Source organism: Puccinia triticina, chromosome 1A, assembly GCF_026914185.1.
Source record: "Puccinia triticina chromosome 1A, complete sequence".
Taxonomy (NCBI): Eukaryota; Fungi; Basidiomycota; class Pucciniomycetes; order Pucciniales; family Pucciniaceae; genus Puccinia; species Puccinia triticina.
Genome location: NC_070558.1, coordinates 4,418,689 through 4,485,005, shown reverse-complemented (window position 1 = coordinate 4,485,005; position 66,317 = coordinate 4,418,689). Strand labels below are relative to the sequence as shown.

The 66,317-nt window shown below is 47.3% G+C and overlaps 9 protein-coding genes across 9 annotated transcripts; 5 read left to right on the top strand and 4 right to left on the bottom strand.

Moving 5' to 3' along the window:
* Positions 1-18,645: 18,645 nt before the first annotated feature.
* Positions 18,646-19,120, top strand: PtA15_1A515 (uncharacterized protein; the record flags this gene model as incomplete). Its single annotated transcript, XM_053165551.1, has 2 exons — positions 18,646-18,936; positions 19,010-19,120. 2 exons carry the CDS (start codon positions 18,646-18,648, stop codon positions 19,118-19,120), a joined length of 402 nt encoding a protein of 133 aa, XP_053016731.1.
* Positions 19,121-19,165: 45 nt separating this feature from the next.
* PtA15_1A514 (uncharacterized protein) lies at positions 19,166-21,265 on the bottom strand (the record flags this gene model as incomplete). Its single annotated transcript, XM_053165550.1, has 5 exons — positions 19,166-19,507; positions 19,584-19,781; positions 19,854-19,987; positions 20,841-21,141; positions 21,218-21,265. The coding sequence occupies 5 exons, from the start codon at positions 21,263-21,265 to the stop codon at positions 19,166-19,168; spliced, it is 1,023 nt and encodes a 340-aa protein (XP_053016730.1).
* A 2,323-nt stretch (positions 21,266-23,588) lies between these two features.
* On the top strand, positions 23,589-25,099 carry PtA15_1A513 (uncharacterized protein; the record flags this gene model as incomplete). Its single annotated transcript, XM_053165549.1, has 7 exons — positions 23,589-23,864; positions 23,919-24,029; positions 24,109-24,225; positions 24,292-24,435; positions 24,517-24,582; positions 24,666-24,871; positions 24,940-25,099. The coding sequence occupies 7 exons, from the start codon at positions 23,589-23,591 to the stop codon at positions 25,097-25,099; spliced, it is 1,080 nt and encodes a 359-aa protein (XP_053016729.1).
* Positions 25,100-28,665: 3,566 nt separating this feature from the next.
* Positions 28,666-30,590, bottom strand: PtA15_1A512 (uncharacterized protein; the record flags this gene model as incomplete). Its single annotated transcript, XM_053165548.1, has 2 exons — positions 28,666-28,932; positions 29,034-30,590. 2 exons carry the CDS (start codon positions 30,588-30,590, stop codon positions 28,666-28,668), a joined length of 1,824 nt encoding a protein of 607 aa, XP_053016728.1.
* Positions 30,591-30,706: 116 nt separating this feature from the next.
* PtA15_1A511 (uncharacterized protein) lies at positions 30,707-32,084 on the top strand (the record flags this gene model as incomplete). Its single annotated transcript, XM_053165547.1, has 7 exons — positions 30,707-30,821; positions 30,889-31,016; positions 31,102-31,183; positions 31,268-31,463; positions 31,534-31,681; positions 31,765-31,943; positions 32,039-32,084. The coding sequence occupies 7 exons, from the start codon at positions 30,707-30,709 to the stop codon at positions 32,082-32,084; spliced, it is 894 nt and encodes a 297-aa protein (XP_053016727.1).
* Positions 32,085-32,671: 587 nt separating this feature from the next.
* PtA15_1A510 (uncharacterized protein) lies at positions 32,672-34,049 on the top strand (the record flags this gene model as incomplete). Its single annotated transcript, XM_053165546.1, has 2 exons — positions 32,672-32,744; positions 32,851-34,049. 2 exons carry the CDS (start codon positions 32,672-32,674, stop codon positions 34,047-34,049), a joined length of 1,272 nt encoding a protein of 423 aa, XP_053016726.1.
* Positions 34,050-35,296: 1,247 nt separating this feature from the next.
* On the top strand, positions 35,297-36,645 carry PtA15_1A509 (uncharacterized protein; the record flags this gene model as incomplete). The annotated part of the gene is made up of 3 exons (XM_053165544.1): positions 35,297-35,369; positions 35,465-35,571; positions 35,950-36,645. The coding sequence occupies 3 exons, from the start codon at positions 35,297-35,299 to the stop codon at positions 36,643-36,645; spliced, it is 876 nt and encodes a 291-aa protein (XP_053016725.1).
* An 886-nt stretch (positions 36,646-37,531) lies between these two features.
* Positions 37,532-38,790, bottom strand: PtA15_1A508 (uncharacterized protein; the record flags this gene model as incomplete). Its single annotated transcript, XM_053165543.1, has 2 exons — positions 37,532-38,676; positions 38,754-38,790. The coding sequence occupies 2 exons, from the start codon at positions 38,788-38,790 to the stop codon at positions 37,532-37,534; spliced, it is 1,182 nt and encodes a 393-aa protein (XP_053016724.1).
* Positions 38,791-57,430: 18,640 nt separating this feature from the next.
* Positions 57,431-58,869, bottom strand: PtA15_1A507 (uncharacterized protein; the record flags this gene model as incomplete). The annotated part of the gene is made up of 2 exons (XM_053165542.1): positions 57,431-58,668; positions 58,752-58,869. The coding sequence occupies 2 exons, from the start codon at positions 58,867-58,869 to the stop codon at positions 57,431-57,433; spliced, it is 1,356 nt and encodes a 451-aa protein (XP_053016723.1).
* Positions 58,870-66,317: the final 7,448 nt, after the last annotated feature.

Genomic DNA, 66,317 nt, shown 5'->3' with positions numbered 1-66,317 from the left:
CCAAGCTCTGCAATATGAACAGTGCCTCCGCCAAGCTCCGCACTATGAATAGTGCTTCTGCCAAGCTCCGCCACTATGAATAGTGCCTCCGCCAAGCTCCGCCACTATGAATAGTGCCTCCGCCAAGCTCCGCCACTATGAATAGTGCCTCCGCCAAGCTCCGCCACTATGAATAGTGCCTCCGCCAAGCTCCGCCACTATGAATTGTGCCTCCGTCAAGCTCCACCACTATGAATAGTGCCTCCGCCAAGCCCCGCCACTATAAATAGTGACTCCGCCAAGCTCGGCCACTATGAAAACTATTCATCCTGGCACTATTCATAGTGGCGGAGGCACTATTTGTCATGCCGCAGGGGCGCAGTGGCCAACTGTGCCCCCAAATAAAACTGCATGTAAAACGGTGCATGCCAACTTTTGACTATATGCACGCCAAAAAAGTGGCGTGCAACACCTGTATGCCAAAAAAAATGGCGTGGAGGGTTTGTGCACGCCAAAATTCTTCCAAAAAGGAGTATTTTTGGCGTGCAGGGCTACGCAAGCCAAACAAATGGCGTGCACTGCTCCTGTACGCCATTTATTTTGGCGTGCAGGCGTGTGTTATGAGCTGCGCTTGCGCGCCTAGCATACTCCAGAGGGCATGTTACTTGTTGTATGTACATGTCACAGGTCCCTAGCATTAGAGGGACCCGGGGGGAGATCATCCTGCTTCCCCATCTAGCAATCAACTATTTAGCTAGACAGACCAGACAGCGCCTCCCAACCCCGACAGACGGATCATTACATATTGCTAGATCACCAAACGGGGAACGAGGCCGAAACCAGAAAGAACCGAGACAGGAGAAAGAAACAGAACCGAAATAACCAGACTCCAGAAAAACAGAACCCCACCCCAGAACGACTACCTCGATCATCTAAATCCCAACAACACACACTCCGACCTCCACGCCAACAGCTCACTGAATGGCCGACGACGCGGCTACATTACGGGCCCGAATTGAGGAGCTAGCGGCTTCAATCCAGGAGGAGCGCGGACTCCGACAACGTGCCGAGGCCGAACTTGCAGCGGCACAAGCGGGTATGGTCGCACCTGCCGTGGTACCTATTGTTCCAGGACAGCCTCTCAACGCGGCCCCGGTACAAGATGAGATCCCGGCGAAAGGCCCCAAGGTCGGCCTCCCGGACAAATACGACGGCACGAGGGGGCCAAAAGCCAAGGTTTACGTGACGCAGATCGGCCTCTACATCCTTTCCAACCCCCGCATGTTCCCGGACGACCGCAGCAAGGTGATCTTCTCGATCTCGTACCTGACCGGGCAAGCCAGCGAATGGGCCCAACCCTACACAAGCAAACTCTTCGCGGGACAGCCGGTATCGTACCTCGAATTCGCCACGGCCTTCCAGATGATGTACTACGACACCGAACGGAAGTCCCGAGCCGAGAAGGCGCTCCGACAGCTGAAACAGACGAAATCGGTGGCGCACTACACCTTTCAGTTCAATCAACACGCATCCAACACGGGATGGGAGATGTCAACCCTCATGAGCCAGTATCAACAGGGACTCAAGAAAGACATTTGATTGGCGCTGGTTCTTGCTCAAACCCAATTCACCGCGCTCACGGACCTCAGCAACCTTGCCCTGAAGATCGACAACGAGATTAATGGGGCCGATACGGGCATGGCTGATTCGAACCCCGCAACAACAGACCCCAATGCCATGGACATCTCGGATATAAAGGGGACCCTCTTGACTTCGGATAAAGCCGCCATGATGAGGGCCGGTCTATGCTTCTACTGCGGTGAAAAGGGTCACTTGGCGAGAGGATGCCCAAAGAAGGGGAAGGGCAAGAAGGTGGACGCAAGGATCGCTGAACTGGAGGACCAAGTACGACGACTAACCATGGGCGAGGGGACAAGCGGCGGAGCGGGAAGAGCGGACAAGTCAAAAAATGGCGACGCTCGGGAGTGAAGGTTGTGCCTCCCCCGAGCAGCAGGGACGCTGTAGTAGCTAATGTGGGAACTTGTAAAATAGTCATCCGAAATGCAATGGATTCACGGCTGTTTGCAAGCCTCACGTTCTTCACACTACATAATCCCCGAGCCACAACCCCCCTCTCCGCCACCTTTCTCATAGACTCAGGAGCCACCCACAACGTTCTGAGTGGAGCGTTTGCCGCTAGAGCAGGCCTGAGACTTACCGACTCGGCTGCCGTGAGGACCATATCTGGTTTTGACGGCTCCAGGAGCCAGGCCTCTCAGGAAGTGGACCTCCTACTAGACCAAGACCAGAGGCCCTCAACATTCATCATCACGACCTTGAAAGACAGCTACGACGGGATCCTGGGGATGCCGTGGATTAAACAGCACGGACACTGGATCAAATGGAACAACCACCGACTGACACCTATTTCGACTGGGATCGCCACTGCCGAAGCAGTGTCGTCAACTCCGAAAACAACCTCACAGGACAGGGAGGAGCCCGTAGCGAGGCAAGCAAGGAGAATTGTCGAGGGGGTGCGTGCTTTATGCTGATCAACACCCCCGCAATGTGAGTCCCACCAGCCATTCACTCCATTAGCCCAAGTAAGAGCAACTGGCAAGCGGATACAACCATTAGAACTTCTCACACAGGTACCGACGACAACCCCCCATCACCAAGAGCCGGCAGAACCGACAGGCGTTGAAGTCCCGGAGGGACCACCCTCGAGAGAGACACCAAAGAGGACCATTGCGACCGCTCCGGCGGTTTCGTCTATACCAAAATCAACCACCACCGACGGGCAGGAGCCCGTAGGGAGGTACGCGAGGTTAAATGACGAGGGGGTGCGCGCTTTATGCGGAACAACACCCCCGCAATGTGAGTCCCCGACCATACCCCCATTACCCCCATATCCAACAGATTTAAGGACAACTGGCAAGCGGGTACACCTTTTGAATTCGACAGAGCAGGTTCCCGGGTCGATTTGTGCGGCTAAGGCTTCCTGGTCCACATCGGCGAGGCTGGCAGCTGAAACTAAGGGGGCCGAACCGGCAAAAGCACTGGAAGACATGGTGCCGGCGAGGTACCACTCCTATCTGGGCATGTTTCGCAAGACAGAGGCTCAACGACTCCCACCCCGGCGCAAATACGACTTCCGGGTGGATCTAGTCCCGGGAGCGGTACCGCAAGCCAGCCAAGTGATCCCGCTGTCCCCGGCGGAAAACTGTTAAAGCTATGGCCTCCGAATCGGAGGGAGGAGGAAAGAGCGCCCGAGGAGAAAGGCTCGGGGGCAAGAAGATAGAACAAGAGACCCAGAAAGAGGGTCTAAACTGCTAGCTGTGAGAAGGAAAAAAAGCTTCTCACTACAGGAGACTCACTGGGTCTCAGGGAACAGCGCGCAGAGAACTGATGATTTTTATTCTATCACAGCAGTGGATGAACTATAAGCTGTTTACAACGGGGGGCCAGGTTGTGGGACAGAAGGTGTGACAATGAATGTTCAACTGGAAGGAGGGAACGTGTGACAGGTGGAGGAAAAAGGAGAGAAAAGACTGTGAAATTTCAACAAAAACGACGCGTTGGACAAGCTCATAAGAGAGGGCTTAGACAACGGGACGATCAGACGGACGACGTCTCCGTGGGCGGCACCAGTGCTGTTTACGGGGAAGAAAGACAGCAACCTGAGACCGTGCTTTGACTATTGGAAGTTGAATGCACTTACGGTGAAAAATAAGTACCCCGCTCCCCCTGACAATGGATTTGGTGGATAGCCTCCTTGACGCTGACAAATTCACAAAACTTGACCTGCGCAATGCCTATGGAAACCTTAGAGTGGCCAAGGGCGACGAGGAAAAGCTGGCGTTCGTGTGCTGCGCCGGCCAGTTTGCACCGCTGACGATGCCGTTTGGGCCGACGGGGGCGCCTGGCTTCTTCCAATTTTTCATTCAAGATATACTACTCGGCAGGATTGGCAAAGATACGGCGGCGTACCTAGACAACATCATGATCTATACGCAGCGCGGGACCGACCACGAGGAAGCGGTCAGTGGAGTGCTGGAGACACTCAGCAAGCACCAGCTTTGGCTTAAACCGGAGAAGTGCGAGTTCTCGCGAGAAGAGGTCGAATACTTAGGCTTACTCATATCGTGCAATCGAGTGCGGATGGACCCGGCAAAAGTCAAAGCGGTCACGGACTGGCCAGCCCCCACTAACGTCACCGAATTGCAACGGTTTGTGGGGTTTGCTAATTTCTACCAACGGTTCATAGATCAATTCTCAAGAACAACACGGCCGCTACATGAGCTCACGAGAACGGACACCCGCTTCATTTGGGACGAGTGTTGCGATGCGGCGTTTGAATCCCTCAAGACAGCGTTTAAAACAGCCCCAATTTTGAAGATGGCGGACCCTTACCGACCATTCCTGCTGGAGTGCGATTGCTCAGATTTTGCACTAGGGGCGGTGTTGTCGCAAGTATGTGAGAAGGACAACGAATTACACCCGGTAGCTTACTTGTCCAGATCCCTCATCCAAGCAGAGCAGAATTACGAGATATTCGACAAAGAGCTTTTGGCCATTGTGGCCGCTTTCAAGGAGTGGCACCACTACTTGGAGGGCAACCCCAATCGATTGAAGGCTATCGTATACACGGATCACCGAAACCTCAAGAGCTTTATAACCACCAAAAGCCTATCCCGTCGGCAAGCGCGCTGGGCCGAGACTCTAGGAAACTTTGATTTTGAGATTATTTTCCGCCCCGGGAGACAAGCGACGAAGCCGGACGCGCTGTCTAGGCGTCCCGACCTAGCGCCCAACAAGGAGGATAAGCTGTCATTTGGCCAACTACTGCGACCGGAGAACATTACACCGGAAACGTTCGCGGCGGTATCCGAGCTGGAGTGGGCCGAGGTGGACAAGTGGTTTGTCGACGAGACGATTGATTTGGAAGACGCCGAAAAATACTTCAAAGTGGATGTACTCGGCGGCGACAAAGAGGACCGCCTAGACCCTTTGGACACGGATATAGCGCCAACGGATGCCGAGCTGATAAGTCTCGTCCGCACGGCCACACAAAAGGATCAACAACTGACGACATTGTTACAAAGGATGCAGGCAGGTGACACAGAAATGGACAAATACGCGCACATGGACGGAGTGCTATACCGGAACGGGCTAATCGAGGTGCCGGCGGACAAGTCTATCAAGCAAGCTATCACGCACAGTCGCCACGACTGTCGACCAGTGGGACACCCGGGCAGGGCTAAGACACTTGCGCTGATCCAGCGTTGTTTCACTTGGCCTTTGATGAAACACTTCGTGAACAGATATGTCGACGGGTGCGATTCGTGCCAGAGAGTCAAGGCCTTGACGCAGAAGCCAATTGGTACCCTCAAGCCGCTACCCATACCAGCGGGCCCGTGGACTGACATCTCCTATGATTTGATCACGGATCTGCCAAGTTCGAATGGAGCCAATAGCATCCTAACGGTAGTGGACCGGCTTACGAAGATGGCCCATTTCATACCGTGCAAGAAGACCACAACTGCGGGCGAGCTAGCAGATCTGATGCTACGCCACGTATGGAAACTTCACGGCACGCCCAAAACAGTCGTATCTGATAGAGGGAGTATTTTCATCTCACAAATCACGAAAGAACTTAGCAAAGCGCTAGGAATACGACTCTGCCCCTCAACAGCGTTCCACCCACGGACCGATGGACAGTCAGAAATAGTCAACAAGGCCGTGGAGCAGTATCTAAGACATTTTGTGAACTACCGCCAAGACAACTGGGAGCCGCTACTCGCCATCGCGGAATTCGCGTACAACAATCACGATCATTCCTTGACAGGCATGTCGCCATTCAAGGCTAATTATGGTTTTGACGCGACAATCGGGGGAGTACCCTTGTCGGGGCAGTGCCTCTCAGCGGTTGAGAAGAGGCTAGAAGGCCTCGTCGAGGTGCAACAGGAACTGAAGGCGAGCCTGGAGAGAGCACAAGATACCATGAAAAGGCAGTTTGACAAGCGGGTGCGGAAAACACCATCGTGGAGCGTTGGCGACGCGGTTTGGCTCAGTAGCAAGAACATCTCCACAACGCGACCCAGCCCGAAACTATCTCACCGGTGGCTAGGACCGTATTTCATCTCTAATAAGGTCTCCACATCCGTGTATAAGCTAACACTACCGCCCTCCATGAAGGGGGTACATCCAAATTTTCATGTCTCTGTACTCAGGAAGGCTAATCAGGACACCGTCGAAGGAAGGGCCGCGGCAGAACAAGGACCAATTGAGGTGGAAGGAGAAGAAGAGTGGGAAGTAGAGGAAATCTTGGACAGTAGGAAACGGCGAGGAAAAATGGAGTACCTAGTGGGATGGAAGGGTTACGGACCGGACGCCAATTCTTGGGAACCAAGCGCGAATCTTACCCACTGCCAACAACTACTTCTAGAATTCAACAAAAAAATTCCTGACGCGGCGGATCGACACCGGAGGTCACAGAGATTCAGATGAGGGTTGGCTTTTTCCCTACGGGGTTTTTTGACGCCGCCCGGGGATTAGGACGCAGAGCCGGGGGCTTGGGCGTTAAGGGCGGAGTAATGTTATGAGCTGCGCTTGCGCGCCTAGCATACTCCAGAGGGCATGTTACTTGTTGTATGTACATGTCACAGGTCCCTAGCATTAGAGGGACCCGGGGGGAGATCATCCTGCTTCCCCATCTAGCAATCAACTATTTAGCTAGACAGACCAGACAGCGCCTCCCAACCCTGACAGACGGATCATTACAGCGTGCATGCCACTTTTTTGGTGTGCATCTAGTCAAAAAGTGGCGTGCATTTAGATTGACCCAAAATACTTTGGTCACCTGCACCTGTGAGCACAAGTACCTGGGAATACCTGCCTTCTTTCTCTCAGAAACACCTCCAAATCTGATGTAAAACTCAAAACTTTTTTGTGAACCCATTTTGCTAAATGTACTTTGTAGAAGGGGGTGGTGGATTTGCAAGCTCTGCCCTTCCAACTGCACCACATATTTATTTCTATGCTGGTTTGATGTGGAACAAAATTTTGGGCCAAACTGCATGACCCCCCCTGGAAAATTTTCTTGCAGCGGGAGACCACAACTTCCAATTTCAGCTCAACCTGCAATTTGGGCCCAGTTTAGGGGTTTTCACATTGGCTTGACCTCAATGCCCCAAAATTGCCTTGACATCCACATGGGCCTGAAGTAATGCTGTGCTTGTTGACTATCAGATCTTGATGGTAATTCATCCACTATTGTCTTCATTGGGGGCTTGATTACAAGCACTTTGATGCGGGATTTACACTCTATATTAATAAGAACCTCTGTGGATTAGGCAGACCTATCCTTTTGACACTCTTTTGTAAGGATTGGCAAGAAGAGCCATCCAGTTTCACACAAACAAGCTGACACTCTGGCCAGCCCAGACAGAAAGCCCCTGAGAATAGCAATATTTATGACAGGAATAAATTCCACATCAGTTGAATGTAATTTATTCTTCCTCCAACCCACTTTAGCAACACTGAAACTGTTCTGATATGCACATTTTACCGGCAATGCTGTGGATTGGATCACTCACCCAAGACACAATTTCATTGACCTTGTGTATTGAATTGGAGGGGTGATACAATAAAAGGTATTGGAAAAGAGGCCAATGCAAGCCAATCCTGGGCCTATGCCCGGTATTGGGCATCCAATCCTCATTATTGTCAACAGGTCTATTGGAATGGTAGGCCAATCAAATCCAATCCAAAAATATTGGATTTACTGACCAATATTGTGCACTGCCAGGGATCAGAAAAGTTTCAGTGTTGACTGTAGCCATGATACATGTAGACAGGGGGGATACACCCACTCTGCAGGCCTGGAGCAGGAGGTACAGCCAACCTCCACAAGGAGACCTGGCTTGCAATGGAATGACCACATCTTTCTTTCCTGTCAAAGAGGATTACTTTCTTACCTCCCCAAACTCAACCAGAAAGCATATGTTTTGTTCCTAATCCATGCATTTTTTCTAACCCCCACACCAGGGGGGGATGTGTTGCACTCTCTAGAGTGTGCCAGACTGTAATTTCTCTCTAGAAGTCTGCCAGATATGATCCATTGCCTCATTTGTAACTGAATTGTGGGTTGGTCATATGTCAGCCTTAGAGACATGTTTACATGTCAAAATGTCTTCCTTTTTACCCCTTTAAATATTAATATAATAATGGTAATGAATTATTAATAATATTTAATGTTTTTATACTTTATTTTATTCTATTTTATTACTTTATTATTTATCGTATTCTGAAGTGCAGGAGTGCTATAGAATTGTTCTGCGCACCTGCGCTACGGATTACATAAGTGCTTTTACATATAAATATTATATATACATATAATTTCAATGTAATTGAATTGTATTCAGTCCATATTCTATTGCGCAATGTAGAGTGCACTATTATTCGAAATTAATAGAAATTTCCAGAAAAATAGAGGAAGTCCCTCAATTTTTCACTTATAACCGCCCCTCCTGACCTGGGCGGACTTTCCCCCACTTCAAAAACCAGACCAGAAAATATTCACCAGTTGCATCCAGCGCTTCCATTCGCTATACTCAAAGGCCTTACTCCCAAATACTCCCACTTTTAGTGCACAGTACTTGCAAGAAAGTAACCTTCCTGGTAACTATGAATACCTTTATCTCCTCTTTCTTAGTCCCCCCCATGATTTGACCATTCTTTTCCCTCTCCCCCTATTCCTCCCTTCTCTCCATTATGCGCACTGCGCCTGAATAACTTGAAATTAAATAGGGTCAGCCTAAATGCACTCCAAAAAAATCCCAAAAGCACTCCAAAAGTGAGTGTATGGAGTGTGCACTCCAATGATTGTTGGAGTACAGAATAGAGTACTCCAAGTCAATTGGAGTGCAGAACCGGGGACTCAAGACTCTTTGGACTGCACCACAAAGAACTCCAGTGGCCAGGAAATGTAATGAGTGCCCATGAGTCTCACTCCATCAGATTGGAGTGCATTCCCCCAGCACTCCATTCCTGATATTTCTCCTCCTCAAAAGGGGAGTGCAGTACTAGTGTGCACTCCAGCCAGAGCTGGAGTGCCTACAACTTCAACCGGGCTATGTACAAACACACCCCACTTGATCCTCCTGATATCCATGACCGGTACAGACCGGCATTGAGCGGATTAACATCTCCTCTCAATGACCGGTCTGTACCGGACCGCCGGTCATTGAGGCAAATCACACCTCTTGATGACTGGTCTTTGCCGGTCATTGAGGGGAGTAACATCTCCTCTCGATGACCGGTCTGTGCCGGTCACCGAGGGGACTCACAGCTCTCGATGACCGGCGCGGACCGGTCACACCTCCCAATGACCGCCACAGACCGGTCATCGAGGGGACTCACACCGGTCATCGAGGCTAATAACACCTCCTCTTGATGACCGGTGATGAACGGTCATCGAGAGGGCTCACACCTCTCAATTATCGGTCAGTCCGGTCATCGAGGGTAATAACACCTCTCAATGACCGGTCATCACCGGTCATCGAGGTGAGTCACATCCCTCAATGACCGGTCAGACCGGTCATCGAGGGGAATAACACCTCCTCTGGATGACCGGTGTGTACCAGTCATCGAGGGTAGGTGCTACTCTCAATGACCAGTTGGTCTGACCGGTCATCAAGAGGAGGTGCTACTCCCCTCGGTGACCGGCACAGACCGGTCATCGAGGGGACTCACACCTCTCGATGACCGGTGATGACCGGTCATTGAGAGGGCTCACACCAGCTCACACCACTCAATGACCGGTCAGACCGGTCATTGAGGGTAATAACACTCAATGACCGGTGATGACCGGTCATCGAGGTGAGTCACATCTCTTGATGACCGGTCTGTGCCGGTCATTGAGGGGAGTAACATCTCCTCTTGATGACCGGTCAGACCAACCGGTCATCAAGAGTAGCACCTCCCCTCGATGACTGGTACGCACCGGTCATCAAGAGGTGTTATTACCCTTGATGACCGGTCTGACCGGTCATCAAGACATGTGACTCACCGGTGGGCGAAACTGGCAGCAATAAGTCCCGGCAAATGCATAATGAAGATGCTGATCCTTATGTACATCAGCGACCAATGGGGACAATATTTGACAAATAATGAAATGCACATTAATCTGCCACGTTGCCGTACCCTTTGGCCGGAACGGCGAGAATTCAGGGAGGTTCTATTGTCTCAACAAAAAAGACATTGATCACTGGAAAGCAGGAACTTTACACAAGCCGTGCTTGAGGGGTGCAAGAACCCTTCCTGGCAGGAGGGGATTCCTCCTCCTTGTTGCTGCCTGCTGGACGAGAAAGGATCCCGTAAACCGCTGCAGCACCTGCTTGGTGGGAAGGTTCAGGATGGTTCCTCTGTGGCAAGCACCGAGTAGCCACTCATTGGGTAAGATCTCTTCCCAGCAAGCAGGTACAAGTATGCTTGCTTCCAAGGTGAGTTTATTATGTTACTTGAGAATACCTCAGTCCTAAGTACTCTAGTATATTCACCGGGGACGTGCTCGGCCGGCGAGAGGGTTCATTCCCAAAGTGAAGCTCGGCATGCGTTGCTAGTGAGCCTCCGATTTTTTTTTCTTCCACATTGGGAATCAAAGATTTACCCTGTGATTATGTATTTGCCCAAACTTATTGATGCTAGTTTTGCCAACGCGTGACTCACCTCGATGACCAGTGATGACCGGTCATCGAGAGGTGTGAGTCCTCTGGATGACCGGTCAGACCAATCATCGAGAGGTGTGAGTCCTCTCGATGACCGGTCTGTGCTGGTCATCGGGAGGTGTGACTGATGACCGGTCCGCGCCGGTCATTGAGAGGTGGGAGTCCCCTCGATGACCGGTAAAGACCGGTCATCGAGAGTAGCACCTCCCCTCGATGGCCGGTACACACCGGTCATCCAGAGGAGGTGTTATTCCCCTCAATGACCAGTCATCACCGGTCATCGAGAGGTGTGAGTCCCCTCGATGACCGGTCTGACCGGTCATTGAGAGATGTGACTCACCTCAATGACCGGTGATGACTGGTCATTGAAAGGTGTTATTACCCTTGATGACCGGACTGACCAATTATCGAGAGGTGTGAGTCCCCTCGATGACCGGTCTGACCAATCATCGAGAGGTGTGAGTCCTCTCGATGACCAGTAAAGACCGGTCATCGGGAGGTGTGACTGATGACCGGTCCGCGCCGGTCATCAAGAGGTGGGAGTCCCCTCGATGACCGGTAAAGACCGGTCATCGAGAGTAGCACCTCCCCTCGATGGCCGGTACACACCGGTCATTGAGAGGTGTGACTGACTGTTGACCGGTCCGCCTGGGTCATCAAGAGGTATGAGTCCTCTGGATGACCGGTCGTGTAAGTCCCCTTGATGACCGGTCCAGAGCGGTCATTGAGGGGTGCGATTACTGTGGGCACTCCAAAAAAAAGGAGACTTGGAGTGCACCCCAATGCACTCCATTTGGTATTTGCCAGCTGGAGTACAAATCCAAATCCTTCACTGAAAAGGTGGAGTGCTTGGGCTTGCACTCCATTTTTTTGGAGTGCATCTAGCTGCACTCCCCTATTTTGGTCAATTTTAGAGTACCCAGTTGTGTACTCCAATAAACATGGAGTGCCCATCTGGGGACTCCATGTTTTGGGAGTACAAAATCAAGGCACTCCAACTTTTTTGGAGTGCTGGCCCCCCAAAGCCAAAAATGTGGAGTGCATGAAGTAAAAGTTTGGAGTGCATTTAGGCTGACCCTTTTTTTGGAGTGCATCTAGCTGCACTCCCCTATTTTGGTCAATTTTAGAGTACCCAGTTGTGTACTCCAATAAACATGGAGTGCCCATCTGGGGACTCCATGTTTTGGGAGTACAAAATCAAGGCACTCCAACTTTTTTGGAGTGCCGGCCCCCCAAAGCCAAAAATGTGGAGTGCATGAAGTAAAAGTTTGGAGTGCATTTAGGCTGACCCATTAAATATCCAATCAAACCTTGATAAATTATTCTTTTCTCCGTGTTTAGTGGTACAACCTGAAAACCACATAGGTTTCCCAGTAAAAATCATTGACTATTTTCCTTTATTCTAAAAAACTAGGGCTGATTACAGGTTTACCTGAATCAGACCTTCTTCAGTTTCCTTTGAAGAAGAGGCTAGTGACTTTTTCCTAGCTTATTCACGCTCAACTTTAAGTTGAAAGCGCTCAAAGAAAATTAAAAACTTAATAAAAGTCTAAGGGCCTGTACCATAGCGGGTTAAAAAACTGTTTTTCCCGCAGAAATCAATTTTTTGTGCAAAAAAAAGTTTCCCCCAAAAAACGCGTACCACAGCGCCTGTTTTTTGGGACATCCAGAAAACAGTTTTCTCCAAATATGGTTGATTTTCAAAAACAGGTCTGACCCTGTTTTTCAAGACTGTTTTTCCTGCCCCATCACCCTCCATCACCTCATTACTCTGAGACCGGAGCAGTCCGGCAATCAATCATCTTGTTGTCTCGGAGAACTCCTCCCTCCCCTCAGGATAATCTATATAGCATACAACTGGATTGGTCCAAGGAAAACAAACGGAGTTTGCTAAAATTGAATCGGACCAAGGAAAAAAGAGTCCTTCATCTCTCCTCTTTTCCCTTGGACCGGTATTCTCCCTCTTCCCACTCAGACCGCTCTGTACTATTGTTTGGAGAGGAATTCTCCTTTCTCTCCAAACAGAAGTTGTTTGTTCTGAGAGAAAAAAAGGAACTCAATTGTTCCTAGAGGAACAAGAAATATATTTGCCATAGGAAGGAGGAGGAAACCTTTAATCCCTCCTCCTTCCCTCCCCTTGGACATATGTATAGAGCTAAATAAATCCAACAGGAAAGACAAGGGGATTATATTTTGATCCTCCTATTGCCTTCGACAACAGGAGGAGGGAGTTCCTCTCGCACTGGATGAGTGATTGCAGGCCTCCTCCCTCTTGGACCGGTCTGAAGATTTGCCAGGGTGCCAATGATTGTCCGAGGTGCTCATGAGTAGGGAAAGCACCACAATTACCCCTTCCCTACTCAGATTTTTGAGCGTACCAAAGATTTTCTTGGTGTTATGATGATCAAGATGGATGGTGGAGGAGCAGTACAGATGTGGAATCTGAAGTGATGGTTGTGGTACAAATTATTGAAATCTGTTCTTCCAAATGTGAGTTTTTTGAAAAAACAGAAAAGTACAAAAAAAAACGGGTTTACTTCGCGCACGGAGGGAAACTCGTTGCGCACGGGAATTTCCGTTGACTCGACGTCACGTGACGTCGGGCCCCCCTCCGTGCGCGCCACCAGCTCCCCTCAAAAAACTATCCGCACACGGGGGTGCCGTGCGGTGACAGGTGGCCGGGGTGAAGCACTCCGGCCATCCGGAGGAAACAATCCCCTCGATGACCGGCACAGACCGGTCATTGAGAGGGTATATCACATCTCTCTCGATGACCGGCATTCCGGTCATCGAGAGGACAAATCCCCCTTGATGACCGGTACAGACCGGTCATCGGGAGGCTACATCCCTCTCGATGACCGGTACAGACCGGTCATCGGGAGGCTACATCCCTCTCAATGACCGGTACAGACCGGTCATCGGGAGGCTACATCCCTCTCGATGACCGGTACAGACCGGTCATCGGGAGGCTGCATCCCTCTCGATGACCGGTACAGACCGGTCATCGGGAGGCTACATCCCTCTCGATGACCGGCATAGACCGGTCATCGGGAGGCTACATCCCTCTCGATGACCGGCATAGACCGGTCATCGAGAGGCTACATCCCTCTCGATGACCGGAGTAGACCGGTCACCGAGAGGATACACCTCTCTCAATGACCGGCATTCCGGTCATTGAGAGAACACATCTCTCTCAATGACCGGCATTCCGGTCATCGAGAGAACACATCTCTCTCAATGACCGGCATTCCGGTCATCGAGAGGGATGTAGCCTCCCGATGACCGGTCTGTACCGGTCATCGAGGGGGATTTGTCCTCTTGATGACCGGTCTGTACCGGTCATCGAGAGGGATGCAGCCTCCCGATGACCGGTCTGTACCGGTCATCGAGAGGGATGTAGCCTCCCGATGACCGGTCTATACCGGTCATCGAGAGGGATGTAGCCTCCCGATGACCGGTACAGACCGGTCATCGAGAGGGATGTAGCCTCCCGATGACCGGTCTGTACCGGTCATCGAGAGGGATGTAGACTCCCGATGACCGGTCTGTACCGGTCATCGAGGGGGATTTGTCCTCTCAATGACCGGAATGCCGGTCATCAAGAGAGATGTGATATACCCTCTCAATGACCGGTCTGTGCCGGTCATCAAGGGGATTGTTTCCTCCGGATGGCCGGAGTGCTTCACCCCGGCCACCTGTCACCGCACGGCACCCCCGTGTGCGGATAGTTTTTTGAGGGGAGCTGGTGGCGCGCACGGAGGGGGGCCCGACGTCAGGTGACGTCGAGTCAACGGAAATTCCCGTGCGCAACGAGTTTCCCTCCGTGCGCGAAGTAAACCCGAAAAAAAATTGTTTTCTCTGCGCAAGAAAAACAGAATTTGTATTGTACAGGCCCTAAATTTTCATCTTATTCCTCTTCTACCTGTTGTAATACTTTTATCATTGAAATTAAAACATATCCCCCTATTTCCTTTGTGTCCCTCCGTCACGTAAGAGACGCCGGGTCACATCATATGTTTATAATCAACTCATACTGATCTTATCTGTATCAAATCTTGTTGTATCTGGCAATTTAAACTCAACTAATGAGTATGAGTTTCTCCACTCAGTGGTAGGTACACAAAGGGATTCTCCACATACTAATTTGTACCAGCAATCAAGTGGAGACACCCTCCACTTGATTCCTGGGTTGTATGACCACCAAGTCAAGAAACCCTCCATGCGATGACTGGTTTAGATGAAAACTTTTGGAAACATCTTGACTGAATCCTGCCACCATGAGTGCAGAATAGTGCACCACAATGGTCTGTATGTCCATTGAGCGGAGAGCATCTCATCTCAACTACTTGTGTATACTCTCCGTTGAGTGAAGAAATCCTTCATTGATTACAGGTGACTGGGATGTGAAAGGAAAAGCTCAACAACCAGTAAATGCTAGTAATTAAGGAGTCTCTTTCTCAGCTTGATGAACCAGAAATTACTGTACATCAAGCTGGGGAAGTACCAGCTAATAAAAGGCCAGTACACTCTGGCCATTCAGCTGGGCTTTTGCCAGCTGGGTGGCCAGTTTCTACCAGATACAGAGCTTGAGAATGCTGGCTTGATGATCAGTATGTGCTGTTCATTGCGCTAGGGTTTCACCCATGTGATTACCAGTACCTAATGGTCATTGGTTTTGAGATTGTATAGGCAGCGGATTGATGTCCATGGCACTTGTCCACCACAACACTCGGTCAAAAGATTGCAGTGGAAAAATGACAGGGGTACCTGATTCATGGAAGCCCTATCCCAATGACCATCAGATACTGGACATAGCGTCGGCCTTTCTGAGCTTGTTAGACAACATATAATCTCCAAAGAGCTCAGGAAAGCCCAGCTAGATGGCCAGCATGTGGTGGTCAAAAAGCCAGCACTTTCCCAGCGCAATGGACAGCATTGCCTGTTCATTGAGTCTGGGTACAGGTGCCAGCTGCTGGCCATTGTCAAACCTGATGTTTACCCAAACATGAGTGTGGACATTACAAAAGTAAAAAAATCCCCCCAGGGGAAAAACGGGGATGCTGAGCTAATCCAAATTTCCTCACACGGCCATAATTCACTTGCGCCAACCTTCAAATCCCCAGACACAAGTTTTTTTAATGCTAGTCCTCACATATTTTTGCTGCTCCTGGTATCCCAAGTCCAATGATTTTGAGTGGTCTGTATACAGCTGGTACACAGTGCAGAATTCATAACTAAAAGCCAGTGCTACTTAAGCACCATGTGATAAGAGCAATTGGCACTATTCTTTTGAACCATGCACATGGAAATAAAGGCACCTGTGATGAAATAATGCTTCAAATAGGAGAAAATCTTTGGGAACCTTTTGGGGAAAAGATGTGAAGATGGTAAATCTACAAGACAAAAGGTTTTACCCACACTGGGATGTGTGACATGTGTGAAACTTCAATAATTGACCGTTCACCTTGGATTTCTCAGACCAGCTGTTGAATTATTTGTCCAGCTGGTTCCAGGAGCAAGGGAATATTGGTGTTTCTTTCAATATCCACAGCTATACCCCCCTTTAAGGCACCTGTGATGAAATAATGCTTCAAATAGGAGAAAATCTTTGGGAACCTTTTGGGGAAAAGATGTGAAGATGGTAAATCTACAAGACAAAAGGTTTTACCCACACTGGGATGTGTGACATGTGTGAAACTTCAATAATTGACCGTTCACCTTGGATTTCTCAGACCAGCTGTTGAATTATTTGTCCAGCTGGTTCCAGGAGCAAGGGAATATTGGTGTTTCTTTCAATATCCACAGCTATACCCCCCTTTAAGGCACCTGTGATGAAATAATGCTTCAAATAGGAGAAAATCTTTGGGAACCTTTTGGGGAAAAGATGTGAAGATGGTAAATCTACAAGACAAAAGGTTTTACCCACACTGGGATGTGTGACATGTGTGAAACTTCAATAATTGACCGTTCACCTTGGATTTCTCAGACCAGCTGTTGAATTATTTGTCCAGCTGGTTCCAGGAGCAAGGGAATATTGGTGTTTCTTTCAATATCCACAGCTATACCCCCCTTTAAGGCACCTGTGATGAAATAATGCTTCAAATAGGAGAAAATCTTTGGGAACCTTTTGGGGAAAAGATGTGAAGATGGTAAATCTACAAGACAAAAGGTTTTACCCACACTGGGATGTGTGACATGTGTGAAACTTCAATAATTGACCGTTCACCTTGGATTTCTCAGACCAGCTGTTGAATTATTTGTCCAGCTGGTTCCAGGAGCAAGGGAATATTGGTGTTTCTTTCAATATCCACAGCTATACCCCCCTTTCCCTTGAAAAGCTTTACTTTGGCCTCTTGGCTGTGCATTTTCCAGTCAGTTGTAGCTAAATCTGAAGAAATTTTACAAAATGTAGTCATCTACTAGGCAAGGTGCATATTCCCAAATTAACAACTATTCACACTTCAAAATTGAAAATTATTTTATGGCTCAACCTTGGCAAAAATGGTAAGGAAAACCAACTCTGGAATTTTCACATTTCATATTGCTGGGAATACCATTCCACATCACACAGGTCTTCCTAGCTTTGACACTGCTTGATAATTGAAGAATACAAAATTGATTTGAAACCACTTTCTGCCCAATTTAATTTGGGAATTGGCATGACATGAATATGCTGGAAGGATTCATCTGCCAGTTGGCTGATCCTCTGAAGTTGCTATATTTGCAAGAATTTTTCATAATGTGATGTTATGTTTGTTTCAAATGAAAAAATTCTGCAATGCGAGATATTCCCTGTCACTTGGCTAAGGATATATTTGAGCATAAGAATAGGAAAATACTTGAGAAAACTTGTGTGCATTGAAGCTCAATTCCACAATTGTGATCACGATGAACCAAACACAAAAATTCAGCAGAGAGAGAATTGAGTGAAATATTATTCCAAAACAACTTGAACTATAGTTACACCTTTCACTGTGAAAAAAAAAAAAAAAAAAAAACAAGAAACTGCTGCCAGTTGACATGCACTATTACAAAGGTGCCTTTTTTGTAATATTGCATGTCAACTGGCAGCAGTTTCTTGAGTTTCTCTACAGTTTTTGTTGAGAATAAAATGAAGAAAGAGTTCAAGTTAACATTGAAATCACATGAGACCTAATTGGGTATAAAATCATGCCCTGGCACTATAGAAAGTTCAAAACTTTCTTCCCTGGTGTCATCTATCAAACCCTTGTATTTGTGGTTTACTGGCTGTTGAGAGTCAAGCTTGTGCCTCCACTTGAGCTCTTGTCTCCTGTAATGAACGTGTCTTGTGGATGTCACTTGACATGAACATTACTCAGTTTTCCTCTACACTACGGCTCCAGTTGTTGAGCGGTGCCGACGTCGTTTTTGCCCCGGCGTCGGATTATGGTCAGGCCGACCGGGCGCGACGTCGGACACGCCAAAGGGTCAGCCTGACCTGTCCGACCGGGGTAAATTGACGCCAAAAAGCCCTCCCCGACGGGAAGGGCAGTCCGACCGTGCAGATGCGCTGGTAAGCATGGTCGGCCTGGCGCATGGATCGAGGCGACGGTCCCGACGGCCGGGGCATGAGCGTCGGCTCACCTGAAAGGTCGTCAGTGGGCTTTGACAGGTTGGCTGTCTGAGGAGTCAAGCCAACCCATCTGACCCCCCACCAGACGGGTCGGTCGGCTTGTAATTGCTGTCCGAGGAGGCGAGCCAACCCATCTGACCCCCCCCCCCCACTAGACGGGTTGGTCGGCTTGTGATGTCAACTTGGCCGACTGATCTGACCTCATGGGCTTGATTCTTCACCCGAGATAGCCCGGGGATCATGCCCATCTGGGTTGACCAGAGGTCAAGACGGTGCCATTATAAACTTTGTCGAGTAACAACCACCAATTCAAGAAGCAATCACCTCAAGAACACCAAAAACATGAACAACTCTCCTGCTCAAGTCATTGCGATGCGTCGAGGAAACCCAGTAGGCTTTCCCGGAAACAGCCACGACCACCCATACATCATCGATGGGCCGCAAATCAACAACAGATCCTCAAACAGCTTCCCCGGAAACAGTCACGACCACCCATACATCATCGGCCAAACTCATGTATACTGTATAGATGCGACTTATCCCGGAAGCCCTCGATCACATGTTTTGGAGGGAAACAATCCGGCGCGCAAAGCGGTTAAGAAGGAAAATAGGGAAGATGAGAAACCGTTCTCTGTATGTTCTCATTCGTCATTCAAATTCACATTCATGATCAATACTAACATACAGGTTTGAAATTTATTAATAGAGCGATGGTGGATTTGTTGTCTTTCATCGCCTATCAAGCCAGACGCCACCTCGTAACTTACCAGAGTTGGACAAGAATCACAAGGCACCGGAATCTAGCACCAAGGCTTAAATTGAAATTGTTTTGTACTATATTATAATACATACACTGTGTAGTCTAAATAAGAAAGCTAGGATCAACACGAGAGGTTGAAGGTCTGGAGGGAATTACTGGCTTGCCCTTCTTTTTATTAGCCTTCCATTTATTCAAGCCCTCGGGCAAAGTATCAATCCATTGAAGTGGTTTGATCCTCTTAAAAACAAGGCCGGATATCTTTTGATGCGAATTGACAGAATGTAAGGAGCAGGAATTCAAGATGAATCGCTTGTTGTCCTGATGGGTGGTCTCAAGCGCCCTAACCTCGCTATCGTTCCTTTCTATTCTCAGCTTACGCGTCTTCGTAAGCTTGCAGTCACCATCGTGGCAATTGTGCTGCAGGTTTAAACAACTCTCAACTTCCTGATAATTTTAGAACAGCGAAGAGGGAAGCAGCATTCAGTATATTGCAGGAGAAGCATAGGAGTTCATTACATACCTTTGCGTTGACAAAGAGGGACTGTTCAGTAACTCTGAACTCGGCCATTTGATACCACTCATTTAAATTTTCCATCCTTTTGAGTATACTTGCGTGGAGAATGTACCGACATGGTTTTGAAGGCCTCCTGATGCACCAAATCGAATTCACACGACCAACAGTAGGATTATTCGAGTTTTGACCTGAAGGAAGATTAAACTGTTGGTCGCACCGCAGTTCAGTTGGTAGAAATCAGAATTTGAGATGTGCAGGTGGGAAGGGCCAACATACCAAGATAAAATAACTCTTCTTCAGTATTTCCTTATCATTCAGATGCACCTCGGAGATTTGCTGGATGTTGTGGCCGTGATAATGATCCTGTAGCCTTTGAGGGACCGCAAGTGTATCGATTTCTGAGACGTATGCTTTTTTGATCAAGGGATAGGTTTGAGTTGGATATTAGATGGATTTGTTATAGCCAAAGAGATTTTGAATGCTGGTATTGAGGGCGAAAACATCTGTTACATGGGATGAAACATTTGCTAATTTCTTCTTGAACCGATCAAAAAAAACGCTTCCAGAAAATATTTGACGGTATGAATGATAACTGCTGAAAGTGATAGCAATATCTTGACCAGGACTTTGTTGATTTGAGTGGATTGAAGCATTGCGCACAATACCGTTGTAGCTTTCAAATTTCTCAGTTGAACACAGACCGGCGGGTCCATAGAGAAGAATAGAATCTGGTAGATGGAGTAACATATGAAACTTTGGTTTGTTAATCCACTGCGCAGATGATTGTATAATATGATATAAAAAAATGTCAATACGGATCTTCAGTTCAATCAGATACTCGTCCATGTCTTCAATATGGGTTTGGAATACAAGCGGTGCTAAATGGCAAAGAGCATGCCAAATATTCCGCGTCGGCTCGTTCATGAATTGGAAGAATAAAAATGGAGCTGCTTGAACTATGACTCTAAAATCTTTACCGACTAAGCTCGAAGAGTATTTAACCATACCCACGGGTTTAAGTGATGGAATATTCAAAGAGTTGGTGTTAAATGATCGCCACAAGCCTATAAGATCCGCTTTCTTGTCGGGTTTGAGGTGGTCCATAAAATCACAAAAAACATATTTAACAACACCAAGCGAGAAGACGTGTAAGATTTCCACAGGAGTGTGCCTGGAACCGTCAAATCCTGGCGTCATCATTGAAGGAATCAGATATACACTCCAGAGAAAGATATCCCACAAAATAGAATGAATTTGACCTACCTTCGAGTTCCAAGTACGGATTGAGTAATGAATTGGGATCATTTTTGATCAGATCTGCTATGTATGGTGGAATAACGGCAGTCAGATGCGCCGGAATCGGCTCGTTCTTCTTTTTAAGTTTCTTCTTCAGTCTTTTTGATTGGTAAATTTCCGATGCAAAATGACGATTGAGTTGATCTCGAACGCCACGTTCAATTGAAAGTTTATCGGATGCTGTTTCGCTTTTCTTCTTTTTCACCAATTCCCAGATTGCCTCGGAATCTTTGATCATCTTAGGCCAATACCGGTGTTGATTGAAAGCCTAATCAATCAAAGAGAGAATGATATCAGGAAGCTGGAATAACTTGTTAAGCAAATGAGGGGGAAATCATAAATACCTGAGTTCCATGCGAGCTAATCTGTAAGAACTCCTTCAGGTATTTCATTGTCACTTTTTCAACTAGACTAGGAGCCGAAAGCACACAGGATCGACACGGATTGAGGGAGGACGAAGGTACCGGAGTATTTGTAATTTCGGCGTGCATTGGAGAGTCCGCAAGGAAGGACATCACCGGGGTCATAACCAAGACCTCCTCCTGGAGACCAATATCATACGCATCAAATCCTCGAGAGGACATTTGACTACATAATAACCCATTTTCAGTTCGGAATCCACATCACATAAACGGCATGAATTATTTACTTGAGTTCTGGGACAATCAACTGTCCCATTTCCAAAGGACCGGCGGTGTTTGATGTGCACAAGAAGTGGCAATGGAATTCTTGGTTTGAAATCGCCGGAGGAAGTCCGGCCAATGTAAAATAATATGAAACATGCTTGTTCCATTGTTTTGACACATTCCCGGAAGTGTCATCACAGTAAAGGCTTATTGGTGTGTGTCAAATGATCCTCTTGTGCGCTTCGGTCCTCCAGGGATTAGGCAGAGGTATTTTGGTCACTTGACCACAGTGGAACTCTTGATGGAGAGATGATGTGTATGGTAATCTCAAATAAAATCAGGAAATGGCAGTCACTCGAATAGAATATGAATTAAAAGTGCACAAACCTTCTATGAAACTTCCGCAAACTTCCGCCAATTTCTTTCCCTTCTTAGTCTTTATTTCCGAGTAAATTGATCCCAATTTTCCAACGGGTAATGTTATCAAATTAGGGTCTTCGAACCAAATGTTGGATGGAATCTGGATTACTAAGCTATCATTGCCGCCGCCGGTACTTGAGGTAATGGATGGCTTGAAGCACTTCGAATAAGTAGAACATTTGTACTTATAGAAAAATATAGGAACAATAATATCTGAGGAGGATTTTTGCATTACCGGTTCAAAAATGTAGTAATGCTGTTTATTTGAGACACACATCTGGACGCGTTGAGTGCGCGAAAAGTCTTCCAACCATCTCCGGGACTGTGATAGCTTGAAAATATCTTTCCCTTTGGCATCAATGGGAAAAAAATCTAAATGTGGATTAACTAAAGGGTTGGCCAGTTCCTAAGAAACAAAACACAGAATTTGTAAGTGAGATGATCAAAAAGAAAGCAAAAAATACACGTACATGGGAGACAATGTTCTTCGCCGAAAGAGCAAAACAAGTTTTCCCCGTGCTAGCATTCTTTTGTGTTACTGGATAGTGGACAGCAGTACGTATCCTCTTTCTTTCTCGTCGCAAGGCTTCATATCCGGGAAGTTTTAGATTACATAATGTGAGGAGTACCACTCGTATGTGGTTATAAATTGAGCGTGAGATAATTTTATGTAAGAACCCTACAATCAAGGATCCCGCCAAATACTTTTCAAAGCAACACGGATGAATGTTAAAAATCTTTTGAGTGAGTTTTGGCTTCTCAGAGCTTACGAGTTTATTTCGGAAGGGATGCCAAGCTGAGTTTTCTCCTTTTTCATCTTCTTTCTTTTCCTCTTTCCTCTCCTCTTTTTCTGAGCACTGATCATCGTCATCTTCCGGTAGCATATCAGTCCAATCTAGTTCCCGATCGTCGTCAGAGTCATAGTATTCCTCGGCCGAGGCGGGTTTGTCAAATTCTTTAATTGGAGGCGGCATATCATTGGGCGGACTGTTGATTTCCATGTGAGTATCATCTTCTGCATTACCAAAATTCCTATCTAGAAACATCTCCTCGAAATCTTGATTCAAGTTTTCCTCTTCTTCCCAGCCAGTACTGTTACTAGGACCTCCTTGTGATTGTACGTTATGGCCAACAGTAGAATTCCCGGTACGAGAAAGCCTCTCCTTCTCGAGTGAAATGTAATAGCTCTTTGCTTTTAACAGATGGTTGCCGAGCCTTGAATGTTTGACTTTATTCTTCAGAGGCCGACTTTTACAAGGTTTGCAAACAAATTGTGGTCCATCGGGTGTTGTATATTCGTTAAAACCTTTTTGACCAGATTTAAAAATGTAAGTAATCTGTTTTCTCGAATTTATTTTGTTGGAATGTTCTAACAAGTATCATCCACCAGGTTGTTTATGTGTCTTGCCATGGCCGGATTTTGACAAAGGAAGACCTTGGATGATGTTTTTCAGGGTGTGTTGTGAGTAAAAAGGAATTCAAGCGATTTGATGTCCTCTTGCCCTTTTCAGCATTTCTGACATTTCAATTGTGACTTAAATTGCGTCACTTTTTCCGATTCACCCATCCCAGCCGTGGTCTCTCTTCCTCCACAACCTCGTCTTTTCTCTTCTCATCCATCAGCCAATCAACACCTTCCGAAAAATTTCCAAGTCTTCATCCCTTGACCATGTCTGACAACGATGAAGACGATGTTTCAAACATCTTTAACCATCCAGCCCCAAGTCAGATCAATGATGAAAACAACAGATCCACCAACGGGCCGCAAGAGACTGAACATTCCGAACTCTTTGGCCGCGATGAATTGGGCTTTGATCAAGATCGAGCTAAGTCGGATCAACATATGGAAGATCCTGATCATCCGATGGACTCTCTGATTGAAGAGCTTCAAAACGATTTCCACCTCAATGATCACTTTGGTACACTCGCTTCCAAAGCTGTTAAGGTCAGTCTTTTCATTATTGCTGTTTGTTACTCATCCTGATTTTTTTTTGAACAGTCTCCCCCCGAAGAGCATTACGCAAGATCCATCTATCTCGTGAGTTCGATTGCGCAACATTTTGCAACTGAGCCCAAAACCACCGGAACAACTACTCAGGATCCTTTTAAAGTGAGTGATTCTGATCAATCAGTTATCTGCATTATGATGCGCTCAACATATTGTACAATAACCAATTTCTCTTTGTTAGGATTTTATTCGCGACACTGCCAGGCGTTTTATAGTCAAGACTGATATTGAAGCTTACACTGCTACGGTGGATAAGCACTCAAATATTATTGCCAAGTCGCTTCCTAAATTAACCAGAGTAAGCATCCTTTTGATTGTTTGATTCGATGCCTTTTGGAAGCTTTGTTCTCATCAAACTACCCAGGACGCAGCCGATCAAAAACCAGAGGAATACAAAGCCAAGTTTTACCCGGAAGGCCATGATGGGAACAATGCTACCGGAAAGTCGCCTTATCGTCAGGCACTTAGCTCTTTGGTGAAATACGTTCGACAACAGCTGAGAGACTCGGTAAGCAGCACCCTGCTCCTCTTTGAAAATGCTCAACGTTTTGCATTAGGTTGACACTTTTGTTCCAAGCTTTTGACTCAGATGTTGGAGAACCAAAAAATTCAGCCAAGTGCACCGGTGCCAGATATTGACACGCTGATCAAGGCGGTAATAAGTTATTTCTTTGTACTGTTTCTACAATTACAAATGCGAGTGCAAGCTGACAAATTCCTTTTGCTGGTTGGTCACAGATGATCCAGGAACTCCTTCCAAAAAGTGAGAAGGGGCAACAAGTCCACACCAACATCACTTGGAAGCAACGAATCCGATTCAGCCATCTCCGATTGGAGACGGCCTCGAACTACCTCAATCATCACCCCAAAGGTGTCACACAGTGGACAATGATTGATCAACGTTTAGAAGATCTCCGATGGAAGTCTACTGCCTTCCGACAAAAGTAAGCTTATTCTGGTTCACTTGAGAACAATCGATCTGATCATAACCTCTTGTTACTGGTCAAACTAGACATGCTCAACTGGTCATTGCGAAGGACAAGGAACTCTTTGGCCAGGGTAAGCTCTATAAAGATATTGTGAAGGCAAGGATTCTCATGCCAACCATGCAAGAAGTTCAGGACGCCATGCAACTTCCCGAGCCTTCTGCGCCTTCCCCTGTTGCCACCTAATCTGCCTGTAGTTTGGGACCCGGGTGGCTCACGTGTTTTTCAAGCCCATAAAGAATCCATCACTGTTTGCTGGTAGTCTCGTTTTCATCCTCATCCCCCCTTTTCCTAGAACACGCCATACACATCTTCTCCCATCCCCCAAAAAGGTTGTACACCAAACTACACCACCATTTTTATATTTATTATCTACAACGTGTCCTGTATAAATTTCCTGCGCTCGCAATTTCAGCACCGTTACAAATGGCAAAATGAATAATTTCCGGGTTTGTACCAAATCTGATTGGGCATTCATTTGCGGAGCAAAACCCACCTGGAACAAAATAATTTGCCGGATTAAATCCGCCTGGAGGGAGAAAGATTGACCCAATTTTGGCGTCGGAGTCAGCCCAACCCTGATATGACGTCGGGAAAGCTGCTCTAGATCCGCCGTGAGGGTCAATCCGACCAGCTTGCTCTGACTGTAGGGTATTGACGACCTGACTGTCTCGCTAGTCAAAAAACCTGAAAATTTGCCGCCCACATCAATCCGACGGGATAATTGACGCCGGCATGAATCCGACGGCTTGGATTGACGCCAGGCTCAATCCGACCCCCCGAATTGACGCCAGCGGCAATCTGACGCGTCCGACGGTTTGCCTCCCAACGTGAATTCCACGTCGGCTTAGCGCGGCGTCAGAAAGGTGGGCGCTGACGCAAATTGCGACGTCGGATCGACGTCAGACTGCACCCGTGGTGTAGTCCCTCAAAAAAAATTTATTGTTCATCTTATGCTTTTGGCCAAATCAACTCAATTTCAAGGGGAGATATTTTCCCACTCCCCAGGGACTGCCCTACCATAACACTGCAAGAAAAACTCTAGAAACTGCTTGCAGTTGAGATGCAGCAAGCTTCACTCAAAGATTGGCTCAAGCTGGAGTCAAGCACCCAAATTCTGGGCTGGCACACCTTCACTGTGTACCTTGTTCAGCATTTCAATGTTGAACATGCTGTAGTGCTCATGCAGTAGGCTGAGGCAAATGAGCATCCCCCTGAGCACCCTTTTATTTTCATTTATTAAACACTCCATGCGCCATTGAATTCAGCCAGAATAACATAAATAGGGTATGTACACATGAAAGGGATATGTACAGATGAAAGAAATATGTACAGATGAAAGAAATATGTACACATGAAAGGAGAATGTGAGAAGGTGTATAAACACATAAAAGGGATATGTACACATGATGAAAGGGGTATGTATGCATGAAAGGGGTATTCATGCATGAAAGGGGTATCTGCAGTAAGAGGTATTTGCACATGAAAGGGATATGTAAACATCAAAGGGGCATGTAAACCTGAATGATGAAAGGGGTATTGAAAGGGATGTAAAAAACTCAAAGGGGACATTTAAACATGAATGGGTCATGAACACATGATGAAAGGGGTATGTACACATTGTGAAAGGGATACATGCACATGAAAGGGATATACACACATGAAAGGGGTATGTGCACATAAAGGGCTATGTACACATTATGAAAGGTGAATGCATACAAAAGGGATATGTGCACATGAAAGGGGTATGTGCAAATGAAAGGGGAATTTTCACATAAAAGGGCAATTTGCACAGGTATCAACTCCTGTACTCAGTTTTTTGTACCTTAGACTCACTCTTGCATAAATTAGGCAATGTGCATGGAATCAACCAGTGCTTGATTCATGTATGAGGCATAGCTTGCCTTGAGCTCTTGCATCTCAACTTCAAGCAGTTTCTAGAGTTTTTCTTGCAGTGATAATGTTTTTACATAACTGTGCTGGAGGCCTTTGGTAAATAAAAATTGGATAGGTATGAAAAAGACTGGAAGTTGGCTGTTGAAATCAGTTGGAAATCATCCTGAAATGAACCATAACTTGCCAAAAAAGTCATCCAGAACTCATCTAGAATTCATCCAGAACTCATCCAGAATAAAGGCCTTTCTTGGCTCCATGACCAGTGTGTCCTTTTCATGGACATGTGAAAGGCCCAGCCTGTGATATTGTCCCCCTCATGTACTTGCGTACATCAGGGGGAAAATTGGTGTCTCAACACAAAGCTTTTACTTTTCATGTGGCCATGAAAGGCCCATCCTGTGATGTTTCCACATCAAAGTACGCGCGTACATCAGGGTGACTGTGAGCAAAGTGTGAAAAATTTCACTTGCATGGGCACATGTGAATTTTGAAAAGCAAAATTCACCAGATCATTTTTGTGAGGAGGCAAGGATATCTGGCCAAACTGGGGTGGCACTGCAGTCCAACCTTGACTTAACTCAGACTTTCACCCTATTAAAAAAGGTTGTCACCATTCTTTTAGCCAAATTCAAATTGATTCCCACATCTCCAAGAAAATGGGTTTCACTAATTTTACTGCAACATAAAACCACATTCCAAAATTCCAAACCCAATAGTATTGAGTTGAAATTACTACAATTCTGTACATGAGGGCATATAACTTGAATTACAAGAAACCCATTTTTTCAGAGATTACATTTGAGAATGTTAATTTTTCTTTGCTATCCTTCAACATCAGTAAACAGGAGCAATTGATGAGTTGGATTTGGGTGAAATGTCATTTCATCATATTTTTTCCTACAGTTGTACCTAGAAAACAAGAGAATTCTATGCAACATTGTGTTGAGTCACAAATCAATTCTGGCTGACTTTTGAATCACTTCTCCATCCACTTTACGATTCATTTAGGGATGAGTTACTAATCCACATCAGGCCCACATCCGACCAAAACTCACATAAAATTCAGCTCTGGCACTCCCTGGGGAGTGGGAACATATCTCCCCTGGTGTTTGTCTTGCTCATCCCTTGTTTCCAACACAAGTCCTCTTTGAACTCAACAGAAATAGCTTTCACAGCCAAGTTTACCATCAAAAAAAAAAATTGATTTTGTAGTCTGTATCAAGAAAAAATCCAGTTTTGTCAATTTTCTACTTGCGTGGGTGTGGTTGACATAGCACGCAAGTCCCTTGTCTAGAGAGTTCCAACATCCATCAGAAATAATCCGTACAAAAAAACATAGAGAATAGTATTAGGGACTTGGGTCCAGTCTACATACAGACATGGTAGGGTTGCCCAAACCAGAAAAAAAGAGGCATCAATGAAATCCATGGTTTTAATTACAAAAACAATTTGTTTTTCCACCACTGCTCTGCTGCAAGACGCGGCTGTTGTGGGAATGAGCTGGAGGCAAAAAAAGTTGCGCCGTCGGGGATTCGAACCCCGGACTAAAGCTGATTCTCCTGGAAGGCTTCAATGCTAACCACTACACCAACGGCGCCTGTGCTTCGACCTACCATGGTAATTATATGACCCCCACATAGACTTGAGCTAATGAGGTTTGGTCTGCTATTTCAATTGTCATTAGAGCACCAAATTGTCTGATCACTGACCCATTCACAAAAAGAGAAAGAAACAAGTACGATGACAATCAGATGAACTTTGTGGTTTGCGAAAACTCGATAGAGGACGTACAAGGGGATACAAGTCGGAATGTGAAAACAAGCGTGACAACGATAAAGAGAGAGAGAAGGCGAGATTCAAGCGGGAAGGAAAGAAGGCTGCGGGGGCGGGAACTGGGGCGAGTTAGCGCCGGGTCCGAGCAGCCTCTGCTCGGCCATAGGCCGATATATCCAGACCTGGCCCCTCGAGATAGTCGCGAGGTCGTAGGTGCGTCGGACGGGAAGCTGCTTGAGCGACTGCTCGATGACCGTGATGAGCCCCAGCATCGTCGGGGGACAAGCGTCGGCTGAGCGACTCGTATGGACCGTCGCGCCGCTCGCTTCGACTATGATCGCGGTGTGATCCTGTTTTTTTTGGTTCGTGTGTGTGTGTATGTGTGAGAGGGGACGGGAAGATCAGTGATATGTGGGGGGTGGTTCGGTGTGGAGAGAGAAAGAGAGCTTACGGGGTCGCCGAGGGTGAACGAGAGGGCAGGGTTGACGGTGCGGCAAGCGACGAGGCGCCACTCGATGATATCGCCGGGCCGGATGATGCCGAGCTGGTGGAGCTGTTTCCAAGTTCCATGGCCCTGGCCGGGGGCGGTTGCGGTGCCATGGTAGAGGAGGATGCCATGGGTGCGGGAGATGCTGGCGAGGGGCGGGGGGATGTGGGGGTTCTGGACGGGGCAGGCCTTGAGGGCCTCGTTCGCGAGATCCCAGCACTCGCCCCGGGCGACATGTCTCCCGCCCCGCTCGGCGTCCAGGGCGAACTGTGTGATCGGGGGGCCATAGGAGTCGGCGGCCTGGGCAAGCGTCGGGCCGTCGATGAGGCCCGGAGGCGGCCGGAAGCGCGCGCTCGCATAGCGCGGCGGCCCGCTGTCTGAGACCGCGAAGACGACCTCGCTCCACAGCTGCGAGAGGTCCGGGAAGAGCACGTAGTTCATCTGCCGCCGCTCGTCCCCGGTCTGCGTCCAACAGGAGACCCGCTTGACGTCGTCGGCGGTCCGCATGGGCTCGGGCACCGGATCGTCGGCCCTGTACCATTGCTCGGGCCCCCGGGTCCACTGCCGATAGCCCTTGAAATACCGGGCCAGCTCCTCCGCCCGACAGACCCCCTCGTCTTGCATCTGCACCTCCTGGGCCGTCGAAGGCGGCCGGGTTTGCAGCGCCACCGGAGGCTTCCCATCTCGTGGGCGGCCGCCGGGGACTCGAGCCGGGAACTTGCGCGCAAAGAACTCGTCAAGCATGCCGAAAAAGGCCTCCTTGTCCTGCGCGGTGAACTGCGAGAAGGGCGGGAACGGGATCTGGCCATGTTTGGGATGGAGGAAGCGGGGCGGAGTGGACAGGTTCTTGGGAGGGGCGGGCGGGGGCGCAGGGTTGTGTTGCCAGTTGACCGGCTTCTTCATCGTGATGATCGGCGGCGGCGGGGGCGGCGGCTGGTGGTGTTCTGGATGGCTGCTGGGCCACTCCGCTGCATGTTCAGAATGATCGTCGACGGCCGCGGATTCCTCGTACAGTTGCGAGTCCGATTTAGGGGGGGAAGGCGGGCCGTATCTGGATGTGGGCTGGACGGGCGCCATGCTCGGAGGGCCGTACCCATTGTTGCTGGTCGGCGGGGGTCTGTAGGGGGTGGCCGTGCTGGGTGGGGGTGCTACTGGTCTCTTGGCGACTGGCGGCGGATAGGATTCTTGGTCGGGGGCAGCATCCGAGTCGCATCTCCGGGGGGGCAAGGGGGCCCTGGAAGGCGGTGGGGGCGGGATGTTTGGCTGGCGAGTGGGCGGTGGCGGCGGCGGGGCTGGGCCGAGCCTGTCGTTCCTGGCGGGCGGCGGGGGTGGAGGGGTGTAGTTCGATGGCCGGGCGTAGGAGGGTGGTGGGGGTGGGGGTGCTGCTGCTGTTTTCGGGTTGGCTGGGCCCTTGAAGACGCCTGATTTCTGGCCGGCCTTGTCGAGGGAGGAGTTGAACCCCTTGCGGGCGGACTCGACCTTCGCGTTGAGGCTCGACAGTCCGGCTGGGATCAGCGGCATCGTCGCTTGGCTGTCCCCGTGCTGGCTGCCGGCTGGATATTTATGGCCACCCCCCGGGTCACCCGCCCCGCGGCCCGGGTGCTCACCAGCCGCCCTCCGGAGGGGCTCGGTGCGGCATGGCGTCCCCTCCGCCGCAAGTGCCGTTCAGGCGGGTGCTGTGGGCCAGACAGCCCTTCCCAGACAACTACCAGGACCGCACCTTCCTCACCCATCTCCACCAGAACCGCACCGGTCAGTCCCTCCAGCCACCCAGCTCTCACGCTCTCACTGGAATGCTGATGGGATCCCCAACAAACAGCCCAGCGGACGATCGATGGCTATCCGACCCTCGTCATCTGCGCCTTGCCTCTCTGCGCCCATCTGTCCTCCGTCATGATCTTCGTCGGCCTGTTCGTCTATCTCCATGAAGGACATATACATGCTCAAGTCAGCCATCTCACTCAAAAAAAAAAAAAAAAAAAAAACCAAGTTCAAGCTCAAGTATCATACCTTCCGGGCATTATCTACATAGGGGTTGATTTGGTACACTATCTCATTGGGCCTTGTGGGCTACCTTGTGTGGGAACGCTCGAAATCCGATCGAAGACTAGCTCGTCCGTCACACCACTCATCGCCAGCCCCCTAAACTCAACCCGCAAACTGAACGGATAGGAAGAGCTGACCACGTTTTGTCACAGGACAGGCAGTACTGCGATCGACAGGGATCCTGATCTTCCTGCTCATGTTGATCTCGCCGGTGTTGAAGACCCTGACGCTGTCGACTGACTCGGACTCGATCTGGGCGCTGTCGGCCGTCCTGCTCACGATCAACATCCTTCTAGCCGACTATCGGGACGGCCGAGAGAGCTTGATCGAGGGCAGCTTGGACGTCAGGTGAGCCAAACCCAGCACATGCACACTCGATTCTGCTTCCTGCAGATTGCAGCTAACTCAGAGTGGCCAGCTTCCCTTCCGCGCTGTCTATCAATGCTGCCATCTCCGCCTCCGTCGTCCTCGGCTCCCGCTTGCCTTCTAACGCAGATGTCTTTTCACTCGTCTTATTTGCCGTCGAATGGTTTGCATTGTTCCCGTTGATGCGGCGGGACGTCATGGTCTGTTCTCCATCTCCATACCCTCCTCATCCGACCCATTCCTCATCCCTTGCTTTTTCTTTTCGTTTGGTTTGGTTCTTCAGAGAAAATATCCCGACAGCTTGTTTAGACCGGTAGTCCTGAACATCTCATTAGCATCTCTGGCCTTCTTGATCAGCTGGACGTTATCCATCAGCGTCGCCTTGATTTATCTGATGGCTGTTCCCTTGGGCACTGCGTTCATCTTACCTGGGATATACGTCTGGCTCCAACGTTATAAAAAGTATGCCTTGACATTAGCTAGGGACTGCCTTTCCAGGGAACTTTTTTCTGATTCAATTCCTTTATTATTATTTTGTGGGGGGTTTTTGATTACAGGGACTTGGGCGGGCCTTGGGACTGTGCCGTTCCCAGACTCTCTTGACTTATGTACAAAAATCCAAAATGGCATAACCCCTGCCATCTTCAACTAGTGATGTTTTTCAAAACGCACAAACATCACCAACAACATCTACACCGCAACAAAGATCCGCGCTCAAAGCGATTCAAGTTACAAGGATGTAAATATGTACAGTGGCCGGTACACACCAGTCGTCGAACACAGGGTTGATGTCCGGTCTGTGTCCCCCATGCCCATCCCCAGAGCTTGTGGCCAAGCAAGACTTGGGCATTTGCCAAGTGCCCCCGCCCGCATGCCCGCCCGCCATCACGCCCTTTGAGAGCTGAAGCCTGCTGAGGCTGAACTCCGCTGCTCAGAGTCAAAGTCAACGGGAACGGAGCGTGAAAGGAGGCCCTTTCAAGAGCCCAGGGGTCGAGCCCAAAAGCTCATCAAACTCAGGTGCCCAAGACATGTACTCAGCCCATTCTGCATTCCTTTCGCTCTGCATTGATCATCGGATTGTTGATGGCAATACATGCGCATGTAGTTTATAAGGGACGCTGGGATGAGAGTCACTGATCACACCTTTAATTGTCCCCGAGCTGGATTTTGCACCCGCCTTCAGAAACACCATGCCATCAAGAAAGAAAAACGCAGGAGCCACCAAAAAACACACGGCCCGATTGAACCATCGGCTCAAAGGAGGTATGTCTATTTATCATACGCTTTCATCCACGCCAAACCCCTCGTTCTTGTGACCTCTTTGCCGGGCGTGATGATCGACCTTCTGATTTTTTCTTTCTCTGAGCAGATTTGGTGATTGAGGGGTTTAGGCGTCTGGCGGATATAGGTATACGGGGAGTCGATGATTGGGAGTCAGTCGATGGCCCCGGCAGCCCGTCCAAGCTCTTTGATTACCCAGGCACCTCGACCGAAAATATCAACCTCCAGTTACATTCGTGGATCCTACCCCTCTTGAGACACCAACTGGTCGCCCTCCTGCCATTGCTAGAGCCGGCTCAACTGCGGAAAAGGCCAGTGACAACACTCAAGCTGATCTCCGAGCTCCAAGTCGCCATCGCTCACTCCATGACTCGAGTCCACGCTGCGCTTGCGCTCATCCATCCACGTCCATTATCTTCCAACAACCGAACCGACGATGGTCATCTCAAACAATTTAAAACTTTCAGGCTGCACACGCTGATGTATGTGACTGGTGCACTCATCCACGATCCCATTCATTTTTTTCAGTCGGCCGGGGAACACATCAAACAAATTGGGTTCTCTACAAAACAATCGACGGACCAAGTCGGCGCAGCTGCCTCTTATCTGGAATACCACGAAGACACTTTGCATTCGCTCGACGTGGCCATGGAATGCACGGAAGTGGAATCTGAAATGCAATTCATCGAAGATTACTGGTGCGACGAAAAAGCATGGATCAACGTGTTGCTCGGAGAAAACTTGCGTATGATCGATCCCACAGTTCACGCGGAAGATGACATTCAAATTACACGAGCGCTTCCATGGAATACGGCCGAAGTGGTCTGTGGACCGCTACTCGAGCTCCTTAAGTTGCTGGTACCAATCTGGAAACTTTTCCGAACGTTATACAGAACCTTGCAGAAGATCATCGATAGGGAGGAGCTACCAACTTACTCGGACATGAACTCTCGTCAACTGAGCTGTCTATGTCAATTTCCTGAAGACACTGCCCGACATCTGCAGGAGATCTTGGAGCTCTTGCACGAAGCCAATGGAGAAATCTCCCCAATTGCCACACGCGAAATATGCGATCTTATTCTGGATTCTTGCGAATGTATATCTGACCGCCTTTCAGCGGTATTGCTCATCGCACTCCTTCATCTTGTCCCCATGATCCCCGAAGACGATGGCCTTCCCGATCAGAATTACTACCAAAGCTGGTTTCGTATGTGGCATGATCTGATGATTTTAGCCTTCGATCACTTCCTGGCTTCTCTCCGCAGATTTAGAGAGACGGCCTCATAGGCTTTTTTTTTCCTTTTTCACTTTTGTTGCCCAACATGAAATGTTTAGAGGAAAGTGATGTAGTAATTATTTATGTTGATCAAAAATATTTGCATTTTATCTTGCGCCAATTTTCTCGCTCAGCACTGGGACACTTCGGCGCATGCTCGTCTGATGATGAAACGATGAACGCCGGGATGTGTGACACACATCGTAGCACAGTCGGCGTCATTGTTGAATGGCTGCACGCCAACTGGTGCCCCTAATTCAAAGCTGGCACATAGAAAAGCGCGCTTTAGCTGGCGACGCGCCGATCCCACTTTCGTTACTTTTCATCGATGCATGAACGCGCAGGATTGTGCGTCCATCCATTCACATATGTATGATGCAATAGCCCATTCACGTTGGTGACTTTGACACCATTTTCATCCCATTTCGCGTTGAAAATTTTCACTTTTTTCAAGATGGTCTGATTCATCTGAATTCACTTTCTGATAGGTGGAAAATTTATCTAATAAAATATGATATAATTGGCATTATTGTTGCCAACGTGAACCGGGGTAAATGAAAAAAAATGAATGGGTCCTTGATATAATCCAACAGAGATAACTAACAACTGGCGTGTACCCTTGGCAGTATTATTTCAAAGATCCGCACTCAACGTCATACGCGCGGGGACCGGTCACAAACTGATGAGATCTGATGAGATGCGACCTGGGTTTGAGCTTCGATGATGTCACAGAGAATGATTGTTGGAATTTCTTCTCTCTCTCTTGCTTATCCCAAAAATCCCTTACTCTATTTTAATGTTTACTTATTATTGTAGCCTGTTTTTGATCTGATCTTAGCCTTTATGACGGCCTCTTGTAGTCTAGAACCCCGAGAAATAGCCTCTATATTATTCAAAAACATGTCTCCTTATTTTATTCATTCTACATACATACATTCTTTAAATGATCATGTACATACGTATATTTACTTTATTTGTAAACAAAATAACAGCTTCTCCTCTTTTCCTGAGTTGACCACCTTGTGCCCCCTCCAAGGATCTCGAAACTGTTCACCAAAAACTCCCTCTCTTCCTTTTCTTTTACCCTCTTCGGTGATAATTCTAACAATGATGTCACCGGGTATGGACTGACGCCGCCTGAGGAATTTCCGAGAGTTTTTTTGGACATTTTTCTCGACTTCGGTTCGTCAAAGACATCATCTGGATTTCGCGTGCACTCGAGTCAGATTTCAGCACGCTCGAATAAGGAGGAACTCCGATGGTCGACTCAGCCAGCGACACTTCAGTCTCAGACGAGCTGCGGGAGCATCAGCGGATTTGGGCCCAAGGAGGTAAGCATCCAGTGTTCTATCTCAAAACCGTCGGGATTGACTTTCAAAAACTTCGACTGACTGACTTGGGTACAAACATTTGGAATGCACTCCAGACTTGGTTAGCAAGGGGTTTAGAAGACTGGCCGAAAAATATGGACGAGGTGGAGATCCTGATCGCACAACTATCGAACACACTCTATCAACCCGCTCCGTCGAGGAAGTCGCTTTGTTGCAGGAGACACTCTTACACCAACTACAATCCTACTTGCTACCCGCTTTGCATGGCGAAATCACCATCCTCTCAAACTTTCTTGCCAAGCCGCTTGACTTACTGAAAGAGCCAGAAACAAAAATGAAGCTCGTCTTAAAGATCCAATCCCACATCGAACGCACGGTAGACAAAATCAAATTTTCCATTTCTTTCATCTGCCCAGAGCCTGAGACCATGTCTCCACGAGCACCACACCGATTCGATGACCAACACCTGAAACGATTCAAATCATATAGGCTTCGTAGCCTGAGAGCGAAATTCTTCACGACGTACCGGCACATTTATCGAGCCGTTGGAACAGGCCATTTACTTTTCAAAAACTTGAAGTCCTTGCCAGAAATCAACCCCGAGTATACATTTGATCCGTGGAAGTGGTGGAATGTTGAGAGCACACTTGACGCGATCGACTTGACGATTCAATGCATAACAGGGTCTGAATTGGATGTTGCCCAACTGGATTGGCCATCATATCTAGACGATGTCGACCACGTTCTGCACAAAGTTGTTACAGTGATTAATCAATGCACCCATGAAGTTCCCAGGAAGACGTTTGTCCAGGAACCAGTCTTCCACCTCGCTAAACTAGGAATAGGGCTCATAAAGATAGCAAAGCTATTTTTTAAGAAGTTATCAATTGACAGGAGCCTTAATGCGAGGCGGATTCCATTGCGACTTCCGTTATTCACCGAAATGTGTTCCAAACGAATCGAATCTTTGGCACAATCTCTTCCACTAGTCACCGCCGATATCTTGCAACTAGGAAACCTTTTCGAAACCGTCTATGACGCTCACGAAAACAGGTCGGGCAGAGACTTTGTGAAAGTGGCCACGAGTCTCAAATCTCGATTTCAAGCTCCTTTGGTCGTTCTATTGCATTATCTTATTCCTTCTATCTCAGATACCTATGGTTCATCAACTCAAGACTACTACAAGAACTGGTTTGTGACTTGGAATACTCAGTTCATTCTAACCACCGAGAACTTCATTAGTGCTGCGAAATCACTTGACAATAACCCTCCATAGCTTTCCTTCCTCTTGTATCTCTCGCATTCTGCATTTGCTCATTGTCTTGCCGGAAAGACAAATGAGTGTGGATCTTGATCTGCACTTACAAATTCTCTAAAACACACCCCAGACAATTTTTAATCTGCCTTGTTGGTTTGAATTCAATGTAAAACTGGTTGAAATGTTTTGTGACTCCGATCGACGATGGGCCAGTACGCTAACTAAGCGGAGCATTAGCGTAACGTAGGTGAATTCAGCTAACTTTTAGCGTAGCGTGAGCGCAATTACGCCAGATATGCTACGCGCACAGGGCTTAAGAAAGCGCCCGCTACGCTGCGCTACAGCGGTTTCAGTGGTTTTTAGGCCTTTTTTCGCCGCTATAACCGCTAGGCAGCGTAGCGACGCGCTAACACTTCAGAAAAAAGAGGGCGCTTGTAGCGCCGCTACGCTAACACTAGGTGGCCCTGTAGTGTAGTGTAGCGTAGCGGCCCACCGTTGCGAAATTTGCAATTATGTGGATTGTGTAAAGCTAATTTAGCTGTCAAGTTGACCACATACACTTTTCTGAAAATCTCAGCATTGATGCAATTTGATCAAGTGATTGAAGAAACAGCTTGGTGTTCATATTCTAATAAATTTTGACCAATGTTGAATGAGGATAGCATGATAAAAACCAGCTGATTGACAAAAAAAGACTGCATGGTCCCAAGCTCATAGCCTCAACGTAACCCATCAAAAAAGAAGAGAAAGATAAGTTTGCTAATTCAGAGGAATCAGGGAATGAAAAAAACATGAGAATGTTGGTTGGGAAGGGTATTTTCTTTGAATCAATGTCTTGTAGGAGTCGGAAGAGGGGTATTGTATGTACTCGTCGTCGTCGCATTCGTGGCTGTCGGACTCGCGGTCAGCTACTCGCGAGGTCAGCCAAATGTTTGAGGTAGTTCTCGGAGGATAAGTGGCGCTGAGTGCTCCAAGTAAGCAACCACTCTCTGTAATCATCTTGAGTGGCGGTATCGGGAATCAAAGGAATGAGATAGAGGAGTAGGAGGTCCATAGGAGGATTGAAACGAGCTTGCAGAGTGGAGGGTGTTGCACGCAATTTGTTAGTGATGTAGTCGCCAAACCTGCCAGTCCCTTTCAAGTGTCCAACGAGTCCTAGGAGCTCCTTAGCAACACCTTCAACCGATCGGACTATAGATGCGATTTGATCCGAAGACATTTCCGTATAACATGGAATATTTATCCTGATCGCTCCACTTTTAGAGAAGAACTTGGCAAAGAAGACCTTGTGGACCTTGATCAATATTATTGCTGATTTAGCGAGGTCGGTGACTGATTCTTGGATCAAATTTTGCCTTGGACTAGAGTTCGTTAAAGGCGTGACTAAACCGATGATGTTCCGCAAGCTGTCGTCGATACTCACCAAACTTGATTGCCATCTCTTCTCAGCGACATCTAATTCAGATCCTTTGATGCATTCGATAGCCGCCTGGAACGATCTGTTTGCTTTCTCGGCTAGCAATATTCCCTGATGATACATTTTATTCGTCTGCTGGCTAGGTGGTTGTGTCGAACGTTTCGCCCGGTTGAGGATATCATAGGCTATCCGACAGCTTCGACCAATGTCTTGAGAGGCCTCAAGAATATATCCCTTCAAGCTAGAAAGCCGGAAGAATTTTGATCGCTGATAGTGATAGTCGTTAGATGGGTACGCTCTAGCCAAGTGTCCTGAACAGACCTCATCGAACCAATTTCTTAGCTCATCTACATGTGTTTCGACGTTTAATTGGTTCTGAGAGATGAGCTGGATTTTCGACTCTGGTTCTTGCTGCAAGCCCAATGGGTTTAGTGATTCGAATAAATTGATGGTTTGGAACTGTAACATAGGCAGGAGGTTTGACTGCAGGCGGTCCAAAACTTCTTCGTTCCGGGTCAGCTTGTCGTTTGTGAACTTGACGGGATTTCCTTCACGAGACTCGTACTCATAGCGTCGATCGGCAGCCCCATCGTACTTGGTAGCCATCCTTTGAAACCTTTGGATAACCGAATCTACAATTGGATTAAGATGTTTTTCGGTTCCATCAGACGAGGTGCTGTTGGAAACTCGCAATAATCATCCCACTTACCTCCTTGTTCCCATATCCGCTGATGTTCCGGATTCATGGTTGGGTTGGCCTTCGTACTTGCTGTCAAGACTCAAGCTTGGTCTCCGAGCTTAGGAAGCGCAAGGACACGAACCCTAACCCCGCAAGGGGGATCGGTGAGGATCGGTGAGTCCGCGCAACCCACAGGCTCATGCATATGCATGCAGCTCCCAGGTATAGGAGCGTGTATGTGGTAATTGGTATGGATTGCTCCCGGTGGGGCCCGGAGGAGGCTGATGAACACTCCTCCAGGTGGCTGAGCCGCAGCCGAGTACACACCTGTGACCTCGGTCACAACACCAGGCAGTTGGTTCAATTTTTCAGCCACATCATCAAAATACTACACTGCAAGAAAACCTCTAGAAACTGCTTGCAGTTGAGATGCTAGAGCTCAAGGCAAGCTGTGCCTCATGCAAGAATCAAGCACTGGTTGATTACATGCAAATTGCATAATTTATGCAAGAGTGAGTCTAAGCTCTAAAAAACTGAGTACAGGCTCCAAAATACTGAGTTGATACCTGTGCAAATTCCCATTTCATGTGCACATACCCCTTTCATGTGCACATATCCCTTTTTATGCATTCACCCCTTTCATAATGTGTCCATACCCCTTTATGTGCACATACCTCTTTCATGTGTGTGAATCCCTTTCATGTGGATGTATCACTTTCACAATGTGTACATACCCCTTTCATCATGCGTTCATGAACCTTTCATGTTTACATGTCCCCTTTGAGTTTTTTACCCCCTTTCAATACCCCCTTCATCATTCAGGTTTACATACCCCTTTGATGTTTACATATCCATTTCATGTGCAAATACCCCTTACTGCATACTTTCATCATGTGTAAACAACTGTCCAGTGTAGTTTAGCTGGGGAAGAGAAGTCAGGCAGGAAATAGACAAAAGGCAAAACCGCAGGTGATTGGCTATGTCCTTCTTTTGCAAGGGCACCACAATGACCCCCTTGCAAAAGAAGGGGTAGACAATTTGACTTCCTTTCATCAAGGAGGGCAAGTTCATTTGTATCCAGAAACGAGTCAGCAGGGCTCCTTTGGTTGTAGGAAAAGGAAGGGATAAAAGAAAGAAGTTAGCAATGCATACAAAAGCAATTTCATTGCTGGTGCATCCCCATAAGGTCGATTTTGGAGGACTAGAAGGAAGTAGAAGAAGATAGTACTTACCTCAATCGAGGATACACCGGCAAGTTGAATTGAGTAGCAGTGGGTTGTTGATAGGAGACCAGGGGGGGCTTGGTGAGGAGGTGACTGGCTGTGGGTTGACTAGTAGAGAGATATCACGGACTTGTGACATGGTGCGAACTCGCACTCCAATCGGAGGACTGCACACGTAATCGGAGAACACTGAGCGCGGCTGCGGCGCAGTTTTGCATTAACACCCAGGCAGCGCAGCGCACCTCCCCCCCCCTTGAGAGCAATACCCCAAACCTAGGTTCAATTCCTGCCAACAACAACCCCAATACTGTTGGCGCGAACCCCAAAATAATCCCTACGCACAACTGCGGCTGCGCAAGCAGACTGGAGTTCAATTCCCAAACAAAATCAACAATTCTAATCACTAGCACACGGGTTCAATTCCCACTCTCTGCAAAACACAAAATCTATCAGATAATGGGTTCAAAACACACACCCAACCAAATTTATACTTCAAACCTCAAACAAAATCAGCTCACTAAATCTACGGAGGATCACTGCTCAATAAACACTCAATTCAAAGTGTTGTTTCATCATCTTTTTGGATCAAAGCTCTCCATTGTATAAAATCAAACACAGTCATAAGTCATAATTGACTGGGGACAGTCAATAAGTTGGGGGAGGATGTAGTTGTTATTCCTGTGTTTGCAGGTGAAAAATCCAAACTTTTATGAGTACTCTCTAAATACCTCAAGATACAGACAAATAGACGTCAAAAACGGAATCTAAGGCCAAAATGACCCTTAGTCACCCACTGAAACCACCCTCATATCTCTACTGGATCAGAAGATACACAAATAACACCTTTCACACACCAGTCTGGGACAGTTCACATAGGAGTTCACACACAGTTTCACACACAACTCAGCTCTAGGATACTTTGCATAGGATATTGAATTACTTTGTTTCTTTTATTATACTCAACCACAAGTTGGCCGCTGTTTTCACATTGCATATATATGACACTCATGTAATCCCCTCTTAGGGCCTGTACCATAGCTTTCCGGGGATTCAAACCTCGGATTCCGCGCCCCCAAATATTACGTTCTGCTGGGATCCCGTTTGCCCCTTGGATTCCCTGAGTCCACAATCCAAGGTGTGCCAAAAGGCGTACCACGGAACCACGGATTTGTCAACGTGGAAGTCACTCCCCGGTCATCAAAGAGAGTGATTACTCCTCTCCAATTCCGTTCTGTTTGGGTCATCAAGGGGATGATGTACTCCTCTTGATGTCCGGAACAAACTGGTCATCAAGGGGATAATGTACTCCTCTCAATGACTCGCTCCCCCTCAATGACTCGCTCCTCTCAATGGCCGGAATGAACCGGCCATTGAGGGGACTGATTACTCGTCTTGATGACCGGAACTCTCTATGTCCGCTCCGTTCTGGTCATCGAGGGGATGAAGTAATGCCTTCAATGACCGGAACAAGCCGGCCATTGAGGGGAGTGATTTCTCTTCTTGATGACCAGAACAAGCCGGCCATTGAGGGGAGTGATTACTCTTCTCGATGACCGGAACGAACCGGCCATTGAGGGGAGTGATTACTCTTCTCAATGGCCGGCTCGTTCCAGGCATCGAAAGCAATACATCTTCCCCTTGATGTCCGGAACAAACCGGCCATCAAGGGGAGTGATTAGTTCTCCCAATGACCACTCCATTCCGGTCATTGAGGGGATGATGGACATCTCTCGATGACCGGAACAAGCTGGCCATCAAGAGGAGTGATGACAGGTGATGACTCTTCTGGATGACCGGAACAAACCGGCCATCAAGAATCTGGTGGATGGTCTTATGTGTATATACATATGTATGTACATACAATGTATTTGATGGTCCAAGGACCAGGGAAGGGGGAGTGAGGGAAGGGAGTGCAGAATCCGAGGCAAAAAAATAGGGGGGAGCCGTTTTTCCAAACTGAGGAAAATGGCCTGTTTTCCCCGGATTATGAGGTTGACAAATAAGCGCTATGGTACTCCGGATTCTGGGCCGCTTGGATTTCACAGAAAGTTGTGAATCCCGGGCAAGATCCTTGGAATCCGCGGGCTATGGTACAGGCCCTTAGTTTAATATATAAGGAGGCCTCTGCCTGCCAGTTGTTTACTCCCTCATGCCATCTGACTCCAACATCCATCTACTTGCCTGTCACAGTTATTTGTTACACTTACATATGACAGTTACTTGCAATTCATAGTCATTGTTGGTTTCACAAACCTTTCACAATTCTCTCAGTACTGGGTCCCAATCCTGGTGGAAGCATAGCTTCCAAACCTTGACCTTATGTTTTTCACTTCATATACCCTCTGCTCAAGGACCTGGGTCCAAGCCCCGTCCAAGTCATCAGTATTCTTTTTGCCCATTCAGACATCTCATCTACTCCTTAGACACTCAGAACTCTTCTCCAAACAATCCAACTATACTCTTCATCTTCAAACATATCCTTATCACTGAATAAAACTTCAAAACTTAGCTTGGTGGTCTTGTTTTCTGATATCCAGAAAGGCAGAATTTTGCACCTCATTCATACCTTTCCCCATTCAGCAAAAGGGTCTTGCGACACCTTTTGAGTCTTACAAGGGAGTCCCCAACGTGATAGGATAAATCATATAATTGGATTGTTGGACAAAGTCAACCAAATTAGTCAAATACTTGAATAAGAAGAAAGAAGAAAAATTTTATCAACCATTACTGTCATCTAAATTAACGGAAACTCAGTTACCCTGCAGATCAACTAGTCTACTGGAAAAGACTATCCTGTGACGTTAAAGACTACTGCTCTGAAGAATAAATATTAACAACAAACAAAGACTAGCACATCGAATTGAATCGATTCGAGTATTTGTATTTGTATTTGATTTGAGTCGAATAATTCCCGGGCAAATTCAAGCTCAAATATTCAAATCAATTCAAATAATGGCTCAATGCAAGCTTCTCTGGGTCCCAAAGGCCCAAATGTGGGTCAGCTACGCTAACCATAGCTGTTAGTGTAGTGTAGTGCAGCGCAAATGCGCTCTTTTTTAGCGTAGCGTTATTGCAATTGCGCGCATCTGCGCTGACACTAAGCGCACAGGGTGCGAAGCTATTTTAGCTTTTAGTGTAGCGTTAGCACAGATACATTTTAGATTTTAGTGTAGCGTTAACACAGATAGGCGCAATTGCGCTAAAGCTAAGCACGCAGGGGGCAAAAGAGCACGCACTGTGCTGCGTCCGCCACTATCAAAGGTGCGTCCGCCAACGTCAAAAGTGTGTCTGCCACTATCAAAAGTGGGTCTGCCACTACCAAAAGTGGGTCTGCCACTATCAAAAGTGTGTCCGCCACTATCAAAAGTGTGTCCGCCACTATCAAAAGTGTGTCCGCCACTATCAAAAGTGCGTCGGCCACTATCAAAAGTACATCTGCCATTATCAAAAGTGTGTCCGCCACTATCAAAAGTGTGTCCGCCACTATCAAAAGTACGTCTGCCACTATCAAAAGTGTGTCCATGTAGTGCGTCCGCCATTATGAGATATGCCTCTGGCAATATGGTAAGCATCTTTGGCACCATGATATTTTTGACAGATGACCTCCTCAAAGATGTGTGGCCCAGAAATGGGCCAAAAGAAGTCAAAAACACAAAAAAATGTAATTTGTTGATGTTTTTAATGTATCTTGGAAGGTTTTCCTTCAAATATCTCCGAATATTTGAATATTTGACGAATCGGTATTCGAAGGTCCCAAAAAAAACATTGAATACCACTGTGCTAGTCTTTGACAACAAACTAGTACTGAAAGACGTATCTTGAAGAAAGCAGCCAGTTATATACCAGAAGGCGGAAATATTGCCAAAGGATTTTGATAACTAGGATCCTGTTAGAAGAGAGCGTTGGAGCACCACTCAAAGGAAGAGGAAAATTAGAAGCTTGGAAGAAGGGTTAATCGCACCTGAAGAAGCCAGACAGACATAGATTCTGGATAGTTGTATATTGTTAGAAGAACCCTCCCAGCTACTATTAGTTATTTTATAATACAACCCCAACTTGCCCTGGTAAAGAGACCAGAGACCATTTATTGAAATCAAGAAAATCAGAGACTAGTAGGATCATACACACCGGATAGAACTTACATCAGAACAACTAAGAAATCAAGACCAGAACATAACCGTGAGGGGACTGCTTGAGAATCCTGATGGCCTTGGAGTGATAATCTTGGCAAGACCATGCTACTACAGTCTTGATGACCAGGATGATTCCATCCCAGAAATCTTGAAACTCAAGAAACTCTGGCCATCAATACTTCAAACTCCAAATGGTGAGAAACTCTTTGCCATGAAAAATTTACAGTCTCAATAGTCAGAAGTATTTATGGCTACATAACAATTTCCATAGCCATCAACACTGAAGAGTCTCCATAGAAAATAGGCTCCAGCCATTGAGGCTGTTCAGTACTGATGGATGGATATCCTGCACCAACATCCACACCTTCTAAAGTGTGTGTAGCCCAGCAAGTTCCAGAAGTACATGTGTGAGCCTGTGTCTCTAAAGTGACAATATGACACAAGGAAAATGGGTGGGCACTTCAGGTTTGGATTTCTGGGATAATAAATGAAAACTAAGTACAAGAGCAGAAAAGAGATAAAGATGATCTGGAGGTGGTCAGCTATCTACTCAACAAGTGAGGATCCTCAAATTCAAATTGAACAACCTGGAAAAGTTGTAAGGACAGCTGTGCCAGGAAAAAAAAGGCAACAAGCTCTGTGTGCACCAAGGAAATGGTGGGGGGAGACGGAATTGGTAGACTCATCTGCTCTGATTTTTAGGGTTTAACAGAGTAACCTTTGATATTTGATAGGTTTGGGATAGAGAAATAAAGAGAAGCAATCAAGAGACACAGAGTTTCACTCTGATATAAGCAATGTTCAGTGAAAGAGTTTACTTACTGTCAAGAGTGGGATTCAAAGTAAACTTGCGCATGCATGCAAGTCAGATTGCATATGTCAGCCACTGAGACAATTGTCCATGTGTCTAAAATGATAATTACAAGTCATGTAACCCAATGGCTAAAGGCTACCTTAAGATTGACCTTGATCTTGTGTAAGATCCTGTGTTCAAGTCCTCCTGTTGTCTTATAATATTACTTTTGTTGCAATCATCAATTTATATGTACTAAACTGTATGATTTCACACTTATTGTGTATTTACCTTGATTGAGAATAATAATGTACTAATGAAGTATATCTCTCTATGGATTTACCATACATAGAGAGATTACATAATTATTCATGTAATTCCTCCTTTGAATTCCGTGGACCTCTTCCCCCTCCTTGGAGTTAAGGATCCCTCTGGGGCCTTGACTCGAAGGAGGATTAGGTCCCTGTAATATAAAAGGGGGCGATCTTTCCCCCAAGATTATTACCATACAAACCCGTGCACCTTACTAGAACCATAGTGAGTGGGGTTTTACAATAATAAACTAACCTTTCTTCTTTTACAGCCTCAGTCCCTTTTGTGTATTTTCCTAGGTACAGGTGGGTGTTACAACACCTGTAACCTAGAAGATAAGAAGCTCATTCCTTATAAGCTACGGCGCCTGGCTCGAGTTATCGCCGCGTCCCCTTACATTTGTAAGGGAGCTAGCCCCTCCGCTGTTCAGCGTTGAGGTGTGGTTTCTTCCCATTGGCCTTTAAGGTTATAGTGTGGCCCATCTTTCTGCTGGCCGCTACTCAGCCGCTACAGCGCGCATAAAAACCCATCAACTCCGTGTCACATAAGAGACCGGAGCTGACAGCATATTGACTTGCCCCCCACTGAAATTCAAAGTTACCTTGAGCCCCCACTTTGGACCTTGCACACGGCAGAACTCCCATCCAGCTCAAAGACCATTGCCACATACACTCACTTTGACAATTTGGCATTTTTCACCCATTGAAACCTCTCCGAACATGCCATGTCTCACATAACAAGATTTTAAAATCAATCCAATGACCCAGCTCATCCAAGGTCAAGTCCGGGGAGTGATGATCCAGGATTGAGCACTTGTTTGGTATTGCTGAACAAGGACTTTTTCCAACCAGTTGCAAGACAATCCCAATATTCAACTTGATGTATTTTGCAAGTGTCTCTCTGGTAACTGTCTCTGCAACCAGGTTTTCAAGCTGTGGGGGTTCCAGCCCGTGGTTGGAAGTTGGTCTGGTTGTAATAGTATGAGATTTGCAATCAGGAAAGGGCAGGCAACAGTAAAGGTTGAGTGTCAGCCGGGCTACTATATTAAGTTAGAGCCCAGCTAACTGATATATAACAACTGTTAAAAATACACATTTATTGCGGCGCAGAGCGCCTTGTATAAAATGAATACCATATTCATTATTGAACAATAAAAGCGGCGCAGAGCGCCGCGCATAAATGAATATGTAACAAAAGACCTCCCCCCGAACGATGTATAGAATCGAAGAGAGACTGTCAAAAACTCCAGCCGCAGATAGCGGCCGGAGAAAGAATAGTAGCCATGATCCAAAAACCCGTTCTCAGGCCAAGAGAACGGGTTTGCTATTGTTGAACTAATAAAAAAAAACCCGTAGAACGTTCTACAGGAAACGGCCGGAGGAGAATAGTGAAGAAGTAAACTGCTGCGTCTCCCCCGGCCGAAGATGAACAACCAAGAAAATATCATAAAGAGTGGAACTCTTCCTTGGAACGAGGAAGATTAACACTTGTTGTTGAGTAAAGAGGACAAGAGCGATGCGAGCAATAGAACGCTCTACCACTCCTGTCCTAACTAGTTCTTCCCGCGGCCGAGAAGCCGCAATGAATTTGAAAATAGACCAGCGACCCTACCGGTCGCCGCAAGAATACATAAAGGGAGGCTTTTTGAGCGAGTAAAAGCCTCCCCAGATTCATACAAACCATTTCGCCGTACCGCCAGCCTCGCCCTCGTCTACTCGACTAGTCCGCCAGCCTGACCGTCCTTTGATCTCGGTTTTCTCCAGAGTCATTCGTCGTTTTTTTATCGTGGACTTTCTCTCCGAGTAAGTCCACTGTTTTTTTCTTTCTCTATCGGGATATACATCCCCCACCATCTCCTGGGAACGTCTTGCACGTTCGAAACACCCCCTTAACTGGGCCCCAGACGCCACAGGTCACACCACCCCTGCGCATAGTGTGCGCAGGCCCTGTAAGATCTTCCAGAGGGCACTTAACCACCCCAGGCGCTCCTGGCCCCTCCATTAACCCTTTTTTTGGGTATATTAAAAATAACTTTAAAGTTATTTTGCACTTTACCGCGCTTTAACCTCGCGCTACATCGCACCGTGCTCTGTCGCCGGCGTAGCTAGAGGAGTATTCATACTCTTGGCATCACCAAGCCTGACATTGAGCCACAGATCTGATCTAGGTTTGGGTGTGGGCTCCGGACTGGATGAGTTGGCACTCTGGTCTGGTTTTATGGGTTTTAAAGTGATAAGAGGCTGGTGAACATGGTTTGGGTGATCTTGGATTGTGGTGTGATTTCATTTGAATGGGTGTGTGGTGGCTGAGTGTGGATAAGGGCTGACAGGTTTGTGGCAGAGGAGTGGCTGGATGTGGATGTGAGCTGACAAAGGGCCGGACGAGTCGACTTTTGTGGCAAGGCAAGCCGGTGTTCAACTCAAATTTTGAATGTTGAATTGCCAGTTTTGCATGCAAGTGTCCCGGTAAATTGGGTTATGCAAACTGGCCTGCATGCACGTGCAGGGATACTTTGAAACCCCTTAATATCCTGTTAAGGTCTGTTCTGTGGAGAGGAAGATGGGGTCTGGGTTCTGGGGTTCTGGGGGTTCTGGATCCAAGATGGTAGATTGCAGGATGAGGAAGAGGCTTGGATCTCCAGACTCTCAAACCTTGAGTATGGTCCATGACATGTACATGTATTCTATGTACATGTGAGTCTGCGCTGCGGAGCCCGCGCTACGGCTCATAAAATTATCCCCCCTTTAATGCCCAAGCCGCCCCCTTTTCTGGTTGGTCAATGAGAAAAAAAAAATCCTCCTCTTTTGGCTCTGCATTCTGTCCCCGGGCAGCATTGAAAAACCCAGTGGGAAAAAGCTTGCCCTCTCACTTTCTTCTCCGCGTCCTCCGATGCCTGGCCGCCGCCTCCGGAAATTTCGAGTTAAACTCCGCCAATAGGTCTCCGCTGTTCTTCAAGTTTGCCTCCGGCTCCCAAGAATTTTCCGCCGACCCAAATCCGCGCCAGCTGACAAGGTATTGAGTCGTCCGCCCTCTCCGCCAGCTGTCCAGTATTCCGTCAACCTCCCACTCATCTCCGCCGTTGACTGTTACTGGCTCCGGGGTCCGCCGCTGTTGGTGGGCGATCTCGTTGGGCTTGTGTTTGCGGAGTACTGACACGTGGAAAACTGGGTGGACTCCCTGCATGGAAAGCGGAAGGGTCAGTTTGTAAGCAAAGGTTGAAATTCTGCTAGCTATTGGGAATGGTCCCAGCCAGCGGTGTTCCAATTTGGGGCTGGGGCGTGTTGTTGAGATATTGCGCCCATCTAGCCAAACCTCGTCTCCACTGTTCCATTCCGGTGTTTTCCGCACTCCGCGGTCAAACTGGCTTTTCATGGCCTCCTGCGCCGCTTCTAGACAGTGCTTCAGTTCGTCCTGTACCTCGGCAAGCTGGCGGAGTCGCTCCGCCACTGCCGGTACACACTGTCCCGCCGATGGAATTCCGCTGTACAATGGGTTGAAACCGTAATTTGCCTTGAATGGTGACACCCCTGTTGATGTGTGATTGTTGTTGTTGTAGGCAAATTCCGCCGTTGCCAGGAGCGGAGCCCAATCGTCCTGTCGATAGCTCACAAAATGGCGAAGATATTGCTCCACCGCTTTGTTTGTGATTTCCGACTGTCCATTGTAGGACTCGTGTGGGACACTAAATATAATTTGGTGAAATATCCGCTGAGGGGGAAATAAATTGCTTAATAGGTTGAAAGGCTATTACAACTTACGGGTGGTTTGAAAGACCTGCCCCTCTAATAATACTATGCAAATATCTAAGAGTCTTGTAATCAATATTTATAAAGATATGGCTGATTCCAAGATAGATCTTACTTTCATATAGTAATCTCTATCAGACCTAGATCACTTGATTCAACAGGCTAGCAAATCTGTTATAACTTCTTTGCACGCAGGCAATATACTTACTTTGTTATACTCGTACTACACGTTACTAATATGCTGCTTAACTCAAATTTGTTGTTGTGTTATGATTGGTTCTACTACTGCCGACACACTTATACCACTACTAAACTTCTACGGTACTTGTACTAATCACTAATACTGCTAATAACCACTGCTGACTAAAATAACTAACCACTTGTGACCAAACCTCTGTAGGCTGATGATAACTAAACTAACTAACCACTTGTGACCAAACCTCTGTAGGCTGATCGCAACACTAACTAACTACCGTAACTAACTAACCACTGTGACCAAACCTCTGTAGGCTGATCCTAACTAAACTAACTAACCACTTGTGACCAAACCTTTGTAGGCTGATTGCGACACTAACTAACTACCGTAACTAACTAACCACTGTGACCAAACCTCTGTAGGCTGATGGGGAAAAGTCTGATGAGGGGAGAAAGGGCCTCCTTATATATTGAAGGGTGAGGGATTTTTGCTCCAGGGAAGCTCCTCATGAGGGATTATTGCTGCAGGGGATCTCAACTACACAGCCTCTCATGCATGTACTGCGCTGCATGTACAAACAACAAGGGGTTTATGCTGCAGGAGACACTCAACTACACAGCATCTGCATGCGTGTGCTTCACTGCCTTACAAACAATGAGGGATTTATGCTGCAGGAGACGCCTCCTGTACATCTTATCTACCTGCATATGATGTGCTTCATGTACAAACAATGAGATATTTATGCTGCAGGAGACACTTCCTGTACAGCTTATCTGCCTGCATATGCTGTGCTACATGTACAAACAATGAGGGATTTATGCTGTGGGAGAAACTTCCTGTACAGCCTATCTACCTGCATATGCTGTACTATACGTACAAACAATGAGGGATATATGCTGCCTGAGGCGCTCAAGCTACACAGCACTTTCATGCATGTACTGTGCTACATGATGTCATGTGTTGCTATGCAACCAAGCCACCTTCCATCCTCTTCCACACACTCTGCATCCACTGTCTAACCTGTTCCATCCCCAATGTTGGGGGTCAAGGCCTCTCCTCCCATCTTGCTCCTTCTTCCCTTCTTCCCCCGCACTGTATTACACACTCCCTCTACTATAATACCTCTGCAATGTGCTTTTGGCATCGTCACGCATATGGAACACCACACCGTCTGTCCTTGGATGGTACGCCGTAGATGGTTGTAGGCGGATGCCAAGTCTGTTGTCTACACCACAGGCCGTCGCGGACATTGATTGGACATGTATATGGACATGTTTGCGGATGTCCAGCTCTGGCACTGCAGGAAACATCCGCTGGATGCCACTTGCATTGCGCGATGGCGAACGTCCCGCCAGAATGCATCCGCTGGATGAAATGAAGACGTCCACCGGATATCAGCCACTATCACCAGGTTGGAAAAAAATGTAGGGAATCCATCTGTGCCCTGGTGTATTCGCTCACTCGCGCTCATCGCGGGGGGCCACAGAGTTTGGTGGATAGGTGGGAATAGGCGCGGGGGGGTGCAGGGGGGGGGTTGGGGGGAAGGGCATGGCCTGAATGGGGATCAAACACCAACCTGCTTCCCCGGGGTTCGCTCTTGCAGGTCGCAGTCAACGGTGTCCACAACTAGCTGCGACATCATGCCTTTAGTGGAAGGTCTCTAAACGCAATCTATATAGGGTCAAGTTTGCAACGGCAGACCCTCTTGCCACCCAACAGGCAGCTGAACATCTTGGACTGTCGAAATCTAGACAGTACAAGATGCAGCCATTGGAGACTTGTTCCAATGGTTGAATTGATAAATTCCTTCGGTCACTCCAGCTCGGGTGTCCGATGGATAGTGAGTTATGGTGTCCATCAGACACTCTTGATCAAGAGTGTCTGATGGACAGTGGTTTTTGGTGTCCATCGGACACTCTGGCTGGAGTGTCCGATGGATGCTGAGCTTTGTGGAACATCAAGATGTCCATCGGACACTCTCATTTGGGAGTGTCCGCTGGACGGTGTTTTTTGATGTCCAGTGGACATTTCCGAGTTCTGAGCATCACTTGGACGCTTCCAGAAGCGTCCAAGTGATGCTCAGTGCCCCTCGCGTCCGCTGGATGCCCTCCGGATATCCTCTGGACATATCTCAGTGAGAAACGTCCGCGGGATGCAGGGCATTTCCAGGAATGCGCCCCGTGGTGTAATTCCCGGGTGATTTGGGATACAAAAATGCTTCCTTGGTCGGAAACAATAGTCTTTGGAGTGCCGTGGAGTTTCCAAACGTGCTCCGCCATCAGGTCCGCTAACTGCTCCGCATTCATGGACTTCCCGCAGGGGATAAAGTGTGCCATCTTTGTCAGACGGTCAACAACAGTCAGTATACTGTCGTGGGAGCGGGATTCAGGTAGGTCTGTGATGAGGTCATAGCTGATGTCCGTCCACGGCCCCGCCGGAATTGGCAGCGGCTCCAGTGTCCCAAATGGCTGTTGCGTTGAGGCTTTAACTCTTTGACAAGAATCACATCCATCCACGTATTGGTTGACGAACTTCTTCTGGCCGTTCCACACAAAATTCCGTCGGACCAGGGCAAGGGTGCGGGATCGGCCTGGGTGGCCCGCCGCTTTGGTGTCGTGTTGGCTCTTCAGGATCTTGGTCCGCCGGTACCACTATCCGCCCTTTGTCGTACAAGATGCCATCAGTCTCCGTGTATCTGTTCCGGTTACCTGTGGGGGTTTTCAAGGATTCTATCCATCCAGTCAGTTGGGCATTGAGTGGGGTCAATTCTCTGATTCTTTCAATGATCTCCGCATCAGCCATTGCCAGTTCATTTTCCGCTCCGTGCTCCGCGTCTATCCCCAGTACGTCTACCTCAAACCAGTGCTCCGCCTCCGCCAAGTCAATTGATTCGTCCTCGAACCAGGAATCAAACTCCGATATCTCCGCAAAAGTCCGCTCCGTGATGTTATTGGGCTTCAGCAGCTGTCCAAAGGTCAGTTTTTCACCAGGGGCGGGGGCTAGGTCCGGTCTTCTTGATAGGGCATCGGGTTTGGTGGCTTGGCGGCCCGGGCGGAAGATGATTTCAAAATCAAAGCAACCCATGGTCTCCGCCCACCGCGCCTGTCTCCGAGTGAGCTCCTTGGTGGTCATGAAGCTTTCTAGGTTCCGGTGGTCCGTGTAAACAATGGCGGTCAGGCGGTGCGGGTTTCCTTCCAGGTACTGCCGCCACTCTTTGAAAGCGGCAACAATGGCCAATAGTTCCTTGTCAAAGATCTCGTAGTTCTTCTCCGCCTGCACCAATGATCGGGATAAGTAAGCGACGGGGTGGAGTTCTTTGTCTTTGTTGCAGACTTGAGACAAGACTGCTCCAAGCGCGAAGTCGGAGCAGTCACATTCCAGGATGGCTTGTACGGGTCCGCAATCTTAAGTATCAGAGCAGAGGTGAAGGCAGTCTTTAGGCATTCAAAGCGGAGTTACATTTTTCATCCCAGACGAAGGGGGTTTTTGCTTTGGTCAGATTGTGTAGAGGTCTGGTCTTCCCCGAGAAGTGGTCAATGAACCGGCGGTAAAAGTTGGAGAATCCAATGAACCGCTGAAGTTCCGTAACGTTCCGCGGTGCGGGCCACTCCGTCACCGCCTTCACTTATGCGGGGTCCATTCTAATCCGGTTACACGCAATTAAGAGTCCAAGATATTCCACCTCCAGTTTCGAAAATTCACATTTCTCCGGTTTCAGCCATAATTGATGCTTTCTCAGGGTCTCCAGGATTCCGTTGACCGCCGCCGTGTGATCGGAGCCTTTTTGTGTGTATACCATAATGTCATCCAGGTATGCGGCAGTGTCCTTTCCAATTCGTCCAAGGAGAATGTCCTGCATGAAGTATTGAAAGTATCCCGGCGCTCCTGTGGGTCCAAACGGCATGGTGAGCGGAGCAAATTGCCCCGCCTTGCAGATGAACGCTAGCTTATCCTCATCTCCCTCCGCCACTCGGAGGTTTCCGTAGGCGTTGCGGAGGTCCAGCTTTGTGAAGTTGTTGGCGTCTAGCAGGCTGTCAACCAGGTCCATGGTCAGCGGAAGGGGGTAGCGGTTCTTCACTGTCAGTGCGTTGAGTTTTCGGTAGTCAAAACAGGGGCGAAGGTTTCCGTCCTTCTTTCCGGTGAATAGAACTGGGGCCGCCCATGGTGACGTGGTCCGCCGGATTGTTCCGCTGGCCAGTCCTTCCGCAATCAGTGTGTCGAGTGCCTGTTTCTCCGCCGGTGAAAGCGGAATGATCCGGCTTGCTTGCGGTGTGGCTCCTGGGACTAGGTCAACACAGAAGTCATACTTTCTTGGTGGCGGTAGGCTCTTAGCGCTGGATTTCCGGAACATGTCGATGAATCAATGGTAGCACTGCGGGACAAGTTCCTCAACGGTCTGTGTTGCAATAGCGGCCTTTCCCGCCGCTGCTAGCTGGGCGGAGGTCGACCACAATGTCTTGGCGGCGCTAATCTCTGCAGTGTACAGTTCTAGGAGAGAAAGGGGCTTGCCAGCTGCTTCAGAAAATGATTGCGGAGAAACTTTATCGGACTCACATTGCGGGGGCGGTAAAATACACACCCCCTTGTCACAAATCCTAGCTTTCCCCATCATGGGCCCTTGGCCCTCTGTTGAGGATGTTTGTGGAGTGGACAATACCGCCAAAGCAGCAGCAAAATTGTCGGCGGGGTTGGCGGGGTTCCATTCCAGCTGCGGGGGGGCGGGATTCCAGTCGGGGTGCGGAGTACTATCTACGGGGACAAAAAGCTTGCCAGCCGTTTCAGGGAGTATGGAAGAGGGTAGTCTATCGAAATCACATTGCGGGGGCGGTAAAACACACACCCCCTTGTCACAAATCCTAGCTTTCCCCATCGTGGGCCCTTGGCCCTCTGTTGAGGATGTTTTCGGAGTGGACGAAGCTGCGGAGGCAGCTGCAATGTCGGAGTGGTCGGAGCGGAGTGTGCGGGTGGTCCAGTCAATTTGGTGTCCGTGTTTGCGGATCCATGGCATCCCAAGGATGCCGTTGTACGTGTCTTTCAGTTGGGTGATGATGAATTTTGAAGGGCGGGGTTCTTCATTCAGGGTCAGGTCGATTTCATATGCCGCTTGGGATGTGGATCCATCGAATCCCGACACTGTCCGCCTTGAGGCGGTGGCGTTGCGGAGTAATCCCGCCGCGGCGGCATAGGACTCGCTCAACACATCATGGGTCGCTCCGGAATCAATCAAAAAGGAGGCAGGGGGTAAGGGGTTCTGGGGTGTGGCTCTGGGAGTTGTGATGGTGCGAGAGATGAAACATCTGGGGTCAATTTCATTTCTGGTTAAAGTTTGACTAGCACCAATACTACAAGACAACTCCGCCGCGCTCAGGAAAGGCACAACCTTCATTCCTGAGCGCCTCCATTTTTTGACGAGTCGGCCCGGCCTTTTCCGCCTTTATCCGCTGGTCCGCCTCCGCCTATCGCCGCCATCCCTTCCACTAATTGTCGGATCTGATCCTCCATTGCCGCAATCCTGGCGTTTCCGCGGCCTTTTCCCTTCTTGGTTGGACAGTTGCGGGAGATGTGGCCCTGCGCTCCGCATCGGAAACAGAGTCCTTCCCGCATCATCCGGGCCTTCTCGGAGTCGGATAGTCATCCGTTTAACGCCAATAGGTCCATGGCGTCGGGGTCCATCTTCTGTTTAGCCGGTGCTGTTCCGGCCTCCGCTCCGCTCATCGCTGTGTCAAGCTCCAGGGCCAAGGTAGCAACCTCATTAATGGTTGTGAATGCGGTGCGGGAAACAATGAGCGCCATCTGGATGTCCCGCTTCAGACCTTGGCGGTACTGGCTGAGGAGGGTGGGGATTTCCCATCCCGCTGTGGAGGCGTGCTGGACAAAGGTGTGGGTGTAGTCCGCCACAGAACCGGTCTGCTTCAGCGCTTGGAAGGCTCGTTCCACCTTTGCCTTCTTTTCCGGGTCAAAAAACATGCCCCAGAAGGCCGTTGTGAACTCCGCGTAGGTCAGGGTGGGTGGTTCCACTGCTGCCTGGTCAAGGAACGGGGCTGCCCACACGCCCGCGGGTCCGGTCATGTACGAGGACACAAAAAGGATTCGTGTTGTGTCGGTTGGGAACAAGTGCTTGTTCACAGTCATATAGATGCCAACCTGGCGGGCAAACGTCTCCGCCACCGCTCCGCGTTCTCCATTGAACTTGTTGGGTTGAGTGATCTTGGGTGTCTTGGTTGCGGTTGGGGGAGGGGGTGGATTTGGAGTGCGGAGTGCGTCCTCCAACTTGGCCTTGGCCTGGCGGCGTTTTTCCTCCTTGTTGTTGGCCTTCTTAGTAATGTCCGCCAGTTGTTGTCGGAGTTTAGCGGCTTTGGAGGTATCCATTGTATTGCAGTGTGATGTTGGAGCGGGATATTCAAGGTTTCTAGGAGTGGATTGCGGGATATTCAAGGTTTCAGAGTCGGGATGTTCAAGGTTTTGGAGTCGGAGCGATCTGGTTCTTGTTGGTCTGTTGAGTTCTTGGTCTTTGTCTCCATTAAGTAGATCCTGCAATATGTTAAGGTCTGTTCTGTGGAGAGGAAGATGGGGTCTGGGTTCTGGGGTTCTGGGGGTTCTGGATCCAAGATGGTAGATTGCAGGATGAGGAAGAGGCTTGGATCTCCAGCCTCTCAAACCTTGAGTATGGTCCATGACATGTACGTGTAGTCTATGTACATGTGAGTCTGCGCTGCGGAGCCCGCGCTACGGCTCATAACATATGCTAAGCACCTGTGACGGTAGGTATACTGGGAGTGTGGTATCCTCTGAGGGGTGATCCTGGGTTATCTGGGGGTGTGGTTCTGATTGTCTGAAGTCTGTGTATCTTCCTGATTCAAGGGGATCCTGACTTAAATTTTCACAGTTTGCTTATGTAATTACACATGTACATGTGGTTGGCACGCCTGGTAGCACTTACACATCACTGCTGCACATGCACACCACAACTCAAGAACCAATGGTGGGCCGCTACGCTAAAATGCACTAAATGGCCCCCATTCAATAGTGTAGCGCCTTTTAGCTTTAGCTGCTGCAGCCATAGCGTTAGCAGCGCTAAGTTATGCCAATTTCAGCGGAAAAACCTGCTAAAAAGTGGCATAACACAGCGTAGTGGGCTTAGTTTCTGTTTTCCAGTGGTTAGTGCTAGATTCAATCCGCTAACAGATAACAGGGAGCCTTGTTAGGTTTAGCTGAATTAAGCTACACTAGGCTGTGCTGTTTCTAATGATAGCGTAGCTGACCCAGTGTTGCAAGAACTCTATGAAGGAGTAGAGTTATTGAAAAGTGGTAAGTTATAAATGAGGTTAAAATTGCATGAGGAAACAGGGAAACATAATCTGAAGTTCAATCAATGTTAAGCATTAAGGTGAAAAAGATATAAGGGAATTTAGATGTTAGGCCAGCTGCGCTGGCTCTAAGGCTAAAAACATGCTATGTGGTGCCATATGCAGTACTTGGTACCCACTTTGGCCAAAAACACAGGGGGGGATAACCAGATGCTAACAGGTACCCAAGTCTACTTTGAGATCCTCTACAATCCAATGCCCAGGATTTCATCTGGTTGCATCAGTACCCAATTAAATGATCCATCATAAATTTGATGGGCCCAAATATCAAGATTTGCATACATATTCAATTTTATTTTGTCTCTTTCAGATCAAATCCCCTGATGTTAAATCCCAAGGCACAAGGGTGCCAGCAATTTTAAACTGCTTTGGCCCCAGTACATATTTTTAGCAGGAAAAAGCCTATAAATGCCACTAAAAGTGATGTAGCACAGCATATGGCAGCATAGGTGTGTTGAAGTATCACTGCCCTGGCCTCAACTTTGAAACCCCCTATAGTAGATATGCTGCTGAAATCCAGCTGTCCAACACACAAAGGTTACATACAACTCTGCTGGACTATGTCAGTGTACACAAATCAATGTGTGCTTGTGTCACAGCTCTTCTGCGGTGCCACTGCCAGATATTTTGGCTTTAATAGCTAATTTCTTTGTATCATTGGATTGCAACTTTCAGGGTAAAACTTGAAGGATATTTCATTTAAACTAACATTTAGATTTTGCTGACAATTTCGATACCCGTCATCACGCTAAATGTATAACAAGGGAGTCTGTAGGAATATCGAACCTATCCAATCACGCCTGTTTTAAATAGTCTGGAGCTGAACGAGTACATCAAAAAAAAGGACAGGAAAAATAATTTTGCTAATTCAAAGTAATGAGGGAATGTAAAAAAATTGTAACATTTTGGTGGGGAAGGGTGTTTTTTCTGGGTTTAATTAATATGTCTCGTAGGAGTCGGAAGAGTGGTATTCGTAGTCGTCGTCGTCGGACTCCTGACCGTCGGACTCGCGGTCAACTAGTGACCTGGAAATGTTGATGTAGTTCTCGGAGGCTAAGTTACGCTGAGTGTTCCAAGTAAGCAACCAATCTCTGTAATCATTTTGAGTGGCGATATCGGGGATCAGAGGAATGAGATAAAGGAGTAGGAGAACCATAGGAGCATCGAAACGAGCTTTGAGACGGGCAGCTGTTAGGCGCAGACTGTCGTTAGTGATATGGTCGCCAATCTTATCAGCCTCTTTAAAGCGTTCAACGAGTCCATGGATCTCCTCAGCAACGTCTTCGAACGATCGAACTATAGATCCGATTTGATCCGAACACAACTCTGTGAAGCATGGGATACTTCTCCTAATCGCCCCGCGTCTGGAGAAGAACTTGACAAAGAATAGTTTATGGACCTTGATCAATGTTATTGCCGATTTAGCGAGGTCGATGACTGATTCGTTGGTGAAGTTTTTTCTACAGCGACGATGAGTATCGTTTGGACTAGAGTTTGTTACAGGGGTGACTAAGCATACGATGTTCCGTAAGCTGTTGTCGATACTCATCAAACGTGATTGCCAACTCTTCTCAGCGACATCTAATTCAGATCCTTTGATGCATTCAATAGTCGCCTGGAACGATCTAATTGCCTTATGGGCTAACAATACTCCCTGATGATACGTTTTTTTCGTCTGCTGACTAGGTGGTTCTGTCGAGTCTTTCGCGCGGTTGAGGATCTCAGAGGCTACCCGACAGCTTCGACTCATGTCTTGAGAGGCCTCAAAGATATACTTCTTCAAACTAGAAAGCCGGAATGATTTTAATCGTTTGTAGTGATGGTCATTGGATGGGTACGATCGATCCAAGCGTCCTGGGCAGACTTGAACGATCCAACTTTTCAACCTATCTATATATTTTTCGACGTTCAATTGGGTTTGAGAGATAAGCTGGATTTTTGACTCTAGTTCTTGCTGCAAGCCCAATGGGTTTAGTAATTTGAATAGCTTGATGGTTTGAAACTGTAAGCTAGGCAGGAGGGTCGACTGCAGGTGGTCCAAGATTTCTTCGTTCCGGGTCAGCTCGTCAATTGTGAACTTCACTGGATCTACTTGACGGGGCTGGTACTCAAGGCGCCGATCGGCGGCCTCATCGTACTTGCTAACCATCCTTCGAAAGTTTTGGATAACGGAGTCTATTTACAGTTCGATCCAACAGGTTAGTTAGTCGAGGTGCTGTTAAAGAACGAAGGCTGGAATTAAGAATCATCCCACTTACCTCCTTGTTTCCAAACCCGCTCATGTTCCGGATCCCTGTTTATGGTCCCAAACATTGGAAAACGGTTGACTGGGAGGAAGGACATCTCGCTCAGCCTTCTTTCGCATTGATTGATCATGCCCGTGTTGGAGTGTTTCTGCCCGGTTTCAGCCGAGCCTATGTACACAACTGGTGAGGTTAAAGAAGTTAACAGGCCCGGCTGGGTCCGGCACGGGCCTCGGCCCCTCGGGCTCAGGAGTCCCTCGCGGTCCCACCTTGACACGAGGACAGGAAACACCAAAGAAGATGGCCAACTTATCAAGCAGCGAATCACACGATTCAAGCAGTGAACCAATGGTCGACCCCAGTAGTCAATCATCTAATTCGAGCATTGACTCGTCCAACTCGAGCAGTGAATCGTCCGAATCTAGCAGCGAATCGTCCGAATCTAGCAGCGAATCGTCCGAATCTAGCAGCGAATCGTCCAGCAGTGAATCGTCTAGCAGTGAATCGTCCAGCAGTGAATCGTCCAGCAGTGAATCGTCCGACTCCAGCAGTAAATCATCCGACTCCAGCAGTAAGCTATCCGATTCCGACGATCTGAGACATCAGCAGCATTGGCACCAAGGAGGTATGACCTATTCTCCCCATAAATTATCAAGCTTTGCATTGGTAACACTTCAACTAACGCCTTGAAAATTCTTTATTTCACTGCAGATCGCGTGGTCCAGGGATTTAAACAATTGATCAGCAAATACTCTCGAAACGCCATTATTGATTACCGTCCTCAACAATCGATAAATGCGAATATCTCGACTGTCTCTGTTGATGATCATGTCAATTCCAAGCAATTTCTGTTAGATCGGCTACAATCGAGCCTTCTACCTCTCCTACATCACCAAATCAACGTTCTCTCACTGGCACTTAACCCTTCAGAAATAACGGACGAACCTGGCTCAAAACTCCAACTGATCTCCGAGATCCAATCAGAGCTCGAGCGCATCACCGATCAAATTCAACATATCATCACCAGTGTCTATCCAGAATCGCTATGTACACCACATCGAGCCGATGATCAACATCTTGGAAGTTTAAAATCCTACAGGCTCTGCCACCTGAAAAGGGCATTCCAGTCTTATGGTGGGGGTTTTTTGGGCACATTGTGTCTAATTTCTCGTTGGGCATATCGACTCATTCATGAAATGCAGCTATCATCCAAGAAATTGTCTAGGAGATCTTCATGTGGAGTTAGTAGAGATTCTCTCGACGAATATATACCATGTGCGTTGCGTTCAATCGGTTCGGCCATCATGATACTAAGGGGATCTGAGCTCGATGTTGCCCAAAATCTTTGGCCTGCAAAGTTACGCTCCATGGATACAATATGGGAAATGCCCATTTCCATACCAGGCATAAATGGCCTACGGCGTATAAGGAGTGTCTCCCGCGAACCAGCCCTCAAGCTAGCCAAGTTATCAATACCAATCAAGAAGCTGTGCAAGATTTTTTTCCTCAAGATTTCTAGACGCGGGATCAATTTAAAAGCTCTCCCATATTCTACCAAGATGAGTTCGGTGCAAATCGAATCTCTAGCCGGATCAATCGTAATTGTCAAGGATGAACTCCACAAATTCCACTCTCAACTAAGTTCAGGCTATGAAGAACACGTGGATACAAGTAGATCCCAGCTCTTGAAGATGGCTGCCACACTGAAAACCCATTTAGACACTCCTATGGTTCTTATACTCTCTCATTTTGTTCACACCACAGACTTTCCAGATAAGGAGTATTATCATAGTTGGTTTTGTGCTTGGCATGGTCTTTACCAATTGGCTATTCATAACTTTACAAATTTTGTTGAGCTATTAGGATGGTTCATGTAGGGCCAAAATCAGCAAGACTGAAATAAAGTTTATCCCACGGTCCCAGCCAATTTGGCTGGGAAGGCTTGCTGATTTATAACATCAGCAGGGTTAAAAAATCCCTACGCAAACCGTCCTATTGAGCCACTAAGTCATGCATTAATTAATTATTTTTTGAACCATAGTGTAAAACTCTTTTAATTCCTCCAGAGTGAGAAAGTCTTCACATTTTCAGATTCAGAATTGTGTGATGTGTTCTTTTTTTGTCTGGGTGTTAGTAATTAATAACCATAATTAAGGAGTTGTGAAGCTTAACTTAAACCATCATCTTCAATTCAAACAAAGTTGGGTTTTCTTTCAAAAAGTACAAGGCCTGTTTGGATGCATCATAACTGTAGGTGCACAAATCATTGAACAAAAAACAAACTACTAGAAATGTGGTACCTAATTTCTTTTTCAGGCATCCCCTCAATATTTTTATTAGATTGAAATAATTTGACCATCATCAGCACCATAAAAGCATAATTACACTTTACGTTGAACAAGAGTGTAATATTGCTATTATGGCACCAAATTTTCCAAATTTTCTTAATCTGATTGAAATATTGAGGAGATCAATTGTTCAACTTGCCTGAAAAACCATTTAGGTACCACATTTTTAATATTTTGTTTTTCATTTAATGATTTGTGCAATATATAAACACCTACCCTTATGATGTGTCCAAACAGGGCCAAAGTTCATGCAGGTGCAATCCAAACACTGTTATTGAGATGTTTGGGTCCCTTTGTGCCCGCACCAGGGGGGGGGGGGGGGAGGGTGCTTTTGGTGTGCCACACACCATGGCACCAAAAATCCTAGTACCATCAGGTACCTGCCTGCAGGTGCCAGGTACTGTCAAACAGATAGAAAGTGGCCATCTAAACTTTGTGATTGGATAGATGGATGAGCCTATTGAACCTGACTGTTTTTTTATTATTGCTAAACAAAGACAAGAACTGAAAGAAAACAAAATAAGAAACAGTTATGCAAAAGAAAACAATGCCCAAAGTAGAGGACAGCAAGGAAGAAGATGGACAACTAAGATGGTTGAAAGATGGAGAGTTTTTGAGTAGCTGAGAGTTTAAAATGGTCAGTGATTGGTCAAGGTCAGGAAAATAAAAGAAATAACAAACCCTAAATATTAGGTTAACACAAGACTAAACAGTAATGAGATGAAAATTAGCAACAAGGAAGAGGATAAGAGAGATGAAAAACAAAGGGAAATGCTTGTGGAGAATTTCTCACCAAGTTGGAAGCTAAATAGGCTGTCCAATTTAAAGCTTTGCCAAAGGAGGAGCAAGTCTTGAGAAGAGTGTCAGGCATTGAGTTGATCTTGAAGTGGAGAAGTTTTCAGAGTGGAGCTGGTTGAGTCGTGAGCAAGAGAAATAAGACAAGTCAGCCGCAAGCAGGTGGAAGATTGACGTGGTTTGTCACAGAAAAGATCTGGGAGAGAGTTGGGGAATGAGTTGGCAATACTTTGACCAATTAGGTTAGGGTTTCTGAGACTGGTTGATCACAGATCATGCGCAAGTGAGGAAAGAAAAGTGTGCACATGCAGGTTGAGCATGATTGGGTGCGCAAGTTTCAACAGAGCCCAGTGTGTACAGTTGCGGGTGACATTCTACTGTACAGAGCTGCCCGCAAAACTTGGTTGGGCTACAGAGGGAAAATCTCAACAGGGTCAGGGGTACAGCACTCTAACAGAGTACATTCTTTGAGTCTACAGAGTGTGTAGATTCCAAATCTAAAGTGGCAACCAATTTGGTCTGGCAAATTTTTATTTATTTTTGTTCACAGCCCATATATGTATTGTGGGACCCACCTCCCAAATACGCAAAAGTACAAATAAAGCCCACCCCTGCTTCTCCCCTCTGGAAAAACCCCTGGCAAACCACCTATAACTTGCACTGCACTTCACCACTTGTTGCCAACCACATTTTTTTCACCCAATCCAAAGGCATATTGTCCTGCACAAATCTGAACATATATCTCAGTTTTTTTGACCCACTTTCCATGCAAAACCACACTGATCTGAAGCAATATCTTGATAGACCAACCAGGCATTCAAATAGAAAATCCAAACGTGGTGGAGGGTATTGGACTCTTAGACACACAGAAGTTCAGTTGTTGAGGGCCAGGCCATATAGTTGAAAATTTATTTATATGTCAACCATTTGTAGTTTTGCCTCACATGTTGCATTTTTCACAGTTTATTTTGGTTCAAAAGATACAAAGAATATACATCATAAAATCAAGTTTGAGATTTGTACTTGAAACCATTTGTAAAGCTGGCAAGCAGCCAATTGTCTGTCACAGGAATTACAAATTGGTTGCTGGGGCAAAACACTTTCACACCCCTCAGAGCCCTTAAAATGGCTTTCTTGAAACACATTTAGAAACCTCAACAATGTCACTTTTGACATTCATAGGCAAGAAGGTAGGCTCCAATTCCTTCATTTTGATTCTTTTTTGGGGTGCTCAGTTGTAGGTGCTACAGGATCTTGAAACCAAAATACAACAAAATAATGCAAAAAACCCGGTCTTCTCAGGCCCCAACCCCGACTTTACACATAATCCTCTCCTTTGGAGGCGCTTTGCTCCTCCTCGGAGAGGCTTAGCTAAGCTCGCTTGGGAGTAAGCCGGGAAATTTGGTGTGAGTGCTGAGGACTGCCTCAACCCATTTGGCTGCTGTCAAACTTTGACACCACACCACCATAGCATCCCGTGGGCCAAAAGGGCCGCCCAGGTGCCAAATTGAAGTCCTGCATCTGGCCTTCAAACCTACATAGGCCTCATATTTTTATCTTGAATGGTCTTGAAGTTAAAAAGCTTTTAAAATCATGCTTCCAAGATTCTGGCAATGATTGTACACTTCTGCATCTATAGTAAGTGCATGGAAGCAGTATTTTCTGCTTGTAATTAAATGAAAACTCAAATGTTTGAACAATTTCAATTCTCAATTCATGATCAATGTATATCATTTATATTGTTATGCTTGATGTACAGAAGTTGGAAAAAACCTTGATTTGTTGGAGTGAGCTCAGCAGTGATTTTGCAAGGATGTCCAGCGGCCAGCTGGGGGGATAAAAATCTGATTACTGTATGGCTGTCTGCGCAAGAAGCTAGCCTACAAGGCAGCACCACTCATGTCCCTATTGGGCAAGAAATGGGTGTGAGATAGTTGATCAAAAGAAAAATGGGGGTTGGTTGGGACCCAGGCTTGTCAGCTCTCATGCCAAAATTGGTGGCTTGGGGGTAAGCCTCTCTGGAAGACAGAGACCCTGCGGGGCTCTCCTCCAGAGAGGCTGGTTTAAGCTTGAGTTACCCTCCGTGGGCAAAGTAAATCCCAATATTTTAAGTAGAAATGCTGCTAAAATCCAGCTGTCTACCCTAACTTAACTAAGAACTTCTCTTTGTGGAGGGGGGACATCACTCTTTTTTGTTTTTTTTTTGCTGTTTTCCATTCTATTGCTTGTACCTCCTCAGTTGTGAGGAATAGCATGAATGTTCCGGTGAGCCAAGTGACCCCTTCCTTCTCCTGCATCTTCTAGGATATGTAGAACTATTTTTGGACCTTCTTGCCATTTTTTACTGTCATAATAAGACTTCAGGTTTGATGGCAACACTCCCTGTACTCTAAATGGTGACTTTACATCACATAAGCAGCCTGTGGATGTATCGCCCATGGAAAACAAGCAAAAAGAGCAATGTTAAAGTGAGTGGGACACTTGATTTTTGGCATGCTTGAGGCCCTCCAAAGAGGGTCTTGTGTAAGTTAGCTGTCCACCCCACCAAGGACAAAACTCAGCTGCACCAGGTCAACCTGCACCTTGTGGATGCTTTAGTTTTTGTACCATAGCTATTCTACCATACACCACGGGGCAGGTTTCTGGGAAACCGCCGCATCCAATGGACACTTTTTCCCTGGAAGCGTCCAGAGGATGCTCCCCATCTGATGAATGCTGCAGGGCAAAAGCATCACTTGGATGGTTTCAAAAAGCGTCCAATTGCCGCTTTGCTGGCCAAAGCGTCATTTGGACGCCCAAAAAATAGCATCCATCGGTGTGGTAGACGGAAAAGTGGAAAAATAAATAAAAAATCTATGCCACATAATTACTCATACTAGGCCTCAAGATACCACCAAATGGACCCCAGAAATGGATTCTACGGCCAATTTCACCCCTAGTCACCACTGGATGAAACCCTGGACCCCTCTAGTGTGGAAGTTACACCTCATGGACACAACGCTGCAACCAATCCGATACGAGACACGTATTGGCCAATCCAGGTTATCGGATTGGTTTTCAAATACAGAGTATCAAAATTTTCAGGATCGTATTGACTTCTCAATACGATCCTTCAATCTTGTATCGAGAAACCAATCCAAAGGATTGGTTGTATTGGTATCACATTGCGATACCAATACGATAAAGATACAGGCTTGCAGGGATCACTATTTTAGGCAGGTGAGTTCGATTTTATTTTGGATGTACATAGAGTTTGGCAGCTGCCAGATACAATCATGAGGAGTCAATTAAAAAAAACTATACACTGAGGTCTTCAAGACTCAATGTTTCTCAAGGGCCTTCTGTGCGGTGGCCTGGGTGATGATGTTCTGTGCATCCTCAAAAGTTTTGTCCGGCTTCACACCTTGGACCATCCATTGATGCGAGCTGACACATTGCTCAATAGTTCTTGCAGCGAGACTCCCTCAATCGCTGCTACAAGTGTTGGCTGCAGCTGAGAAACACCTCTCCACACTGGCAGAGGTTGCCGAGCAAGCCAGATAGTCTCGGGCGAGGAGGGCCAACGTTGGGAATTCTCGGCCATGGTTCTATCATATCATTCAAGCTCAAAACCAATTTATATGTTCAGTTAGAAAGTAGAAAGACTTACTTTCCACCAATTTAAGCATTTGCTTGCTTCAGCTGTAGGTAACTTATGCTTACCCTCGAGATAGATTGTAAGCTCATCTGCACAAGGGACTTCGACCGGTTGAGGAAAGTAGTCAATCTCTTCTTGAACTTTTTTGCTGGAGTCGGGTTTATTGAGAACTGGTGGGGCTGGTCTTGAACTTGATGCTGTGTCAACTTGAGCTTTCCGAGTATTGAAGAGGTTGTTCATTAAATCGAAGACATATCTGTGTTTGGAAGGGAAGTACAACTTGAAGATTGATAGCCGGAAGCTGGGATTGAGAACAGTTGCGATGAGGATTGCATCACACCGCATTGCCTTGTTGAGATATGTAGTCGTCTTCGTGAGCATCCTTGCAAACATCGTGTGGAATTCGGGTTTGGAGCAGGATTCCATCTTTTTCTTGATGAACAATTTGATGTGTTGATACTCGGAAATTAGTAAACATGCTGAGGAGTAATCACCCTCCATCTTCTTAGTCAGATAATAAAATTCCTAACAAATAAGATCGTACATGATAGATTAGTGTTGTGTGAAATTGAAGGGACTAAAACAAAGATCGACTCACACTGAGAGTGTCATTTAATCTATTTACATTCTTCCACTCTTCCGTTGTGATTTGAACATTGTTGAAGTAGTGATTTCCACCCTCTCGTTCCACTCGATCGTTTTCGTTTTCAATCAATTTTGCTATGATCTTTCGAGCTTGATAACCTCGATCCCGACTTTGGAACTTAATGTTCCAGCGAATACCGTACCCGGCGATGAGGC